At 34.5% G+C, this 72,089-nt stretch overlaps 2 protein-coding genes and 1 long non-coding RNA gene across 4 annotated transcripts; 2 read left to right on the top strand and 1 right to left on the bottom strand.

Moving 5' to 3' along the window:
* The first annotated feature begins 34,208 nt into the window (after positions 1-34,208).
* On the top strand, positions 34,209-34,733 carry LOC109790139 (pectinesterase inhibitor 1). The gene has a single exon (XM_020349251.1). It carries the CDS (start codon positions 34,209-34,211, stop codon positions 34,731-34,733), a length of 525 nt encoding a protein of 174 aa, XP_020204840.1.
* Positions 34,734-35,611: 878 nt separating this feature from the next.
* LOC145953965 (uncharacterized) lies at positions 35,612-38,085 on the bottom strand. The gene is made up of 2 exons (XR_014431180.1): positions 36,719-38,085; positions 35,612-35,888 (listed from the first exon to the last, which is right to left on the bottom strand). It is a non-coding gene; the product is annotated as an uncharacterized LOC145953965 (long non-coding RNA).
* A 22,991-nt stretch (positions 38,086-61,076) lies between these two features.
* Positions 61,077-66,179, top strand: LOC109790137 (small ribosomal subunit protein bS21c). 2 transcript variants are annotated; one of them, XM_083060884.1, is made up of 3 exons: positions 61,077-61,521; positions 64,161-64,315; positions 65,600-66,179. In XM_083060884.1, the coding sequence occupies exons 1-2, from the start codon at positions 61,106-61,108 to the stop codon at positions 64,267-64,269; spliced, it is 525 nt and encodes a 174-aa protein (XP_082917010.1). In that variant the 5' UTR covers positions 61,077-61,105; the 3' UTR covers positions 64,270-64,315; positions 65,600-66,179. The 2 variants fall into 2 exon arrangements, with proteins under 2 accessions (XP_082917010.1, XP_020204838.2); XM_020349249.3 differs by lacking the exon at positions 65,600-66,179 and having other exon boundaries at positions 64,161-64,471.
* The last annotated feature ends 5,910 nt before the right edge of the window (positions 66,180-72,089 follow it).

The following is a 72,089-nucleotide window of genomic DNA, read 5'->3' as shown; positions in this document are numbered from 1 at the left end:
AAAACTCGCCAAGGAGGAATAAGCAAGCCTACATCAATGGATTACAAGACAAAAGCCAGGAGTGGCTTCAAAATAATACTCATCAAGTAAACAAGCATCATCATCAAGAGAATAAATGTTTTCATCATCAACCAAAAAAAACTATTAAAAAGGGGCAAGCTTCAAACATGAAAAAGCGGAAGCTTAAAAAAAATTCAGAAAAAACCTACCACAAGTAGATGCTTGGAGAGGCATTACAATACCCACCTAGCGGGGCATCACACATCTTGTTAGTCCTACCCCAAAACGGAGGGCATCTCAAGCATTCCCCTACTTGACGATCCAAGGGGCATCCCTTAACACCAATGAGAGGACACCGTCGAGTTCCTCAAGTGCAAGATCGGAAAAGGTTTCTAGATCCTCAAAACTAGTACAAGATCGGTAAAGGTTGCTAGATCTTCAAAACTAGTACAAGATCAATAAGGGTTGCTAGATCCCCAAAACTAGTACAAGATCGGTAAGGGTTGTTAGATCCCTAAAACTAGTACAAGATCGGTAAGTGTTGCTAGGTCCCAAAAACTAGTAAAAGATCGGTAAAGGTTGCTAGATCCTCAAAACTAGTACAAGATCGATAAAGGTTGCTAGATCCCCCAAACTAGTACAAGATCGGTAAGGGTTACTAGACCCCAAACTAGCATTTAGGCCGGTTGAAGCCCCAAATATCAGTCCAGCTTGGAGAGGCTAAGCTTAGAATATACTCTCTCTTTAGCAAGGAATGAATAAAGTCACACTATCACAAAATAAGCAAAAGTAGCATGGGGTATGTACACCAAGCTGGAAGGCTAGATGGCATAGTTTACCACCCTTGACACCCAACGAAGCATACAACCCAACACTTAGTGATGGAAATATAATCCCCAAGGATCCCTTTGGAAGAGGTAAGACCAAGAAGGGTGAAGGTTGATCTAAGGAGACTCACACTTGAAGACCATTGGGCCTTTAACTAGGTCCATGGTTAGGAGGCTAGAGGAGGCTTCTAGAGAGGAGGTGCTTCTTAGATCTATGCTCAATATGAGTATTGAGTATGATTCCTCTTTTTAGTCTCGTAGTCTCTATTATACATACATTGTATAGTTTGATTTTTTCTACCTTGTATATAGTAAATACTTGTATAGGTGTATTTTTGCCTTTGTATTTGTGAGGCACTTTATTTCCTTTTATTAGCTATTGTATATTGTTTCTAGGGTAGGTTACTTGGACACTTTGGCTCCATTTAACCTAATCTAGAAATACACTCTTTTCTTAGTTTTCTAGTAGTAGGATTGGGAGTGGCATTAGCAAGCTAGAGAGTGTTACTAGCAATTGGACCTAAAGATGGGTCTAGGCAAAATTTTACATATTAGACTCATTTTACTCCTAATTTTTCATAGATTTGATTTAGCTAGGTTTCATTCACATTGGATGAACCTAACTAAACCAAATCAACATTTTTCAAAACCGGTTGGAGTAAAATAAAGTCCATGAGCCGCCCACCTTGATTTGTGTTCACATTGCTTGTTCACACTCAAGCTTAGAAGCTTGAAGCACAAGCTTCTCCTTAGCTTGCTTACCAAGCAAGCTAAGTGAGTAGCTTGCTCTCCAAGCCTCTAGACCATGGATGGTTAGCTAGACCTTACCATGGTTCCTAGTGAACCATGGTTAAGGCTAGCTTGCTCTCCAAGCTTCCTACTCCTATATTTTCGTTTTTCCTTCATTGTAAAACACTTTTGGATGTATAGAGACTTCATTTCTGAAATATTGTTCAGATTACTCTCTTCTAAAAGTCCCTAAACCTCTTTGATATTCATCCAATTCTCTTATCCCTTCACTAGAAGAGTGTGGTGAGAATTGAAGTGGCTTATCTCTTCATCAAGGAGTGGCGCCTCTTGGGAGAGTTCTCCACCAAACCGTGGTGGTTCTAAGGTCTCCTCCTCCATTGGAGACCTTAGCAAAGCTTAGGAAGAATCAAGGAGCCGAAGATCTAGGGAGGAACTTGAAGAGGATTCACATCAATCCGGATTCTCCAAACAAGTTTTCCATCACTTAGTTACACCAAAAGGCAAGGATATAGGTAAGCACCATCTACCCGAAGGAAATGATGTGGAGATATCTACATTGTTAAAGTGAAAGAGATGATTTGGATGAAGCAACAAAAGAGGCGACAGAGAGTAGTCACATGGAGCTTGAAGCCTAGATGATACGACTTACCACCCTTGACACCCAACAGAGCACGCAACTCAACACTCAAATGCTCTAAGGGGCAAGGATACAGGTAAACACCATCTACTCGAAGGAAACAATGTGGAGGCATCTAATGCCAAAACAAGAGAGAAGATACAGATTTTCACCTCACCATCACAAGAAAAGAAACTAGAGCAAATGGCATGGAGCATCTACTCGAAGACAGAAGATCAGGTGTACATTTTTCCACCCCTGTTACCCAATGGAGTACGCAATCCAACACTCATGTACTCTAAAAGGCAAGGATACATGTAAACCCACCTATCTGAAGGAAGCACTACAAAAAATATGCAATTTAGCAACCACCAAAATCGGTCGCTAAATCGTAAAAATCGGTCGTTATTTACCTTAGCGACCGAATTTAATAAGTCGCTAAGCTATTTAGCAACAAAAAAAATTTCGGTCGCTAAATGGTTGAAATGATTTTGGTCGCTGAAGTGTATGGGACCAAATTAGTGACCAAATAAATCGGTCGCTAAATATTTTTTTTTTTTTTATTAAATTTTATAGACGTCGCAAATTTGGTCGCTACGAACCACTCATATTGGGCCTCTTAAGGATTTTATTTCACAATACTTGAGTTTTTAGCATGTTTTGTCTTTAATTACACAATTTTTGGAAACTTCCCAGAAGGTCACCCATCCCTATATTACTCCAAGTCAAGCATGCTTAACTGTGAAGTTCTTATGAGATAAGCTATCGAAAAGCAAATGCATGTTATTAGTATAAGTAGTACAAATTAATTCATTTAAGTCATCCTCAACTATCCAATCTCATACTTAGATTATTTTTGGATACTTATCATTTTGGTATATCCGGACCGTTAGAAATATGTAATAATTATAATACTAATAATAATAATTATATTATATTTAATTAATCTTTATTTATATATATACTTACTTTTATAATTAACAATCTACTTATTTTTATTTAAAATTAATTTTATGATACAATTTAAATTATTTATTATAAATTTAAAAGTTTAAGTAATAATTTATATATTTTAAAATGAGAAGGGTTATAATAACACTGGTATAACTTTTACTAAGTATTGCACTGCTCAATAAATTTATATTAAATGTGAATTTTGTAAATCCAACTGATAGATTGAAAGTTCATATCACTTTATATGTTTATATCAATTTTTGTTAAAATTGAACAACAATTTAAAAGTAATCAAAGTGCTCATATTTTATTTGAAATGTATATATTACGTCAATTTTGTTTTACAAGAATGAAGTATCAAATCTGTGACACCCTTACTACCACAACACATATATTGTAATAATGAAAACTTACAAATAAATTTTTCAATTTTGGTAAAAGGGTTCACATGAGAATTTTCAAAATTATTCTTCAATAACCACAATAATAAAAATGAAACGCGGGAGTTTACAAATTGTTTTCAAGAATAATAATTACAATTCCAAATCCATATAAAAATCTATGTCCTAAAAATCCTCTGCCCCGATGTCACAATATTAGAGCATACCCATAATTCAACTGTTGGCATTCTAGATGCCACTCGTAGCCGGATCTTCCTCACCTAATACATCCACAATTTATACGGTGAGAAAAGAAAATACATATATGCAAAGCACATACAAACGCACCACAAATGTAATCTCATCATAACTCGTTACTTAATAAAATATTTACAAGCATTCACACACACACACACACACACACATATATATATATATATATATATATATATATATATATATATATATATATATATATATCATAATTTATCAATTACACCAATCCATCACAATCCACACAAATCTTACAATTAACCCTATGTCAAGGTCACGCCTGTAGCATCTCTTGCTCGAGGTCGTGCCACCCCCGACATAAGCATTAATTGTCTCACACATCCCACCCTATGCCAAGGTCACGCCTGTAGCATCTCTTGCCCAAGGTCGTGCCACCCCCGACATAAGCATGAGAAATCACACATCCTACACTGTGCCAAGGTCACGCCTGCAACATCTCTTGCTCGAGGTCGTGCCACCCTCGACATAAGCATGAGGAATCACCCATCCCATACTATGTCAAGGTCACGCCTGTAGCATTTCTTCCCTAAGGTCGTGCCACCCCTGGTCACAAGTGTGAGGAACCACAATCACATTATCATTCACATCCACATCCACATCCACATCTCAATTCCACAATACATACACAATCCACACAAAATAGTGGTTCACATACCCCTCAAGTAATTCACCATGAATCCTCATCTAGCAATTTAATATAATCTTAACCCAAACAATAAAACCCCCAATTTTTTCCAGAACCTAACTTACATGCACTTTTCTATAATTTCGTTCTCTCTCCCAAAGGATCATTTTTACAAATAAATCATATATTCGTAGTTCTAAATATATATAGAATCACATAAGACCAATAATTCTCCAAACAGAAATAATTATAAAATTACTCATAATCCTAAGGGACTCTTCCTCTACCCAATTCCCTCATGTAACTCTACATATAAATAATTCTCTTTTCCCCCGTACCTGGATATGTAGAAACTGAACCTACACAAGGTCTGGTTGGTCTCCCTCGCTGGGTTCCCCTCGGTCTAAAGCAGAAAGTAGAGAGAAAAGAAGAGAGAGTAGAAGAAAAGAAATCAGAAATTGAGAGGTGTGCCTTTTGGGAGTGACAGAGAGCTCAATTTATAGGCATCAGCCTTCGCTGGAACGGCCTGTTCCAAATCTGGAACAGCCCGTTCTGGACCCTTAAATCATGGGTAAAAATCACATCTAGAATGGCCCGTTCTCAAACCAGAACGGCCCGTTCTAGGGTTTACATTAAAACTCTCAACGATCATATTTTGGAACAGGCCGTTCCGAAATCGGAACGGCCCGTTCTCAATAATTTTTAAAGGTCATTTCTAAAATCCGGAATGGCCCGTTCCAGCTGGGAACGACCCGTTCCCAACTAAGAGTCATAGACAAATTTTATGGTTTGGAACGGCCCGTTCTAAATTCGGAACGGCCCGTTCCGGGCTACCAAAAGTAGGTATATGTAGTAATTTGGAACGGCCCGTTCCGGGCTACTAAACCACCTTAATTGGGCTCTTGGCCCAGTGAAAATTGGGATGTTACAAAATCATCTTGAATTCATATAAGATTCTGTATATATGATCTAAGAGTAAAAAACTTTCAATCTAACGGTTGAATTTATAAAATTCACATTTAATATAAAGTTATTGAGCGATGTAATACTTAGTAAAAGTTACACCGATGTTATTATAACCCTTCTCTTTTAAAATATTATTTTTATAAATTAAATTTTAACATTTTAAATAAATTATTAATTAACTTAATATATTTATTCATCTTAAATCTAAGATATAAAATTTAAAAAATGTATTTATCCTTGTTTTATTTTCTAATTATCAACCATTAATAAAATACTAATTTAAAATTTAAATATAAAAATTTATTTAAAAATAAAGTTATCATAAGTTAGAAATATATATTATAAATATGGATCAAAATAAATAAGAATTTTTAAAATTCATATACTCTAATTAAAAAACTGCATAAAAATCCAATCGTAAAAAAAAACTCTAAATATTTTTTTACATAAATAACTATTGGTATTAATTATGTAGGAGTGCATATAAATATGTTTTTATTATAAATTAATGTCTTGCTCTTACAAAAAAAAAAGAAAATGGGATTGATACTCAACAACAATATTATCCTCACTTTTAAGCAATTTATAAATTTTTTTAAGTTTTACTTAGTGACCGAATATAATTTCGTCGCTAATTTTAACTAATATTTAGCAACCGAATAGAATTTCTTTGTTAATTTTAACTAATATTTAGCGACCGAATAGAATTACATCGCTAATTGTAACTAATATTTAGCAATTGAATTTAATTCTGTCGCTAAAAAAATCAAAATTTTTTATTTAGAGACCGAATTCAATTCTGTCACTAATTTTAACTAATATTTAGCGACCAAATTTAATTCTGTCGCTAAAAAAATAAAATTTATGATTTAGCGACGGAATTGAATTCTGTCACTAATTTTAACTACTATTTAGCGACCAATTCAATTCCATCGCTAATTTTAACTAATATTTAGTGACCGAATTCAATTCCGTCGCTAAAATAATCAAATTTCTAATTTAGCGACCGAATTCAATTCCGTCGCTAATTTTAACTAATACTTAGCGACTGAATTCAATTCCGTCGCTAAATTTAACTACTATTTAGCGACCGAATTCAATTCTGTCGCTAATTTTAACTAACATTTAGCGACCGAATTAAATTTCATCGCTAAAAAAAATCAAAATTTATAATTTAGCGACCGAAAATAGCGACTGAATTCAATTCCGTCAATAAATTTAACTACTATATAGCGACCGATTTCAATTTCGTCGCTAATTTTAACTACTATTTAGCGACCGAATTAAATTTCTTCGCTAAAAAAATCAAAATTTATAATTTAGCGACCGAATTCAATTTTGTCGCTAAATTTAACAACTATTTAGTGACCGAATTCAATTTTATCGCTAATTTTAACTAATATTTAGCGGCCGAATTGAATTCCATTGCTAAAATATCAAAAAATTATAATTTAGCAACCGAAATAGGGACCGAATTTAATTTCGTCGCTAAAAAAATCAAAATTTCTTATTTAGTGACCGAAATAGCGACCGATTTTCTAGCGACGACTTATTTTGGTCGCTAAATCGGTCGCTATTTTGATTATTCATAATCGGTCGCTAAAACGGTCGCTATTTTGCAATTTTCTAGTAGTGAAGCATTGTGGAAGCACCTAGACAAAGAAGCAAAAAGAAGAACCGGAAAAAATGTCTACGTCTTTACTTGCCTTTGGAAAAATAATATTTAGCCATCCAAAGGACAAGTAAAGAGGGGTAGCTATAAACACCCATTTTCGTCTAGGGTACCCAAACCAAGGACAAAGGTCTTCTAGAGCGAGACAAACGACCCAACATGTTGGATAACAGTTTTTTTATGATAATATCTCTTATTACAGAACTAATTTTGACAATCCAACCGTTGTAATTAAAGAGCAATGTATTGAGAAGATATCATCAAAACTCCAGCATCATCCAACGGTTAATGAGCTCTCTAGAAGCCTCGCACTATAGCTAGAAATAATAGCACGTACGACCCCTAAAGGCCCAAACAAGCACCAAAATGGGCCAAGATGGCTCCGAAAGGCCCAAAAAACTCAAGAAAACTGATCTAGGACATGGAACGGACGTTTCCAAATTGGAAAGGGTCGTTCCCAATGTTGGAACGGCCCGTTCGGAAATCGAAACAGCTCATTTCGCTTTCTAGAAAATTTTGCATCAGGCTGCGTTTTTGTTTTGATAACATCTCCCTTTAACGACCTAATTTTCACGCTCTGACCGTTGAAGTTAAAGATCAATGTCTTAAGAAGATATCATCAAAATTTTAGCATGATCCAACAGTTAATGATTTCTCTAGAGGCCTCACATTGCAGCTGGAAAATATGAATGTTACACCAGACAACGTTTTTGTTATGACAATATCTCTCATTACAAACCTAATCTCAATAATCCAACCGTTGAAATTGAAGATCAATATATTTTGAAGATACCACAAAACAACCAACACGATCCGACGGTTAATGAGTTCTCTAGAAGTTCTGCATGGTACTTAGGAAAAGATGGTATTATTATAAAATTTAGTCCCACATCGGATAGTTCTCTTATGCTTTTGTCTCCTAGTTGACTATATAAAAAAACCTCTAGCCAAGGGATTTGAAAAAGAGAGTTGCATATCTTCCCCCCAGTAGACACATAATTTTGTCTGGGGGCATACAAACAAGGGAATGGACCTCTGTTACAAAGGGAAGGAGCTCCCGAAGCATGCGACCAACAAGATAGGACTTTAGAAGGCCCAAAAGCCCAAATAAGCTAATTTTAGAAGACTGGAACGGGCTGTTCCTGTAACGACCCACCCTAGGCCGTCACATCAATAACCAACCAAAATAAAATAATATAAAATAAAGAAAATAGAGCAAAAGCCAGCTACGCTAGAGTGTAATTATACAATAACATATAAATTGTTTCCAAAATATATAATATAATCTTCTATAGCAGAGTCATCATCCTTAGTAAAGTTATACAGTAATCCAAAAAGATAATATAATTACAATGTCATGAAAACATCAAAATAAGACACCCTAGGTGCTGGTCAAGCTCTAAACCTAGCCACTTCTCAAAGCAGCTATCCAAAAGACTCCTTGTTATCCCAAAGCCTCATACCTAATCTGCTCCCCCACATAGTGAGATCATCACAGTCCACATCATGGAAATATAAGGGTTAGCACATATAAAACTAATCATAGTACATCATAATAAAATATCATTAAACAAATATTTATCCACAGTATTTATCCAGACCAACAAGTCATTTTCAAGCTAAATATAGACCAACCCAAAATATAATGTATACACGTCCATGCCAATGTATACATATTTTATGATAATAAAATAATCCATAACCAATGTATACAATCCATACCATATGTATACATATTCCATATCCAAAACAAAGTCACACCACTGTATAATCCATGATGTAACCAACACATCCAAACCAAATGTTGGCCTCAACACCATCCAAACCAAGTGTTGATACGGTGAAACATGTCAGCAACCCATGTCCCACGCCTAACCTCTCATGGAAAATATACAGTTGGATTACGTCGTCACGTAACCCTGGTGATCATGGCCACTTCATCCATCGGTATGACTCGGCCTTGCCCCCATACCGGTAGCAAATAGAATACTTAGAGGAGTACTTCAGAATCCACCTAACATCTGAAGTGGTTTATTATATAACCTTTGGAAAAGTTCCACATTGGAATCCTCACCATGGGATTCCCAAATTCCATATTTTTCCAAAGATTATATCCTGATCTCACCAAGAGATCTAATCCATACCATAACCTTACTCCTTTAAGTCCTATTTACTTTTCCAAACCACATACACATAGCATATTCCATAATTAAACATAACCATAACCATGCCAATTTGTCAATATAATAATAATATAAATAATTAAATATCCAAAACAACCATCAATTGATCCAAATTATACTATATGAAATGAAAATCTCCACATAAAATAGCATATTAAAATTATACTATTCCTATCATGCTCATATATACTAGATTAATTTTATAAGCACTACCCTTACTTGGATAAACCTGAACTGAAACTCGGGCAGAACCTTCTCCTCTTTCTTGCTTAAACAAGAACCGAAACTCGGGCAGAACCTCCACCTCTCTCCTTAAGCAAGGACCGAAACTCGGGCAGAATCTCCTCTTCTCCCTCCTCTTTTCTCTCCCCTGGCAGAACCTCCTCTACTGGATTCCTCTTTCTCTCTCCTCTTTTCTTTTCTTTCTCTCTCTCTCTCTCTTCTCTTTCTCTCTCTCTCTCTCTTCTCTTTCTCTCTCTAGAATTCTCTTCTCTCCAGTTATATTTTTTTTTCACCCCCTGCCTCCTATTTATAGGCAACCAGAGTCACCCGCAACGGCCCGTATTGAATTCGGAACGGCCCGTTCCGAATCTTTCAAATGTACGCAAATTTTTAAACTGGAACGGCCCGTTCCAAAATCGGAACGGCCCGTTCCCAAAAAGCAGAACGGCCCGTTCTAAAATCAGAACGGCCCGTTCCGAGACTCATCCAGAACGGCCCGTTCTCCTTCCGGAACGGCCCGTTCTCCCTCCAGAATGGCCCGTTCCAAAGCCAGAACGGCCTGTTCTCCTTTTGGAACGGCCCGTTCTGGGCCCGTTCTCACTAAAAAAATTTAGTATAATTTTTAAGCTTGGAACGGCCCGTTTTGCTTTTGGAACGGCCCATTCCAAGTTACCAAAACACCCCTTAAATTTTTTTAAAATTGCGAAAATGCCATCACTAATAAAATTACAAGAATACCCCTATACCTTTATAAAATTTATGAAAATGCCATTGATAATTAATAATAAAAAAAATGGGTATTACAGTTCCAAAACCGGAACGGGCCGTTCCCAATTTGGAACGGGCCGTTCCTAAATTGGAACGGGCCATTCCGAGATTGGAACGGGCCATTCCAACCTCCTCAAAAAAGGGTGAAAATCTTAACTGGAACGGGCCGTTCCAAAACTGGAACGGGCCATTCCAAGTTAATAAAATGGCCTAAAAATCCTCGATTGGAACGCCCGTTCCAGTCCAACAATTTGTGTGTTAATCTTATCTCTGGAACGGGCCGTTCCAATTTCAGAACGGGTCGTTCCAGTTAAGAATTTTACACGCAACGGCTAGATCCAGGACGGGTCGTTCCGATTTTGGAACGGGCCGTTCTGGACCCTTTTTGAAGGCTATAAATAGGCAGCTTGAGCTGATTTCTCAGGACTCCAAAATTTCGTCCATACTCCTTAGAGCACGAAATTTCTCTCTTTTTCTCTCTCTCCCCCTCTCTTTTGTATTTCTTGAGATTTTGTGAGGCATTGTAGTGTGAAAGCTTGCCCCAAAGCACCTATATTTTTCATATTTGAAGATCTAACAAAGCTTGCCACGAGGTATTTCATTTAATCTTCTTCTCTTTCTTTTACTTCTTATTTTTTGTTATAACAAGAGCAATCATGTAGACGTTTTAGGGTCAACCGTGTAATTTAAATTTCAAGCATGTAAATAGTAATTCATAAAGGGGATCTAATATTTAATTTATTGTTTCTTATCTCATTAACTTCATCATAGGGTACCGATTGAGGGCGTTGTAGGGGTGCTTAATACCTTTCCTACACGTAATCGACCCCCGAACCCAATTCTGGTTATCAAGACCATTATTGGACTTTAAAAAATCTTTTTTTTCCAATGTTTTGAGTAAAACATTGGTGGCGACTCCATAGAACCTATTTTCAAAACCATTAATTAAGGATTAGTCTGGTGTCCGGGCATTCCTTAATTGATGAGATCTTTAAAAGGATGTTTAAACCATAGGTCGCAAGATCGGAAATTTTCGGGTTGCGACAGATGGCAACTCCACTGGGGACGTTTAAAGAGGGTCAGGCCCATTTAATTGATGAAGTAAATAAAATAAAAATAATAATTTAAATATTTTTTCCCCTTTACTTTATTTGTTTTATTTGTTTGGCTTTAATATATGTTTGTTTGTTTATTTAAATTCTGCACCTGTTTGAATAAAACTGTACACAATCTTTTGCACACAACAGTTCCCCCTACATCCGGGGGCATGAGGGTAATAAACATAGGGAGTGGTTGACGTACGACCGGCCCAAGTTTGGCCTTGGAGCCTGCGAGCCTTGTCGGAAATCACACTCAAGGTGATAACCGGTTACTCTAGCCCGAAATACTGCGACAGACCTTAGAGTTTGCCAGGTGACGACGACAGAGATACTGGGTCCCTATAATGGGGGCACCTTGGGGGCCTTAAGACTAGTGAGATTAGAACTGTCCTATACAATGCACTTTTCTTACAGGGACCACAGACCAAGGATTTAAACGTGACTGTTCGCGGGTGTACATTGTTTGAGCATATGTGTGTTGCATTTGTTTGTGTTTATTTATTTCAAATGGATAAGAATTACAAACAAATAGATATTAATAAAAAAAAATATGATAAAAATTTTGACTCCCTTCTGTATACCCTAACTCTAAAGCATCATATAGGGTAGTTTATTTCAAAAAAAAATATATATATATAGCAAAACAAAACTCATGCATCATTCCCCTTTAGTAACAAAAAAAATGATAAAATTTAGGCAAAAACAAATATCATGCATCTTTTAGTTTAGCATATGCATTCATTAGAAAATGGAAGGCACATAGTACGTAAAGATTTTTGAGAAAGGAGAACATTCTTAAGTACAAGATTTGTGTGCCCTTATATTAAGGAGGCCTACTAGACTTTGGACTCTCGTCATCTTTTCAACAGAAGGCAAAGTCTACATCTTCTTAGACTTCTTCCAATCTAGAAAGATGTCATTCCTCAATTCAAATAGGAGATTATTTGAAATTTCGAAAAGGAGGCACACAAAAAAAAAGGGAAATTGAAGCAATATAAAGAGAAAAAAAAGAATTTGCTTCAAAAGAACATAGTTTGGGAAGCTAAAGAAAACTCTCTGATGAACAAGAAATCATGAATCTAGGGAGTTTTAAAAAAAAAATTGATGATAAGCTCCATTACACCTCCAATTCGTTATCAAATCACTCCAAACTGCATCTTTCTTCTCTGACTCATTAACCTCGTCAACAAAGATGAAAATTTTGGCATCACCAAAATAGTGGGGAACCCGACGATCTTATTTACGGTTACTTCTGATGGGAATAACAAAAAGAATCTTAGAAGAAACGAAGACTAATTGCAAGTCAACGAACGAGCAAGCATGTACATAGGGACATCATTCAAGCATGAGCTTCTATAGCCTCAACATCATCAAAATGCACCGAAAAAGATCTTGTACAAAGAATGTTCTCTAAACAAACAAATCAATGAGAATGATATTTTTTGAATTTCTCAATCATTTTTGCATCCTATTTTATGTTTCATATAGACAGCATGCCTTCCTCGTAAATAATAAATAAGAATAAAAAGGGAAACCTAACCTGTGCGTGTTAATCAAATAATAAGATCACTGGTAATCAAGTGCAAACTCGATACATCAAATTGGAAGCACTTAAAAAACCAGTAATTGTGCAAGAAGACTGGGGGGCATAACACGCCCAAATTGACGATTCAAACACCGAGAGTTCCCCATGCGAAAATGACAATTGTTGGGATATAAGGAATGATCAAGAATGAATGAATCCTTGCTTTTAGGGAATTACAACAAAACCCAATTGAAGAATAAAGGCATTGCAGGACAAAACCCGCTAGGACGAAAATCCGTAAAGGGCGTCCTAGGAAAAAATTAGGGTAAAGAAAAAAAAATCAAAATTCCGATAGGATACGTCCTATGCAAAAGTTAGGGATACATAAAGAAAAAAAAAGTAATGCCTGCTTGAGTTGAAAACCGAAAGGCGGCTTGAGTATTCCCTTTAGAAAGCAAGAATTCATAAAGGTTTCACTCCGAAGTCGAAACACCCACATTCAAGCAAGTGGGAATGCATTCCTGACGTAGTTCAACCAATCGTCAACCATGCCTCTCTAGGGGCAACCTTGGTTAATCTCTCTGTGTACGAATCACGAACTCGGGGCATGCCCGGGCCTTCGAGCTTTGTTAAAGGGGCACGTGTAAATTGAAAGTACTGTTTTAAATGCCATAACACTCTTTCGTTTCTCTTCTCCCTCTAAATGTCCACTCTAGGCCTCATCCATCAACCCTTAACAAACAAAATGTATTTGCAACAAAGATGTTACTCAATAATAACATGGAAAGGATAATAAAGGAACAATCAGGAATTCAAACATGACTAGGGTTTGATAAAATAAAGACACCCCATACCTCATGAGTGCTGCAAAAAACAAAAAAAAATGAAGGCCCGGCAGGAAACTCCTTAAGGGGGCTGTGCAAAAGTTAGGGCAAGATCTGCTAGGCAACCCACAAGTAAAAATGGGTAACCTAGGCAAAAGAAAAGATCAACAGAAAAATGTCCACTAGGGAACACATCTCAAGTGACCTAGGCAAAATTTAGGACGTTGAAGCAGCAACCTGAGTAGAAAACCGAAAGGCAGCTCAGAGAAATTATCCAATTAGAGTACGACCCCGAGTCATCACTTCACTTTCCAAAAAAGCTAAACAAAATGATAGCTTCTTTGTAGAAAATATGTTTTGTTTAATAGCCATAAACACTAAAGCCCACCTTGGCCAACCATTCTTCTAAAAAAAACCCTTTTGAAAAATCATCTTCTAACAACCTTTTGAAAAAAAAAAAAAAAAACAAACATCCCTTTTCTTCTTGTCTCTTGACCCTTATGGCATTAAAATAGTACTGAAGAAATACATGGAAAATGCACAGTGAATACTCATAGAGGAAAGATCGAGACGTCCCTGAACGGAGTTTGGGAGACGTTTGACTACACATTGATAATTGAGGAGCCATTGAAGCTTGGGCTCAAAAGAACATATCCCGACAGTAATCAAGATTGGCATGGATAGAAAGAAATCGTCAACATTAACCTTAACACGTACAGGTTAATTTCCCGACAAAAAAATTGAATTTCATATTTAGGAACAAACACATGAACATAAACTAGATTGCATGCATATGAGGTAGGGACATATGGAAGGGCATTACACAAAAAAATGGAATAAATAAAAGAATCATTCCTGTCTTGCATTTTCATTGTATCCATACATCCATACATTCTACTTGTTGTGGGTCAGAAGGACTCATCAGAACAAAGCACTCGTAAAAGCTCAATAGCCCAGCATGAGTCGAAGCGGTGTCAAATGGCAACCCCAAGTGATTCTAGGTGCCCACTAAACAAAGACATATCAATAGTGGAATAGAATGGAATCAACCAAATAAGCAAAACCATAAGCATGAATGGTGGAAGATTCATGAAAATGCCAAGACCAGGAATGTTTTCCTACCAAAGCCAAGAGTGGCTTCCAAAATAATACTCCTCAATAAAGATCCAGCAAATAACATCATGAGAATAGATCCCTCCACCAATGATGACAATAATAAAGCAAAAACAATATCAGAAAAAGGAAAGCTTCACAAATGTTGAAAAAGCCTAAGCATTTAGAAAAAATAGCAAAAAAGGCAAGCTTCAAACATGAAAGAGCCGAAGCTAAACAAAAAAATGAAATTCAGAAAAATAACCTACCACAAGCAGACGCCTGGAGAGGCATCACAATACTCACATGGCAGGGGCAGCACCAGAATCTCTGTCAACCATCTACTCCTTTGCCCACCAGCACAAGGGCACCACTTACCAACAATCCTCGTCAAGGGGCAATCACATCATCAACACCAGCAGACGGCCTGGAGAGGCTATGAAAACACTACGGCCTTGAGAGGCTATGAAAACACTACGGCCTGGAGAGGCTATGAAAACACTACGGCTTGTAGAGGCTATGAAAATACTAGGGCCTGTAGAGGCTATGAAAATACTAGGGCTTGGAGAGGCTATGAAAATATTAGGGCCTGGAGAGGCTATGAAAATACTAGGGCCTGGAGAGGCTATGAAAACACTAGGGCCTGGAGAGGCTATGAAAATACTACGGCCTGGAGAGGCTATGAAAATACTACGGCCTGGAGAGGCTATGAAAATACTCCCTCTTAAAAAAGCTATAAATAAAGGAACACATTATCACAAGGGAAACAACGTAGAAGCATCAGAGAGACGAAGAAAAGACCCGGACAAAATGTCTACATCTTTTCTTGCCTTTGGAAAAGCAACACATTACTATTCCAAAGGACAAGTAAAGAAGGGCAGCTGTAGACACCTAATTTCGTCTGGGGGCATACAAACAAGGCAATGGACCTCTGTTACAAAGGGAAGGAGCTCCCGAATCATGCAAACAACAAGATAGGACTTTAGAAGGCCCAAAAGCCCAAATAAGCTAATTTTAGAAGACTGGAATGGGCTGTTCCAAAACCGGAACGGGCCGTTCCCAATTTGGAACGGGCCGTTCCAAAACTGGAACGAGTCGTTCCAAGTTAATAAAATGGCCTAAAAATCCTCGATTGGAACGCCCGTTCCAGTCCAACAATTTGTGTGTTAATCTTATCTCTGGAACGGGCCGTTCCAATTTAAGAACGGGCCGTTCTAGTTAAGAATTTTACACGCAACGGCTAGATCCAGAACGGGCCGTTCCGATTTCAGAACGGGCCGTTCTGGACCCCTTCTGAAGGCTATAAATAGGCAGCTTGGGCTCATTTCTCATGACTCCAAAATTTCGTCCAGACTCCTTAGAGCACGAAATTTCTCTCTTTTTCTCTCTCCCCCTCTCTTTTGAATTTCTTGAGATTTTGTGAGGCATTGTAGTGTGAAAGGTTGCCCCAAAGCACCTATATTTTTCATATTTGAAGATCTAACAAAGCTTGCCACGAGGTATTTCATTTAATCTTCTTCTCTTTCTTTTACTTCTTATTTTTTGTTATAACAAGACCAATCATGTAGACGTTTTAGGGTCAACCGTGTAATTTAAATTTCAAGCATGTAAATAGTAATTCATAAAGGGGATCTAATATTTAATTTATTGTTTCTTATCACATTAACTTCATCATAGGGTACCGATTGAGGGCGTTGTAAGGGTTCTTAATACCTTCCCTACACGTAATCGACCCTCGAACCCAATTCTAGTTATCAAGGCCATTATTGGACTTTAAAAAATCTTTTCTTTTTCCAATGTTTTGAGTAAAACATTGGTGGCGACTCCATAGAACCTATTTTCAAAACCATTAATTAAGGATTAGTCTGGTGTCCGGGCATTCCTTAATTGATGAGATCTTTAAAATGATGTTTAAACCATAGGTCACAAGATCAAAAATTTTCGGGTTGCGACACCCCCCCTCTCTATGTAAACCTTTGAGTGATAGTGAGGTTTTTGTAGAGCGAAGGGCTGCCAAAACGCGCCCCGCACGCATTTGGGAAGATTCCTTTATAAAAAGCTTTCTTTACAGGTTCTAAATTCTTCTATTTTATTTATTATTTTATTTTATTTATTATTTTATTTCTTTGTATTTATTTTATTTATAATTCTTATATACAATAAATAATCATGTAGATAATAGGTATTTTTTTGTCATCTAAATAATATTAAATAATAAAAGGGGATAAAATATTTAAAATTTTATTTATTATTATGTTAATTTCATCATAAGAATACCGATTTAGGACGTCGTAGGGCTGCTAATACATTCCCTACACGTAACCGACCCCGAACCCAATTTTGGTTGTTAAGGCCATTATTAGATTTTTTTTGAAAACCTTTTCTTTTTCCAATGTTTTGAGTAAAACATTGGTGGCGACTCCATGAACTCATTTTTAAAATCATTAATTATGGATTAGTCTAGTCTTCGGGCATTCCCTAATTGATAAGATTTTTCAGAAAGATAGTCAAAACCATTGGTCCTAAGATCAAAATTTTTTGGGTTACAATAACCATTTCCAAGCAAGAAACTTTTACAAGACAAAGAAAATAAGACCAAAATCGAGAATGAAAAATAAGAAACAAGTCTTCAAATCTTTAATCCTTCTCCTACACAATGAAAAACATCATTAATGTAAGAGAGCTATAGTGTTTACACTCCACTCAATGGTGTTTAGCTCCCGAGTTCTTCCAAAAGACAACTTCTCCCAAGGAGCCAAGCCTCTGAGGCCTTTATCAACATTCCAAGATGTTACCTTGGCAAGAACCTTGTTCACCTTCACAAAGAAACTAGCACGCCAAAACAACACTAGAGAGAATTTAAAAAGACAAGCAACAAAAACATAATTAAAACAAGCTAAACTCAAAAGGAAATAGGCGTGACAAAACTAGAAAGAATTGCAAAAAATAGACTAAAAAAATTAAGGCACAATTAGGAAGTAAGAACATCAAAGAAATAGTCCTAGGACTGGTTCCAAATTTGGATTACAAAAGCAAGAAAGAATCAAAACCATTTTTAAATTAAATGCAAATTCAGATGAAATAAAATGTGACAAATATTTTTTATATGTTTTTCACAAAATGCTCCATATATATATATATATATATATATATATATATATATATATATATATATATATATATATATATATATTGTTAATATTATTCTTTTTGACTAGGTCTTTGATTTTCAAACTTTTTGAACTTTAAAGAGAGAGTTCAAACATCATACTACTACAGTCTCAAGAGTTTTAAATGATTCACCAAAGTTTGAAATCAATTTGAATAGCAAAAATTTCAACAAAACAAGAAATAGAGAAAACTATTATGCATATGAAAATCTAATTATAGTAGGAGCATGTCAATGTTCTAATAATGTGCATGAACTCAACGATCATAAGCAAAAGAATCATATATTGGTCGGACAACATATCATATAGCATGTATTTTCAAGATTCAAAAACAAAAAGGACTACTAGAAGTGATCACATAATAAGAACTAAACATGACATCTAAGACATAAGCATTTGCATAAATTTCAAGACATAAATGATACCTATAGTATGTGAATCATATTCATAATTCAAACACCATATTATACAACAAAAAATAAAGGAGAGCTCATAGAACAAGAATCCTAAGGAAACACACAAAGATTTGGCTCATAGAAACTATTACTAAAAAGAATTTAAGCAAAAAAATTTCAAGACATTTTGGATCTACCATATAATATGAAAAAATTAAGATCTACACAACAAACATACCACAAGACATGAATGAAACATATGACACCCTATACCCCACATACATAATTACACAATAAATAAGAATAATTAAAATCTTTCATAAATAAAACCAGAATCTCAAATATCATACGTAGAGGATTCACATTCATAAACTTATAAACAATATCTTCAATGCAAAAATTACAAATGAAAGAAACTGAGGTTTTCAAAATAGTTCAATGAAAACAACATCCTAAACTAGTCCTAACTACGCCCTAATGTCACATATCTTATCAAAGCACACCTAACTAAAGTCTAAGCTTCATCACCAACATCCTCATGTTGATGGTCATCTGCAACACAGTAGAAGACACACATAGAACAAATAGGAGAGTGAGAAACATCTCACTCAGGTTCAGGTGTAGAAATAATGGTTAGGCAATACACACAAATCAATGAAATCATAACAAACACAAACATAGCCACACAATAATCAAGTACAAATTCAAGTTACACATACAACAGTAACACATATGCAGTCATTCATCATGCAATGATGTCATGGACTCGACTCATAGATGCATGCATGTGGTGCTAGTCACATATCACATATCACTGGTGTGTTGCCTAAACAACACACCTAAGGTAGTCTAGAAGTACATGTAGGGAGCTATCCATACACTCTCAACTAGAAGAATGTACTGCTAGGGTCTGGTCAAAATAGTGAAGTTGGGCAAGTTATGTCTCGTGCTTGCAAACAGGTGGAATCGAGACATCCAAACTGCATTGTCCCCTAGGACTCCCCCAAGTTGTTACACAAGGAGGGCCTTCCCAAATGGTGTACTCCACACTGTACCTGTCACATGGATGCACATGATGCATGTCACACATTCACACTTCATTGACTCATTACTTCACTCGTGATAGAATTCCATGTCTTATCCCATTTCACCACGTTTCATATTCTCATAGTCATAGACATATGGTCACACACTCATTAGTTTTCACATTCATAGTATTCATAATAGCACGTAATTCACATTAGATCAATAGTTGTACATCACACAATCAATTAACCATTTATAAGCATATAAAACATGTAAAACATGAATCGGGGTTGCGCCTAATGCACCCAACTCGCGCTTGACGAATTAAATGTCGCACCAAAAGTAGAGCAATATGCCCGACGTGCCCCTGAGCCCGCCCAACAAAATTAATGTCGTGCCTAAAGTGGAGAAACCCGCTAGGTGAGGCTTCCTGCACCCAGCGCAACTTTCCTACACTCGGCTCAATTTTCCTAAGCCCAGCTCAACTTTCCTAAGCCCAACTCAACTTTCTTGCGCCTAGCACCCCAACGTGAACCTGTAAACCTGTAAACCTAGACTTCACAATCACACGATTTTTCACATATAAACGCATATTTACACAATTTATTATGTATAAATACTTTGATTAACATCCAGAAGACAAATCCATACTCAATTTTGCATAAAATACCTTAATTTTTGTCATAAGATCACATTCCTAATTGTTTCTCATAGGGTTTTCCACAGGAACCCAAAGAGCACTCTAAATCATATCAAAACTTATCTATTTTTGAAATTAAACATAGAATCATACTCAACATTCAACAAGGAACACAACAGAAATAACAGTCATCCAAACAAAAAACTTTCATATTTAGCCTGTTCCTAGATGCATGCATCAAGCAAGGGATTGGGGGTCCACCCTGCTACCCAAAAATTATTCCCACACCCCCAAGTGAGGTTTCTCACTCCCCCTTACCTTGATGAGCAGAAGAAGAGGCACAAGAAGAATCATGTTCTTCTTCTCCAAGTTCTCTTTATTCTTCAGAAAGTGTAAGAAGGAAATGAGGAATAGAGTTCAGAAATAATGATGCGTAAGTAACTTCCCTCAATTCCTGATAACTCATTTCTTAAAAATAATAATAATAATAATAATAATAATAATAATACTATTTAATAATTTACCAAAATGTCCTTCCTTCCCTTCTCATAAAATAATTAATACAATATAATTAAAATACACCTCTTCCCTTTAATCAAATAACATAAGCATATTTATTAATAAAATATATTTCATAAAATACATCCTGCATTACTAATTAAAATAATAATTACAAATCATGTCTTATAAATAAAATAGAGCTCATATAATTAATTAAATAATATTAAAAATTCCAAAATAAATACATTAAAAACAATCAAAATACACTTTCTCTTTTAATTAAAAATAACGTGTTTATCCTTTGATAAAATACATTTTATAAAAACCTGTCTCATATCAAATAATCAAATATTAATTAAAAATCATGCTTTATATTAAAATATAACTCACATAAAATAGATAAATAATATAAGATATACTTCCCCCTTTTTGTAAAAATAAGATATGTTTTATATAAAAAAAAATAAAGCTCATATCAAATAGCTAAATAATATTAAAAATCCTTCTAATAAACATATTAAAAAATTAAAATAAATACTAACATATTATGAATATAATTTTATGAAAATCAGGATGCTACAAAACACTAAACAAGCAAAAAATGAAAAGAAAAGACCTTCATGGAAGAACCAAAGCTCATGATACCAAATATGATGAAACTAGCTTGGAGAAGGTGGTTGAATCTCTTCAACTAGCTTTTTTGATGCTCCCTATATTCTCCCATGGATTCTAAAGCTTTAAAAAATCAAAACAATGGAGGAGTAAAGGAGGTGAGCACGCCATTTGAATGTGAAGATGAACAAGAGATGAAAAACTTGCTACAAGGAGATGTTCCTTGATAAAAGTTCATAAGGAGAGAATTTCTCCAAAGAGAGAACTAAGACTTTTGGAAGAGATCAAATATGAATTTTATTCTCAAATAGCTCAAAAGTGCATGTCCAATGTTGGTTATAATATATATATGATTTGGTAGCTTGTGGTGCAAGTTAACCTAACTTAGATTAAGTATAATCTAGGTTAGGTTAACTTGAACTCAAGAATACAAAACCTAGTTCAAAATTCAATTTTGGCCATTTCCCTCCCATATGTCACCACCCACATACATACATACATGCATATATATATGCATACATACATACATACATGCATGCATGCATACAAGGAGCCTTTGGGCAGTGTTGAAATATTGAATAGAGCCATATGCATGCTGATGGAGTAGTTCCTTCCATGGATGATGATAGTGGTTGAAAGGAGACTCCTTGCCCTTGATCTAGGTTCACCAAGGGGTAGACAAAGGAAGGTTTTTGTGGGACAAAAGGGAGATGGGCGTGAAAGGAGGTGTTGGGCGGAAGTGTTTGGTGAAATGGTGTTTGGTGCTCACAAGGTTGGCTCACTCCAAGTGTAGGTGGAGGCCACTCTAGGGTTTCACTCTCCAAGGGTGAAGAATGAAGGGGGCTAGCCGAAACTAACCTAGGGACTAAGGATAGATTTTGAGGCACAAAAGGCTCACTCAATATCATATAATCCAAAGTATTTACAAGTGGTGGGGTGTTGGGTATTTATAGGAGGGGAGGCATCTAGGGTTGCATTTGGAGTAGGCAAATGCATTCCAAATGAAATGCAAATGAACCCTAGATGCAACTTGGTGGCCAAGGATGGAATCTATGAGTTTAGATTGGCTATATCTAGGTGCATGTTAAGACCATGCAACCTTTGCCCTCCACTTGGGCCTAAGCCTTTCTAACAGCAAAAATAGGTCCAAGGTCACCAAAAAAATGCGTCACCTCCTAATGTTAAACCCTAGCCCAAAATTAAAACCCTAATCATCTAGAACACCCCATAATACAAGGGTAAAATGGGAAATACAAAAGAAAATAAATTATAAGTCCTAAACACCCCAAAATACAAGGGTAAAATTGGAAATACAAGAAAATAAATTCTATGACTAAAATACCCCAAAATAAAAGGGTAAAAATAGAAAATAAAATAAATGCTAAAAAAAACATAGGAGCTAAGGTCCAAAAATGGCCTCACTATCCCATTCCTCTTGCCTCCTTTAGTATATCACCTCTTGGTCTTCTCGGCCTTAGTGTTATTCCATCATTCCCTCCCTCTTGAAAAGGATTTGACCTCAAATCAAGAGGTTCTTCATGGTAGACGTCACGACCAACAAAAACATAAAAGTAAGCATGAGAGGTAATAGTATACGATATAGATGGAAAGTGCATCCTAAGAGGAGTGCCACTAAAAATGCTAAAAAGATTTTCTAAACTAAAAAGACTAGACTCCCTAATGCTAAGGATAGGATCCTCCCCATGATGAAGTCTAGGTGTATAACCAAAACCTAAAAAGGTAAAAAGACTAAAACTATGGCACACTAATGTATTAATCCTAAAAACTAAAATATCTTGTTGGAAGTGCCCAATGTAATGTCCTAGGTATGTATTGGAAAATAAAGAAAACTTAACTAAAAAATTACCTAAACAACTTAGTATTGCATAATTTGTTAGATACATAGGAAAAAAAGGTGTTAAGAGGAGTTTAGAAAACTCATATAATCTAAGTTTGTCTTGTAGAGAAGTATCCAAGTTAAGTTCAAATAAATTTGAACTTCCCTCAAGAGCAAAAATAGAAAATAGGACACCATGAGATGTATCCAACAAATCATACAAATCTAAAGTTGGGTGCTTTATGAGGACAACTAAAGTAGAAAGAGTCTTAAAGAAAGAAGGCTTATCTTCCTTGGGCACCACCAAGGAAGTAGCACAAGAAGTGGGACTAAGTGAAGTCCACTTCTTCTTCACTAAATCTTGAAGTTGAGATTCTTTTTCTTTAAAAAGGATTTGTTTTTGAATCTCCACTTCATGACTAGTGGCAACGTGAGAGAAAGAGTTAAGGTCTTGATGAATAAAGAGAGTTTCTTTTAAATCATTTTCAATGGGCAAGTGACTCTCTTCAAGCATAAGCCCTTTTGAGGAAACATTATCCTCCTTACTCTTCTCTAAGAGTGTTGGTTGTGTTTCATTCTCTAACCACTCTTGAACTTTCTTTATACTTTTATTTATTTTTTCTTTCTTTTCTCTTTTCTTTTCTTTTTCTTTTCTTTCAAGTTCTTCCTCTCTTTTTTGTATTTTCTTCCTCATGCATGCTCCTAGGAACTCTAACTTCTTTGTCTTTTTGATATCTAGGTGGAACAATCCTAGGGTGGGATCCACGAGTTTCTACCAACTTTGTAAGTAAATTTCTTATTTCCTTATTATTCTTTTCAAACTCTTTTTCTTTTCTTCTCAACTCTTCCTCTCTTTTTATATTTTCCTCTTCTTTTTTTCTTAGGTACTCTTTGAGTTGCCTAATTTCATCCCTAACACTAGACCTAGTACTACAAGAATTATGACCATGGACACTAGAATGATCACTCATCTTTGATCAATAAAAGGTTTTCACAAATTGTTTTCAAAAAGGTTTGAAAAGGTTTTCACAAAGAGTGAGTGATAAAAAAGTTTTCACAAAAAGGTTTTCAAGGTGCAAGATAGGTAGGAAAAGGCCTAAGTGTACAAAAAGAACTTTCAAAGGGAGGTGGACTACAAAGAATCACTTAATAACCAAGCCTTATCTAGTAAAAATCACTAAGCCTTTTTCCACTTTTCTTACAAAAACAAGTTGGCACAATCAATAAGGTGAGTGTGTGCACGTTACCCCTAGTAGGCAAAGGCCTTCTAAACGTAATTGGAACAAAGATAAAAACCTAGCAATTATACTACCAAAAGCTATAAAACGTGCAAAAGGAAAGCACTTAAAACATACTCTAGTCGAAGTCCTATGTGAAGGTTTTCAAATCACCTTCAACTACACGAAGCTAAACCAAAATGAAGAGGTTTAAGAATGGCCAATTACAAACCAAAAAGAAAGAAACCACGACCAAGAATACAAGAGGTCGAAAAGAAAAAAATCAAGTAAAAATTATGAAAGACAAAAGTTTTAGGTCTTCAACTCCTCCACTTGGGGTTCCTTCACAAAGAGCAAACTTGTTAGTCCTCTCCAAGTGTTTAGACACTCCTTTTGTTTTGGTGTATCTCCCTCCAAAGACTAGGTTTGGATTCGGTTCACTCCTCCACTCAAATCCACCAAAGGTGTGAAAGTTTGCTAGAGTGGTTCTTCACCTACAAACAAAATGAAACCAACCCAAGAGCAAGAGTCCAAGAAAATAAAACTGAAAAAGCACAATTAAGAAGGCTAAACTCAGAGGGAATTGATGAAGACAAAACAAAAGAGGCCAAAGAAAAGACAAACTAAAATTAAGACTCAATCACAAAAAGGAAGCACACAAAAGAGTAGTCCTAGAAAGGCACTAGAATGGATTAGTGTTTTAGCTCACTTGATTAAGTCTTTTAGAGGATTCGGTCCAGCCAATATTAAGGTCCCAAAATAAGGTCAAAATGTCACAAGTCCAACTCCCAAATGCTTAGGTAAAGGGTCCAAGTCCACAAGTCTAGCAACAAGTCCTTTTTGGTCCAAATTTTTTTTGATACTTTTTTTTTTGTTCTATTTTTCACGTCACTTTTGCTTGATGTTCCTTGGGTCCAAATTTTTTTTTTAATGTTCAGCCCATTTGTTGCTTAGGTTTTGCACTTGTGGGTGGTGAAAATTAGGTCAAATTTTAGAAGAGAGAGAGGAGGACAAGTGGCGTGATTTTAGAGGTGTTTAGGGTATCTTTTGAGTGGAAAATGGTTTGTACTATCTAGTACAAGTTGTTTGCACAAAATTTTTCAGCACACCTCTTAGATTCTTTTAGGGTTTCTTTAGGCATACAATGTTGACCAAATCAAGTGAGAATGCAAGGAAAGTGGGCAACAATTTATATGCATGTGCAAGGAAGCATTTTTACACATGGAAACTCAAAAATTCAAGGAACATGCTAGAACTAAGTAGCATGCATGAATGACTCCTAGATGGTAGCTAAATGTCACGCCCACTTAGAATGATGCATCATGGTATTTTTGTTCATGTGTTTCATGCAAGGTGTTTGGCACATACATGGAAATTATGTAGACAAAATATAGGAAACAAAAAATGACAAAACTTAGGTGGATTCAAAAATCAAAAAGCATGTTCATGGCATTTTCATATGATACTCAACCTAAAAATAGAAAAGCATGGCAACCCTAACAATGGAAACCTAAAATGTTCAAAGAAGGTTCACAAGGACAAGAATATGAACCCAAAGCATTCGGCCATTCAAAGAAAGGCAAAGAAAACAAGGCAAAACCGAATGCAAAGAAAAATGACAAAAGACTAGGAAGACAATGTTTTTACCCTTGATGATCCTTGGCTCTAGATACCACATGATGGAGTAGTTCCTTCCATGGATGATGATAGTGGTTGAAAGGAGACTCCTTGCCCTTGATCTAGGTTCACCAAGGGGTAGACAAAGGAAGGTTTTTTTGGGACAAAAGGGAGATGGGCGTGAAAGGAGGTGTTGGGCGGAAGTGTTTGGTGAAATGGTGTTTGGTGCTCACAAGGTTGGCTCACTCCAAGTGTAGGTGGAGGCCACTCTAGGGTTTCACTCTCCAAGGGTGAAGAATGAAGGGGGCTAGCCGAAACTAACCTAGGGACTAAGGATAGATTTTGAGGCACAAAAGGCTCACTCAATATCATATAATCCAAAGTATTTACAAGTGGTGGGGTGTTGGGTATTTATAGGAGGGGAGGCATCTAGGGTTGCATTTGGAGTAGGCAAATGCATTCCAAATGAAATGCAAATGAACCCTAGATGCAACTTGGTGGCCAAGGATGGAATCTATGAGTTTAGATTGGCTATATCTAGGTGCATGTTAAGACCATGCAACCTTTGCCCTCCACTTGGGCCTAAGCCTTTCTAACAGCAAAAATAGGTCCAAGGTCACCAAAAAAATGCGTCACCTCCTAATGTTAAACCCTAGCCCAAAATTAAAACCCTAATCATCTAGAACACCCCATAATACAAGGGTAAAATGGGAAATACAAAAGAAAATAAATTATAAGTCCTAAACACCCCAAAATACAAGGGTAAAATTGGAAATACAAGAAAATAAATTCTATGACTAAAATACCCCAAAATAAAAGGGTAAAAATAGAAAATAAAATAAATGCTAAAAAAAACATAGGAGCTAAGGTCCAAAAATGGCCTCACTATCCCATTCCTCTTGCCTCCTTTAGTATATCACCTCTTGGTCTTCTCGGCCTTAGTGTTATTCCATCACATGCATACATTCTAGTCTATGTTTATGCTTGTCATTGTATAGTCTTGTTATGAATTCTATTTTAAATTGATATTGACCTTATTGTGCTATCTTGGGTTATATACATGCACAAATGGTGATTTTATATTTTGTTGTTAAGTATTTGACTATCTATCCTTATTCTACGTCATGAGCAAAGTGAAATATTTCTCACTCTTCTTTTTCTATGTTGCCCCTGTATGTATGTTGTTGCATGTGAAGCTTATCATAATGTTGATGATACTAGTGATGAGGCCCAGTCCTTGTGTGGGAGTGCTTTGATATGATGTGACATTAAGATGTAATTTGGATTTGTTATTTGTGATGTTTAGTTGTATCTTAGGATATAATGTTGAATTTAGTTCGTAAAGTTTTCATTAAGAGAATATTGTTGAGGATGACATGTTAGTTGTAACGTGAGATCCTAGGCGAAATTTGTACTATTTGGTTTGTTATCTATGTATGAACACAATTATTGTTAATGTTGAGATGTTGGAGATTGTTAAGATGAAGAAGATGATGGAACATCTTGAAGACTCCTCAAGAGTGTTTTAGTTTTGATGATGTTAATGTATAGATGGTGTTTGAGCCTATGCAAAAGAATATTGTATTGATTGTAATGGATATAGGCTTGTGTGTGTTTGTTTATGATTGATGATGATGATGATGAATGCTAAATTCAATAACTAATCAAGTTTTTTAAGAAACCAAGAATTTAATTTATTTTTTTTTGTATTTCCATGAGTAAACATAAAGTAATAGATTATCTTGAAAAGGGTAATTTACTACTAAGTGTTTATACATAGAAATATGACTTGATTCAAACAAGAGTTTTCAAAGTAACTTTATCAATCAATTAGCATTTGAAGTAATAGATTACCAACTCTTTTACTAGAAAATAGTATTCAAATGTCCTCTGAGTCAATAAATTTCCACGTTTGCTACTGTAAAATGATTTTCAAAGTGTTTACTGAGGTAACAGATTACCTAAGTTGGTAATAGATTAAAATAGAGTCTCGTGCTTGAAATAAGGCTAAAGAATCAAAGTTTTCATCGTGTTAATCGATTACCACATTAGATAATCGATTATCACATAATGAAAGGAAATCTTGGATCTTAGAAAGCTCAGGATAATCAATTACCATATCCCGTAATCGATTACCCTGATGTTTTTGTGTTTCTGGTTCATTTTTAAAGAGTTGCTAACAGATTACCATATCGGGTAATAGATTACCTCTGTTATTACTCTTTATAATTGAATCACGTCTTGCACTTTAAATAACTGTCTTTTATGAAATTTAAAGAGAACTTTTTGAAAATCTTTTGAAAGAATAACATTTGAGAAAAAGATTACTTTCAAAAATATGAATCAAGGTTGATCAAAGAAATTTTCTGAAATATCAAGAAGTGCAAAGATTGAACATGAGTTCTTGAAGGAAGAAACTCAAGAAGTACATTCAATTGTGAAAGATAAATATCTACACGAAATTAGGTGATATATTTCTAATTTTTTAAACTTGTATTTTTGTTTTGAATGGTGTATCTCTTGAGATAGGGTGTCTTAACAAGAGATTTTGAAATTTTGAGTAGGGTTTCTCAAGTAATTTTTGTGGTGTACATAAATTTTGTATGTTTTAAATCTTGTGGTATCAAGATTGATGTTTGTTTGAATTCTTGTAATATTGTGTGTGCAAGGTGTTTATAAACAATATTATAACGAATGATCTTTGATTTAGTCAGGTACTAAATCAGGGAAAACTAGATGTAGGCCAAGTGGATGCGCGTTGAACTAGTATAAACTTTTGTGTTCTTTATCATCTTACCCTTATCTTTATGAATCTTGTTAATTTCTTGGTTAAAGAATTTAAAGATTTGTGAGATATGAAATTTCAATTGTTGTACAAATCCTGATCATTATTCTTGTAATTGAAATTGATTAAGAAGAAGGTAATATAAAATCAACCTTGATTACAAGTGATTGTTTCGCTGCATTAAATTTGATATTTTGATACTATCGTAATAAACCTTGTAATCTATTGTTATTTGTTAAATCAAATTGAGTAAAGGTTTAGTTTTAGATATCTTGGTAGGTTTTTATCATGAGTTGTCAAAAGTTCAGTCATCTTAGGATAGAATCTATTCAATCTCCCTTCTAGATTCTAGTAAATTGGGACCAACAGTTAAGGCATTTTCTTATTATACTTAGTGTTACATGTGGCTTAGAGGGTGTCACATCTTCAAGTTTCAACCAAGTATTCTTTACAACAAAGTCTCTTTAGGCTTCAAGCTATAACACAATGTTAAAACTAATAAATCATAGTTATTTTGTCTTACTCACAAGATGTGATACAACAACAATTGAGTACAAAGCATTTTACATAATTGTTTTCTTCTACATGTATGTATGTATCTTTGTATTTTTAATCTTTAAGCTTCTTTATGTAGGTGCTTTAAGAAAATGACCGTTACAAATCTCTCAGTATCCTTATGGAAAAAATAAAGACTTTAGAAGGGGGTTGAATGGTGTCAATCGAAAACTCAATACCGTTTTGAAATAGTAAAGTAGTATCAAGATCTTAGAAGTGCAGATGAAGAGATAAAATCAAAGAACACCCAATATTTTTATGTTGGTTCATCTCAACCATTAAGACTACATTTAATTCTTGATCAATGTAACATTTAGAATTCTCTAAAATAAAATAATTATTTTTAATAAGAATTATATTACAAACTTGATTAATTAATTAGTTGATTAAGATTATAATATAAATAATTTTTTATTAATTAAATAAAATAATAAGGGAGTGTAGAAAGGAATGAGAGTTGGGTCAGACTCTAGGCCCAACTTAAAGGTTATTAGCAAAATAAGGGTTAGATTTTATTTATGCATCCTTATGAAACTATAAGAGAACCTGTAAAGGGAAACCTATAAAAGGTCATTAAAGGGAATGTAGAGTAGTGATTGAGGCTATAAGGAGTGTATAGTACTGCATAATCATCACTCAAGGTAAGAGGGAATAAGATTGTTACATTAATAGGTATATATGAGGTATAGGGGTAGAGAGGCAATCCTTAAGCCTCTTAGGTTGTTTATTTAAAATTGTGTAGATGTTTATTAATATGATTGAGAATCAGTTGTTGTTCTAGTATGCCAATTTGTATTGAATTCTGATTAAATTGATATGATGATGTATTGATGTATTTTGAGGGTTAGGGTTATGATATGCATGAATTTGGAGCTTTAGGCTTGGTTGGATGAATTGGAATGATTTGATGATGTTGTGTTGTATGAATATTGATTAAATGTTTGACTAATTGGATTGTAAAAGAGACAAGTGGATATGTGTGGATGGGTTTGGAGAGAATCTAGATTGCAAAGCTTACAATTCTACATGAAGTGTAGAATTTGTAACAGCAATGGGCGTGCCTTTATGCCACTTGGCATAAAGGCACAATTATTCACACTAGTCGTGAAGGGGGTCACGATAGGCGTGAGGATGTTAGGGAGGCCTTTGACTTCCATATATAGGGCATGAGGTGTCTTGCCTAGTGCCACATTGATTTCATATTAAGAAAAGGTAACATCAGGTGTGACTTTGATCATGCTAGGTGAATTAGTTCCAGAGGGATCTCAAACCTTGTTATGTAAGGCAAAGTTAACCTCAAGTCAAACATGAAGTTGGTAGAAAGATCCATAATATCACTGTTGACCTTGTTGGGTGCTTTTCCTATTTCGTAGTTAATTGAGTTATATAAATGAATTAATAAATAGAGGAACTGTGATGAATGATTAAGTGTTGTAATTAAATGAATAGAATTAATGAGTTATACTATAAGATATAAACATATAAAAGGGAGAAATAAAGACAGTTATGAGTGTAAGAGGTTAAAGTCAATAATAAGTTCTTATGTGTATGAATGATGAGGATGTATGCTATTGATGTATAGAATATATGATGTCATGATTGAGATGGTATGATAATAATATTATAATGATGGATGTTATAATATGTGATGAATGAATGAAATATAGTAGTGATGTATGTACAAGGTACAATTGATAAGAATGTGTATATGGCGATGTGTGAAACTTGTAAGTCCAGGTTGTAGTTGGCACTGATGAGACCAAAGCACAACTTAGTGTGAAGTAGATAAGTCCATGGTTGTAGTCTTACAACTGTGATTGATGATTATTGCATGTGTGTGATGATGTGGCATTGTTGGCAAAGTCCATGCATATATAATTTGTTTACAGGATAATGTGAGTCTATGTGATGGAATCCTTGTTAGCATTGATGAAAGAATGTTGATCAATGAGAAGGACTCCCTGACTCCTTGGATCAAAGCTCTTCAAGGGCTAGGCGTGTTCTCGGAAGGATGACCAAAAATTAAGGATGGGTGGTAAGTGTTTGATGAAAGGCTTGAGAGGTACTCTAGGGTTTGGCTCACTCCATGGGTGATGAAGGCCACTCCTAAGGTTCTTACTCAAGGTGGAGATAGGTAGGGTTTGACCGAAATTAGACCAAGGGAGACTAAGGAAAAATATAAAGGCACAAAGACTTTCTCTATATTCAATATCAAAAGTGTTTACATGAGGTGCTCCCTAGGGTATTTATAAATGATGGGTGAGGTCATAACCCTACGGATGTGTGATGACTAGGTCATCATTGGATTATCATTCCCGCCTCAAAATGAGAAGGAAATGCACTCCAAATGACACTAACATGTAACCCTAAAAGTGTCGCACTTGCCTAGGCTAAAATATGGCATCCTTTTGGGTTAAGCTAAGCTACATCTAGGTGCATGATGGGAGTATGCAACCTAGGTGCCCTTCCACTTGGGCCAATGCTCCACTAAGGCCAAAAGACTCCCTTGTTGAGATGATGGAGATCATTGAGATGACTTGAAGACTCCTCAAGAAGCTTTAGTTTTGATGATGTTAATGTATAGATGGTGTTTGAGCCTATGCAAAAGGATATTATATTGATTGTAATAGATATAGGCTTGTGTGTCTGTTTGTTTATGATTGATGATGATGATGATGAATGCTTAATTCAAGAACTAATCAAGTTTTTTTAAGAAACCAAGAATTTGATTTTTTAGTATTTCCATGAATAAATATAAAATAATAGATTATCTTGAACAGGGTAATTTACTACCAAGTGTTTAAATATAGAAATATGACTTGATTTAAACAAGAGTTTTCAAGGTAACATTGTTAATCAATTACCATTCAGGGTAATAGATTACCAAATCTGTTACTGGAAAAGGATATTCAAATGTCCTCTGTGTTAATAGATTACCACGTCTGTTACTAGAAAATGTTTTTCAAGTACTCTTTGAGGTAATAGATTACCAAACTTTTTAATAGATTAAAATAGACTCTCTTGCTTGAAACAAGGCTAAAGAATCAAAGTTTTTATCGTGTTAATCGATTACTTCAAGAGATTATCGATTACCACAAAATGAAAAGCAATCATGGATCTTAAAAAGCTCGAAATAATTGATTACCATATCCCGTAATCGATTACCCTGGAGATATTTGTGTTTCTGGTTCATTTTAAAGAGCTAGTAACAGATTACCATATCAGGTAATAGATTACCTCTATTATTACTCTTTATAATTGAATCACGTCTTGTACTCTATAAAATCAATCTTTTTGAAATTTTAAAAGAGAACTTTTAATACATTTTGAAAATATTTTGAAAGAAAAACATTTGAGAAAAAGATGACTTTTAGAAACAAGTTTTAAGGCTTATCAAAGAGTTTTTCTAAAATTTCAAGAAGTGCAAAGATAAAACATGAATTCTTGAAAGAAAAAATTCAAGAAGTGTATTCAAGAGTGAAAGATCAATATATACACGAAATTCGGTGATATCTTTCTGATCTTTAAACTTGTATTTTCGTTTTGATTGGTGTATCTCATGAGACAGGGTGTCTCAACAAGAGATTTTGAAATCTTGAATAGGGTTTCTCAAGTAAGTTCTGTAGGGTACAAAAATTTTGTTTGTTTTCAATCTTGGGGTGTCAAGATTGATGTTTGTTTGAATTCTTGTAATATTTTGTGTGCAAGGTGTTTGTAAACAATATTATAGTGAATGATCTTTAATTTAGTGGGGTGCTAAATCAGGAAAAACTGGATGTAGGTCAAGTGGATGGTTGAACCATTATAAATTTTTGTGTTCTTTATCTTCTAACCCTTATCTTTAAAGAATCTTGTTAATTTCTTGTTTAAAGAATATAAAGATTTCTGAGATATGAAATTTCAATTGCAGTACCAACTCTAATCTTTATTCTTGTAATTGAAATTTATTAAAAAGAAGGTAATATAAAATCAACCTTGGTTACAAGTGATTGTTTTGCTGCATTAACGTTGATATTCTGATACGTTGGTAATAAACCTTGTAATCTTTTGTTCTATGTTAATTCAAATTGAGTAAAGGTTGTATTTTAGATATCTTGATAGGTCTTTATCAAGAATTGTCAAAAAAGTGAGTCATCTTAGGATAGAATCTATTCAACCCCCCTTCTAGATTCTTGTAAATTGGAACCAACAGAGTTGTAATTTTAGTGGTTGTTGGACTTTAATTATGTTTGATTGTCAGAACATTATTAATTAAGAGGTTGTGTCTTATTTTGATGCAAATAATAATTTATATGTTTTTATTCACACAATAAAGTGATGGATATTTAGTGAAACCTTTTTTTTAATTATTAATGGAAAAGTTTTTTATAATTACTTTCATTTTATCTCCAAAATTATTTTTATATATATTTATTTATTTAGGGTAGAATGGTGTCACACGGAGACTATAAAATAGATATAAAGTATTTGCTTAAGAAAAAAATGTCATTATTTTCATCATAAATAATATAAAAAGATAATAACGTACTTTATTAGTAAAATTATAAAAAAGATAAATAAAACTGAAATATGATTATCTTTACAAATAAACTCCTATATATAAACAATTATCTTAATTATTGTAACATTAAAATAAAATAATACATATTTAAAAAATTAAACTTATGAATTTGCATTAAATATCGTTGAATGTATTTATTATTATGGCCAAATTAATATTTTATTTAGGGAAATAAGCAAAACATTCAAATTAATCTTATAGTTAGCAAATAAAATCTGCATTAGTTGATACGGAATAAAATTTGCATTAAATATTATTGAATGTATCTATAATTAATTATGGTCAAATTTGGAGAATATTTGGGATTTTTTTTTTATGGAAGTAAACAAAGCATTCAAATCCTAGATTAAATGCAATAGATTTTATACCAACAAATCCATTTGCATTAAATTAAACCTCAAGCCTTGTTAACTATAAAGGTGTGATTTGCATCATCGATCACTCCCAACAGTCAAACTAGATAACAAAAGAAAAAAAAAAACAACAACAATACAATGATTCACAACCACTCTTCTCTTGTGTTGGTGTTCCTCCTATTCGTTGCATCCTCGTACGCAATCCCAGTTGAGAAAGAGAAAGAAATTTGCAAGCAAACCAAAAACCCTTCATTTTGTTTCTCTCTTCTCAACTCACAACCCAATGCAGACCTTGCTGGTCTAATCCAATTCACCATCAAAACAACACGTGCCAATGTCACCAACACAATCAATTTAACCAAAACTTTGATTGCCAAAAGTGCTAGTGATCCTAACGCAACAAAGCACTACAAATCTTGCTTGGATCACTTCAATGATGCCCTTGACAACGTTGACTACACTTTGGAGTTGTTCAAGAAAGGAGATTATGGAGGTGTGGGTGTGGCCATGTCTGCAGTGGGAACTGATGTTGATGATTGTCTTTCAGGAGAGTCTCCATCTGATCCTCCTTATAATGACCCCTCCCAGCTTCCTCAGTATGGTGCAGTTGTTGAGTTGCTTGCTATTATTACCATTATTATATCCAAGTCATTGTTTCATTAGCAATGCTTTCAAGTTTAAAGGAGTTTAAGGTGTTGCTGTGGAGTTAACTTCTTTTAATGAGAGTTTGTTCTTCACCGGCAATATTTTATTTGGCTTTTTTGTTTTCTTTTAATTTATTCAATAACGGGATTTAACGCATGTTACATCCGTATTAATAAATTGTTGATTCGAGTAGTAATGACTTGGTTTTTTAAAATACCATATTTGAATTTTGTGTATGGGAAGATGTGATTGGGTGGGAAGATCGATTTCCCTAAAAATAAATTAGTTAAATTTTATGATAAAGATTAATTTTTAACAAAATTGGTGAATATTTCGTATTAATAATATGTATAAAAAATATCATGTTATGTATCAACATATATTTGGTTATGAACTCAGCAATATTTTTATTTTAGTTTAAATATTGACAAATTTTGTATCAAAATTTTATGTTTTAAAGTTAAAAAGGATTCAAGTTAAGTTAAATTTCAATGTTTTTTGAAGTTTTGAAATGTTTATTGGTAAAATAATTAAACTATTTCACGACCATATTGTAAATTAATATTAATAATTTCATAATATAAGTTTACATATAATATTTTAATCATTTAAAATCTAAAAATTCGTTAAATTAGAAGTAAATAAAATTAAATATTAACTTTTAATGAGTTAGAAACTTATAATTGTGACACCCTTTACCCCATCATCAATTCACAATTAAATAATAAGAAAGATTTCTTTTTTTTTTTTTTTGGGTAAATAAAATCTTTCATAGTTTAATAACATCTTTCATGTATAAAACAATTGTTTCAAATATTATAAGGTAGAAGATTCACATTCGTAACTCATCAATCATAAAAAGTCAACATATAAGTATTAAGATTCAAGAAATCATATAAGGAAAATATAGATTAATTCCAGCAAAGGTGGCAGAGCCTCCTAGTTAGGAATTAATTTATAACTTTGAAATCATATAATAAAATAGTATAATAAAGATGTACATTTTGGTCTTTTCTCAGGAACGTTCAAAATTACATAAGAAGAGAAAATTAAAGTTTTTTAATATAATAACATCCAAAATAAACCTAGCTATGCCCGACGTCACATCCTATCAGAGCATGCCCCACTGAAGCCTTTAAGCCTCATCACCAACATCCCCATGATGCTGATCATCTGCAACATAATTTAAAACATATACAAAAACGACAAGGGAGTGAGAAACATCTCCCTCAGTTTCAGGTGAAGAATAAAGGTTAGATAGCACCCACACACACACAACAAATATAAGTCACATGTAAACAATACACATACATCATCAATATTACAAATACATTCATTTATTATGCAATGATGTCATGGACTCATCTCATAAATGCATGCATGTGGCGCCATACGGAAGTTTCACATATCATCACTGGTGACCCAAAGGTACACCTGGTTACATCACTGGTGACCCTAAGGTACACCTGGTTACATCACTGGTGACCCGAAGGTACACCTGGTTAGCAAGTTACATCGCTGGTGACCCTAAGGTACACCTTGTTAGCATGTTACATCACTGGTGACCCCAAGGTACACCTCGTTAGCAAGTTACATCACTGGTATGCGGCCTCAGCGGCACACCTGGAATAATATATGCGTATGATGCATGTCATACCATCATAATCTCATTGACTCAATATTTAACTTGTTACATAATTTCATTTATTACTTTCAACAAAGAACAAGGTAGAGTAAATAGAAAATCAGACAGAATAACGACACTTTCAACAAAAACAAAGTAGAATAAATAGAAAATCGGACAGAACAACGGCACCTTCAACAAAAAGCAAAGTAGAGTAAATAGAAATTTATACAGAACAACGGCACCTTCAACAAAAAGCAAAGTAGAGTAAATAGAAATTTAGACAGAACAACGGCAAGGGATTGGGGGCCAATCCGACAAACAACTACCCAACAATTATCCCCACACCCCTGAGCGAGGTTCTCACTCCCCCCCTTACCTGGATAGGCGGAGTTGGAACTTGGGCAGGGTCTCCTCCTCTGGATCCCCTTTTTCTTCCCTCTCTTTCTTTCTTTCTTTCTTTCTCTCTCTCTCTCTTTCTCTCTCTCTCCTCTTTCTCTCTCTCTCCTCTTTCTCTCTCTAAGACTTTCACTTCTTCTCCTCTGTACCAAATTTTCACCCCCTGCCCCTATTTATAGGCCTCCTGGCGCAACCGGAACGGCCGTACTGATTTCGGAACGGCCCGTTCCGGATCCTTCAAACGTGGGCAAATTTCTCAACTGGAACGGCCCGTTCCAAAACCGGAACGGCCCGTTCTCAAAAAGCAGAACGGCCCGTTCTGAAACCAGAACGGCCCGTTCTCAAACCCAGCAGAACGGCCCGTTCTCCCTCCGGAACGGCCCGTTCTCCTTGTTGGAACGGCCCGTTCTGGGCCCGTTCCCAACCTAAAATTTTAGCTTATTTTAAATGCTCAGAACGGCCCGTTCCACTTTTGGAACAGCCCGTTCCGAGTTACTCAAATGCCCCTAATACCTTTATAAAATTACGAAAATGCCATCAATAATTACGAAAATGCCATTACTAATAAAAATATCCTTTTAAGGAAATTGGGGTGTTACAATAATCTGTTAAGATCAGGTGTCAAAGTTAGCAAATTTATATCTTTAATAACTTTTTATAGAATATAAATTTAATCAATTCAACCATTGAATTATTTAATATTATAGTTATGATAATGTTTATCAAATTTCACATAATTTAGATTTTTCTAGATATATTATAACACAATGAATGTTAACTTATGCTTTGAATATCATATTAGTTAAAATAAAGAGATATGATTGATTACCAAATAATTTTATAATTGTATGAATTTTTTATAATTGATCTAATTGATAAGAACATCAAATACAATAGTTAGATTAATTAATTTGTATTCTATAAAAAAAAAAGGTTCACGTATTATTTTGTTAACTTTGACACCTAGCTTCAATGGATGTTGACCTTTTTTTTATTATATAATAGATAACTTATATTTAATCTGTTATAGTATTTAGTATTATCTTTTTTATTTAAGAAGAAAAATAAACTTTTTAGTAATATGTTTTGAAGGTAACTTTGATATATATGTGTGCATGTGATGATAATAACAACATTGTTAGAGACAATGGGTAGTGGTGATGATTGCAATTGAAGGCATAAAACTTTTTATTGAATAAATAAAATTATCAGATTAAATTAAATGGTTAGTATTTGGTGTGAAATTAAAATTTGACATTTTTGGTGTCATTTGATCTTATCCTTATACAAATAAGGGTTTATCGATGAAATAGTAAAATTACATTTTAAACAATTTTTTTATCAAACACAAATTTAATCGATTTAACTATTCTACGTAATGTTTTTACTAATTAAATTAAGTATACAAAATTTCATATAATTCTAATTTTCTTTATTTTTTGATATTTTATATTTAAAGGATAGTTATGTATTTGAAAATTTATTATATCAAAATCCTAGTATATAATGTGTGTATTTTTGTTCTCCTTTTCTTTCCATCATTTGAATAGACCATAAGTATAGAAATGCAAAATCATATAAGATGAATGATCAATTTTTTTAATAATTAATATAAAGAATTTTTTCACTATTAAAAATAGAAAAATCATTAATTATTTTTCAGAATATGAAATTTGTAATGAATAATAATGATATTTAAAGTTTCAAATAGTATATCAAATTCTTAGTATTATAAATTTCTTTTTATAAATATTGTCTTCACAACTTAAAATTTTTGAATTCATCATTGGTCATCATATCTACTTTTTAATGTATAAAATGATATTCAAAATACATGTCAATATTTATTGTTAAAAAATATATCTAGAAGAGTTCAAATCACTTGAACATTGATATGTGTGGGTGTAATATCATCAATACAACAATTAAATTGATTAAATATACATTTTATAAAATATTATTGAAGATATAGTTTCACTAATTTGACACCATGATGTTAACAATTCTTAACCCCTTTTTTAAAAAAGAAAAATATAATATTTCTTTGTAGAGACAATTTTTTTTAAAATGTGTTAAAAAAAAGCATAAATATATATGTATTATAAAATTATAATTGATGATAAAAAAATTATTGTAATCAACAAATTATTGTAAAAAATATGATAATAAGTTATCGTAAATTACTAAATCAATTGCTATAAATAATGAATAATTTGTTAAAAATAGGACTATTCACAACATGCTATAATTTGTTAAAAAAAATAGATAATTTAATGGGTGGCTATTCACAACATTAGAAATAAATTTTTTTTTTGTCTTAGTAATTAATCGGAGTATTATGGTCCACTTAAAATTAGAAGAAGAAAAAAATCGATTACACACATTATATCTCCATGTATAAATTATAATAATTATAGATATTATCTTCACTACCTTAATATTTAAGGTAATATAAAATTTATTATCATTGTTATCTTTATTAATATAATACAAATTTTGAAAAATCATTAAAAATTTGTGATAATAAACAAAAAGTTACAATAATTAGAAGAAAAATGTTACATCAAATTTAATAAATTAATTAGAAAATTATATATAAAAAATTATACAATACAAGACTTGATGATTAAATTAATTAATTTAATCAGAATATATATTTGCTGTAATTCTCTTAATTAAATATATCAATGCATTTTTATGAATTAAATAAAAAAATTGATAAAATTTAGGTAAAATAAATAATATATAATAATATCATGTGGCCTTTACTTACGTAACAAAAACTTCTTTTGTGATATATAAATAATTTTCTTAAAAAAAATGTTTATTACCTGTAAAAGTGATACCCAACTTAAATTAATCAGAACATTGGATTTGGTTATAGGTATCAAAGAAAGTAATATATAAAAAATATAAATGGGTTAAATAAACATTGTTATATATTGACACCCGAAATCCAAAGAGTTGGCATAGAAATAATTTCCCCCCTCATCATATTAAGTATCATATGTTTATTGATGTTCTTAATGATTAATCTCCACCAACCAAGTATTCACCTTTAGTTAAAAATATTTGTCAAAAATTATTAGTTTCCACCTTTGTCAACTATGAGATTAGGTCTTGTGTGTGAAAATTTCGACGTAATTTATTCTTTTTTAATAGTTGTGTGTGAAATTTCGGTAATTTATTCTTTTTTAAGAGTGATAAACGCAGTGATTATAATGGAGAAGGAATGATATTCCGTGTTTTTTTTAAATATAAATAATTTATTTTACTTATTATATTTTATAAATGTTTATGAAACTGTGTAGACACACTTATAAAATATCATATGAATAGGTCATAATATGTTTTGATCTTATTTTAATAAGTTGTTTAGTATAATTTATTATTTAATTTATACAAAAATTTATTAAAAATATCTAAATTTGAATTATGTCTACATATATAGTTTTTATTTTAATTTTTTTAAAAAAATTATTAAAAAATAGTTTTATATTTTTTCATTACTTCTTTTAGAGATTTTTGTTTCTTCCTTCAAAAGTTTTTGTTCCTCTTTATTTTTTTTCTCTTCAATTATTTTAATATCTTCCCCCAAAATCCACATTCCCGAATTATAAAAAAAAAAAAAAAAAAAAAAAAAAAAAAAAAAACTTCAAAAAATAATTTTTTTATCTAAAATAATATATATGAAATTATTTTGTTGTTAATATTTATACAATATTTTTTGTAATCATGATTTTATAAAATATATAGAATTGATTTTAAATTTTTAAAATTTATGATTCTTAACTTTTAATCATTGTTATATATAATTTATTTCTCATATTTTATTAATAATTTTATTTTCTTATAAACTAAAATTAGATGAATTGTACTATAGTAATTTTTTTAATGTTATTATAATGAAAATATCATTTTTAAAAATTATTTAGTTATTTTTTTTATTTTTTTTATTTAGTTTAAATATATTTTTTTATCCTTGTAAAATTAGGAAATTTTGATTTTCATCTTTATAACTTTTTTTTTTCATTCTTCTAAAATTTGTAAACATTAATTTTGATTCTCATTGTAACACCCAATTTTTTTAAAAGATGGCATTTTCGTAATTATTGATGGCATTTTCGTAATTTTAATAAAGGAATAAGGGTATTTCTGGGTGTCGGAACGGGACGTTCCAAATGCAGAACGGACCGTTCCAAAAGAAGGAATATGCTTGTTTTTAAAGACCCAGAACGGGCCTGGAACGGGCCGTTCTGGTATGGAGAACGTGCCGTTTTGGAAGCAATACGGGCCGTTCTGCTGAGATTTAGAACGGGTCGTTCTGGTTTCAGAACGGGCCATTCTGCTTTTTGGGAACGGGCAGTTCCGATTTTGGAACGGGCCGTTCCAGTTAAAAATTTGTCCATGTTTGAAGGATCCGGAACGGGCCGTTCCGAAATCAGTACGGGCCGTTCCGGGTGCGTCAGATTGCCTATAAATAGGGCCAAGGGGGGTGAAAATTTTATACTGAGTAAGAAGTGAAAATTTTAGAGAGAGAAAGAGGAGAGAGAGAGAGAGAGAGAGAAAGAAAGAAAGAGAGGGAAAGAAAGAGGAAATCCAGAAGAGGAGACTCTGCCCAAGTTTCAACTCCGCTTATCCAGGTAAGGGGGGAGTGAGAAACCTCGCTCAGGGGTGTGGGGATAATTGTTGGATAGTTTGTTTGTCGGATTGGCCCCCAATCCCTTGCCGTTGTTCTGTCTGATTTTCTATTTACTCTACTTTGCTCTCTGTTGAAGGTGTCGTTGTTCTATTTGATTTTCTATTTACTCTACTTTGTTCTTTGTTGAAAGTAATAAATGAATATGAAATTAATATTAATAATAAATGAGTTTTAATATGAATAAGAATGTTCTCTGAATCTCTGTGAATACCTATGCGGACCTTATGAGGAGTATTTATGACATGACCATGGAAATATGGACAAATGACATGAGACCTAAGAATGGACTATTGAGACAAACTATGATTATGAGACTATGACAAATGAGGACATGATGTACTAAATGAAATTCTGTAATAAGTTAAATGTTGAGTTAACGAAATAATGAATGTGTGACATGCATCATATGCATATATTACTCCAGGTGTGCCGCTGAGGCCGCATACCAGTGATGTAACTTGCTAACGAGGTGTACCTTAGGGTCACCAGTGATGTAACTTGCTAACGAGGTGTACCTTAGGGTCACCAGCGATGTAACTTGCTAACAAGGTGTACCTTGGGGTCACCAGCGATGTAACTTGTTAACAAGGTGTACCTTAGGGTCACCAGTGATGTAACCAGGTGTACCTTAGGGTCACCAGTGATGTAACCAGGTGTACCTTTGGGTCACCAGTGATGATATGTGAAACTTCCTTATGGCGCCACATGCATGCATTTATGAGTCGAGTTCATGACATTATTGCATGATAAATGAATGTATATGTGATATTGATGTATGTGTATTGTTTACATGTGACTTATATTTGTTGAGTGTGTGTGGGTGCTATCTAACCTTTATTTTTGCACCTGAAACTGAGTGAGATGTTTCTCACTCCCTTGTTGTTCTTGTATATTTTTAAATTATGTTGCAGGTGCTCATCATCATGAGGATGTTGGTAATGAGGCTTAAGGGTTCAGTTGGGCATGCTCCGATAGGATGTGACATCGGGGCTTAGCTAGCTTAGTCTAATATGTTATTATTTTAAAAGCTTTAATTTTCTCTTCCTTAGTAATTTTGAACGTTCTTGAGAAAAGACCAAAATGTACATCTTTGTCATACTATTTTATTACATGATTTGAAAGTGATATATTAATTCCTAACTAGGAGGCACTGCCACCTTTACTGGAATTAATATATAGTCTCCTTTATATGATTTCTTGAGTTTAATACTTATATTTGACTTTTTATGATTGATGAGTTAAGAATGTGAATCTTCTACCTTATGATATTTGAGACAATTGTTTTATACATGAAAGATGTTATTAAACTATGAAAGATCTTATTTACTCAAAAAGAAAAAGAAATTATTGTTTATATTTATTGTGTATTAACGATGGGGTAGAGGGTGTCACATTTAGTGGTATCAGAGCAGGTCGATCTAATCGGCCGTGAGTTATGTATTTATCTTGATTTTGTTGTGTACTCTGACAGTGTTTTGTTTGTTGTATACTTTGATGATGCTTTGCTTTGATAAGGATGATGATGATGTTCTCCTTGTGCTGATATTGAAAAAGTTTGATATTGTTAAGTTATTTTGTAATTAGAGGAATAATAGTCATGATAGTGTTAGCTAATACCATTATGACTGCTCTTCTTCATTCTTATGATTGCTTATTTGTTTGATACTTCTTGCTTACGTAAGAAGTAATGGTTGAGTAATATCGCTTGTATTGCAAGCATATGTGCGAGTAGTGGTAGACGAAATATCGTGCTAATATTATAAAAACTATTGAGGCCTTAGATTTGGGTAAGACATTGATTTATTTTAAGTGTATTAAGAATTTACGATTGGTGAAATTTTTGAAAGCTATAGTTGTAGCAATTGAATCCAAAGATGATGTATGTTGAGAATTGGAATTTTGGTATTCTTAAGGAGAGATTAAAGTGTTGATAATTTCTAGAGTTTGATGATTGCATGTGAATTTATTTTCTACGCCTGAATATGTGAGTTATCTGGTTTAGATTTGTAGTGGGAAACTTTGATATGAATTTCAGGTGGAAAGAAGTAAGTTTGGAAGGATTGAGGTATTTATGTGGCTTTAGATGTTGATACACTATTGTTGTCTGGTGTAGGAGATGTTTTGTTGTGACAGTACAAGTGCTATACTGACAAAATTAGAATTTTTGTTAGTCTTCAGGAAAGTGGTAGCCTTGGATGTTATCTTTCTAATGGAATTGGAATCAGGTAAAACGGAGGTCTAGAACTCCAGTATAGCTGCTTTGGTAATCAGAGGTATAGTTGTAAGCACTGAATATATTTGTTGTGATTTTTGAAGTTTTCTTTAGCTAAGAAGATGATTTTTTTTAAATCTCATGTCTCACTAAGAGTTGTAGCTTATTCACTTAGTGATAGGTTGAGATCACGTGGATGGGTAGAACTCTCTATGTGTTGTTTTCTTTGATAGTTGTTGAAAGGAGAAGTTAGGCTGTATAATAATGTTTTCGGTTAGTAGGCAATGCAAGGATAAGAATGGACTTTGTTAAGATGTTCTGGGTGTTTTCATGTGGATTGAGAGGTTGTTTAAGGTTGTATGATGCTATGTGGTAAAGGTTGTTCATGTACATGCTTATGGATGGTATATATGAAGGTTTAAAGTAGGCATTCTAATATGACTTGATATGCATGTAAGTCGATATGTGGATAGAAGACCTTAGGGATCAAATGGTGAATGTTGTATGGTTAGTGAGATTGATCTTAGGGTGTGATATGATCATATTGTAGTTGAAGGTGAAGATATATCCAAGACGGTTGTATGTTAAGTTATCTAAGTATTACTATTTTATTTTATTATTATATGATATAAGTTTTCTAGTCCCTGTAAATTTCAGTTGAGGTAAACATGAATCTGTCTTAGGTAGAAGTTGTGTTTAAGCAGAGAGATATCTAAGCAAGTTAGCGAGGATAAAAGTGTTATGAGGTTTATTATTGGAGATTTATTGAAAGAATTTCTAGGATAACATTGCCCTACATTCACTATGAGGAGTATTGTCTTTATGTGAGATAGTAAGTGAAAGTATTTTCTAAACTCTTAAGAAAAATTGACTAGTGTTAACATTACCTGACTCTAGTAAGTCTTATGTGGGATATAGTGATGACTTTGAAGACAGGTTTGGGAGGATTATTGATGCAAAGGTAATAACTTATGTTTTTAAGCATCTAGGTAATGGAAAATTCATGAGAGAAATTACCTTACCCATGACCTTGAATTAGAGGTTGTAATAGTTACGCTTGAGATTTTAGAAACATTATTGAGATATTTAGTGATTATAAGGATCTTAAATATCTATTGACCAAAAGAGATAGTTGGAATTCCTTAAGAAATAAGATTTTGATCTTATTGGTTATTTGGCCAAAGCCATTATGGTAACCGATGTTTTGAATATGAAACCTTTATATTTATCTTCCTTTATGATTAGAGAAATGGATCTTTGGACTCAAATTAGGAATTTAAGTTTGACTTATGAGAATACTCCTAGTAGTGTGAAACTAGGTATGACTTGAGTAACAATTGGATCCTTGAAAGAAATTGGAAAAACACAATTAGTTGATTCATTTTTGGTGATAAGATATGAGACTATAGGATAAGGTGATGGATAAGAGTTTGACTTGGAGGTAGATGGAATGGTGAAATTAGAGATCTGGTATGTGTACCTAGTGAACTTATGCTTAAGTGTTTGATCTTTGGAAAGGTTGTGGAAAGGCTCACAAAAGTTAAACCAATATTGTGACAGATGCCTTGATTATGATGATCACTGATATATTATTTTTGATTATTTAAGGATTGGATTTGATTGAAGAATTTAGAGACTTATGCTGGATGTGTAAGATTACCCTTAGGAGCATTGAATTGACTATGATTGAAAATAATTAGTGAATTAGTGATGAGATTAAAGAAGCTCAGGGGTTAGAACCTTTCCTAGTAAACCAAGTGGAAAAGATTAGTAGGAGTATGAGTAACCTTTTCTAAATAGAAATTGATGTTGTTTTGAGAATAAATTTGGATGCTTAGTAATCTTGAATAAGAAAGATGATTTTAGAGAAAGGACATAAGAGTACTCTTTTATTTAGGAGCTACTAAGACGTGTCAGAGTAGCGCAGCGGAAGTGTAGTGACCTAAGGTGAAGAGAAAAGAAATCATATACTCGTGTTTAGTATGCAAGAAGTCTTTAGAAATTTTGTAGCAATTAGACTTCTCATTTTGGAAGTGAGATGGTGAATGGATAGACTTTAATTGTAGGTTTGTCTGAGACGTTTAAGAGATTGATTATAATTGTGTTTTAGTGGATAGGCTTACCAGATTTGCTTGTCTTATCCTTAGAAATCCTTGGATGAAATTGATACAGTTGTATATCGATAAGATAGTGAAGTTGCATAAGAATTAGAAGTTAAGAAGCGAAGAGTCTTCCATTACAAAAATTTTGGGGACGAAATTTTTAAAAGGAGGAGAGAATTGTAACACCCAATTTTTTTAAAAGATGGCATTTTCGTAATTATTGATGGCATTTTCGTAATTTTAATAAAGGAATAAGGGTATTTCTGGGTGTCGGAACGGGCCGTTCCAAATGCAGAACGGGCCGTTCCAAAAGAAGGAATATGCTTGTTTTTAAAGACCCAGAACGGGCCTGGAACGGGCCGTTCTGGTATGGAGAACGGGCCGTTTTGGAAGCAATACGGGTCGTTCTGCTGAGATATAGAACGGGTCGTTCTGGTTTCAGAACGGGCCGTTCTGCTTTTTGGGAATGGGCCGTTCCGATTTTGGAACGGGCCGTTCCAGTTGAAAAATTTGCCCATGTTTGAAGGATCTAGAACGGGCCGTTTCGAAATCAATACGGGCCGTTCCGGGTGCGTCAGATTGCCTATAAATAAGGCCAAGGGGGGTGAAAATTTTATACTGAGTAAGAAGTGAAAATTTTAGAGAGAGAAAGAGGAGAGAGAGAGAGAGAGAAAGAAAGAAAGAAAGAGAGGGAGAGAAAGAAAGAAAGAGAGGGAAAGAAAGAGGGAATCTAGAAGAGGAGACTCTGCCCAAGTTTCAACTCCGCTTATCCAGGTAAGGGGGGAGTGAGAAACCTCGCTCAGGGGTGTGGGGATAATTGTTGGATAGTTTGTTTGTCGGATTGGCCCCCAATCCCTTGCCGTTGTTCTGTCTGATTTTCTATTTACTCTACTTTGCTCTTTGTTGAAGGTGTCGTTGTTCTGTCTGATTTTCTCTTTACTCTACTTTGCTCTTTGTTGAAGGTGCCGTTGTTCTGTTTGATTTTCTATTTACTCTACTTTGTTCTTTGTTGAAAGTAATAAATGAATATGAAATTAATGTTAATAATAAATGAGTTTTAATATGAATAAGAATGTTCTCTGAATCTCTGTGAATACCTATGCGGACCTTATGAGGAGTATTTATGACATGACCATGGAAATATGGACAAATAACATGAGACCTAAGAATGGACTATTGAGACAAACTATGATTATGAGACTATGACAAATGAGGACATGATGTACTAAATGAAATTCTGTAATAAGTTAAATGTTGAGTTAATGAAATAATGAATGTGTGACATGCATCATATGCATATATTACTCCAGGTGTGCCGCTGAGGCCGCATACCAGTGATGTAACTTGTTAACGAGGTGTACCTTAGGGTCACCAGTGATGTAACTTGCTAACGAGGTGTACCTTAGGGTCACCAGCGATGTAACTTGCTAACAAGGTGTACCTTGGGGTCACCAGCGATGTAACTTGTTAACAAGGTGTACCTTAGGGTCACCAGTGATGTAACCAAGTGTACCTTAGGGTCACCAGTGATGTAACCAGGTGTACCTTTGAGTCACCAGTGATGATATGTGAAACTTCCTTATGGCGCCACATGCATGCATTTATGAGTCGAGTTCATGACATTATTGCATGATAAATGAATGTATATGTGATATTGATGTATGTGTATTGTTTACATGTGACTTATATTTGTTGAGTGTGTGTGGGTGCTATCTAACCTTTATTTTTGCACCTGAAACTGAGTGAGATGTTTCTCACTCCCTTGTTGTTCTTGTATATATGTTTAAATTATGTTGCAGGTGCTCATCATCATGAGGATGTTGGTAATAAGGCTTAAGGGTTCAGTTGGGCATGCTCTGATAGGATGTGACATCGGGGCTTAGCTAGCTTAGTCTAATATGTTATTATTTTAAAAGCTTTAATTTTCTCTTCCTTAGTAATTTTGAACGTTCTTGAGAAAAGACCAAAATGTACATCTTTGTCATACTATTTTATTACATGATTTGAAAGTGATATATTAATTCCTAACTAGGAGGCACTGCCACCTTTACTGGAATTAATATATAGTCTCCTTTATATGATTTCTTGAGTTTAATACTTATATTTGACTTTTTATGATTGATGAGTTACGAATGTGAATCTTCTACCTTATGAAATTTGAGACAATTGTTTTATACATGAAAGATGTTATTAAACTATGAAAGATCTTATTTACTCAAAAAGAAAAAGAAATTATTGTTTACATTTATTGTGTATTAACGTTGGGGTAGAGGGTGTCACACTCATAAAATATAAACTTTTGTTTGATCCTATAAAATATTTTTCTTTATTTTCATTGCTTTAAAATTTATAGCCATTATTTTTGGTCATTAATAATTATTTTAAAATAAATAAATAACAGTTATTTTAAGAATCTATATAAATTTTTAAGAGTATCAAATATCAACATGATATCACCTAATAGTGATATATAACAACTAGGATACTCACTTAATCTTTTAACAAATATAGGAACTAAAAATAACAGTTTTAATTTTATAAGGATAAAAGATAAAAAAAATTACGATGACTAAAATAAAAATTAGTTAATTTTGTAGGAATTAAAAATATTTTTTAAGTCTTTTATTTTATTTTTAGTCAGAAATTAACTTGTATTGTTAATTTTTAAAATAAGATAAATGATATATCCAAACACTTTAAAATTATATAAATTATTTTTTTCTCTCCAAATTATATTAATGTTTTTTAACATATATATTAAAATGTCACAAATTATTAAATTTGAAGCACTTATAATAATATAAGTTATTATTATATAAACAAGATCTTAAATATCTTGTTTGTTAAAAGTGAACTCATATTCACACCTTTTTTTTTTAATCTTTTCACTCTCCAATTTTTCACTAATGATTAAAAAAATATTCTCAACAAAAATTATTTCTATTTTGTATCTTGTAAAGCCATTTCGTATTTTGACAATATTTTATTAAGTATATAATAGAAATTTTTGTTATGTATCTTAATATAATAGAAACTAATTTCTATCCTATTAGCAACACTGAAAAGAAAAATTGCAAATGAAAAGATGGAGGAGAAGCAACGAGGGAGTGAAACTCGCACAAAAAAACAATCAATATTGACAGATCAGAAAGAATAATGCTCGTAAAAAAGAAAGTGGGATAATCTCTGAAAATGATGAAAAGGTGGGGTTTGTAAGAGTGAGGGAGAATTACGTAAAAGGATAGAATATAAACAAAAAAAGAAGAAAAAAAAAGTGAAGGTGAGAAGATAATGACATTATTATTACTGGTAGGTAAAAGTTTCTTTGAATACACATGTCTGTAGAAATAGTGAAACACACTGAGTTATGGACGATTTACTATGGTTCAACGTCGATGTGAGAGAAGTTTTTTTTTTTGGACAAATTTTAGTTGAGTCTGATTTTTTTTAAATTATGAAATTTTTAAATGATGTGTGTTATAGATATTACCCTTGTTATGTCTTAAATAATAAAGTCTTAAGTTTAGTGAATCAAGATTGGAGGGTGATCTGTTGTTATATTTTTTTGAAAAGTTAATCAAGTAATTGATGTTTTAGTCAAATCGGATGGAATCATAAATGATGGATTACATATTTTTTTAAAAACTTCTCCCGTGGATATAAATTTTACTTTTTTGTTGATATTTCAGCTATATTTTTCTTTCGAGATTTTTAATTTTAGACATTAAGGGGGTGTATTGGATTAAGATTTTAAAAGATTTTTTTAGTAAAAAAAAATCCTGTAAATTTTAAAAAAATTTGTAGGATTTTCATGACTTTTAAGATTTTGTAGGATTCTTCAAGACTTTAAATCAGGATTTTAATGGATTCTGCAAGACTTTTAAATCAGGATTTTAATGGATTCTGTGGGATTTTATAGAATTTTCGTGAATTTTTTACATATGATAAGATTTCAAAAAAAATTTCATACATTCAAATTTAAAAAGAGTCAAAGACAAAAATAATAAAAAATAACAATGCCTAGATAAATAATAATAATAATAATAATTCTCTATAATATCTTATCCTCTTAAATAGCATTCACCTACATATTCATAGCTATACTAGTTCTCCAAATATTAGCGTCTTCTCGCTCTTACTCCTGGGTTTGAATAATGGGCTCAAAAGTATGATCTTCATTAATCGGTATTGTTGAAGATGAAGGTTCGTCCACCGCTTCAATTGAAAATTTATCAGAACGACATTCTTTACGTAGAAAGTTATGTAGTGTTGCACATACTAACACGAGTTCTACTTGTGTTTTAAATAAAAATGGATGTGCTGACTTAAAAATCATGAACCTTGATTTAAAAATACCAAATATTCTATCAATCACATTCCTTAAAGACGCATGACAAAGATTGAACAATTTTTTCTCAATTTCAGGGTCATCACCCTGACCTACAAAATCTTGTAGATGATATATTACACCTCGCAATGGAGCTAAAAATTGACGTCAATTAAGAAATTCACAATCCACCAAGAAATATTTACCTAATTACATATGCAATATATATAATATTAGTATAATAATAATAATAATTATTATTATTATTATGATTCTTATTATTATTATTATTATAATTATTATTATTATTTAAAGAATAAACATTTACCTTGAGTCACTTTAAGTCCATTCCTCCTTGTTATAGCATCATTTAGTAGCTTAGAATCATGAGCCAAACCCTCCCACCTACTAAGAATGTACGTGAACTCCAAATCAAAATTACAAGCGACTAATACATTTTGTAATATCTTTTCATGATGATTACAATAACTACTTACATCTCGCCCCCTCACTATTGTTGGAATATGTGTCCCGTCAATAGCTCTAATGCAATCCTAAAATTTAACATATATAACACTTCATTGTACGAAAAATATAAATATAGTAGTGTTAAATTTAATTATAATTTTTATTGTAAGATAATTAGAACATACCTTGAAGAAAGGGAAGAACCTTGTGCTTTCTCTAATTTTATTAGCTGGCACAGTTGATCCTAGTTTAGCCACCAAAATAGGTGCTATCGTATTCAAAACCTTCAAAATCTTGTGAAAATTTTCACTTGTAGCAAATTGTGATCGATCAAATGTGTTACGAATTACACAATATCGAGTATTCTGACCAACAATTTTTAGGAATGATGCAAGCATTTCTTCAACACAAATATGTTGTGTATCCTCTAGAGGTGTTGTGAGACCCGTAAATGATATACACCTCCTTTCCCCCTCCCCCCAACTCTCATTCAAAAATTCTCTCCTTCACTCTCTTTGTCTCTTTCACCCTTTTTCCTTGTTCTTGAACTTTGGTGGTACTCTATTTGAATTGAAGGTGCTGAGCTTGGTGTGGAAACTAGCTGAAGATTTTCATTCTCCTTTGGTCTCCGTCCATTCTCTCTTCCTCTTCTCCGTTTCCTTTCCCGAAGCTCGGATTTTTGGCCGAGGTAAGGGAAGCTAGTATTTTTGTTTTTTTTTCACTGTTTTTGGCTGTGGACGAGTTCTAGAAACTCATTGGATGCTTGTTGATGGCTGGTTCGTGGCTGGATTGAAAGAAAACTTGTTTTTTTGGGGTTTTGGGGTTGTTGAGAAATTTTGGGGAAGATCCTTGATCTGTTATTGCATGTTGAAAAAGGTTGTATTTTTGGACTCTCGGATGAAAATGTAGAAATTTGAACCGATTGCATGTGAAGTTTCTAGTTATTTTGCAGATGTTTGAAGAATTTTTCAAAAATGGAGGGTTGTTGCGGAGCTTCGCGCTGAGCGCTGTTCATCGCACTGGGCGCGTGGCCACCAGGGGACCCCATTTGGCCAAGCTCGCCGGGCGCGATGATGAGTGCGCCGGGCGCGCTTGAGAATGTGGGTCTCTGGTTGGCCCGCGCTGGGCGTGACGTGGACCGCGCTGGGCGCGATACTCATTGTAACTTGTTTTTGGGTTCTTGAGGCTACGCTGAGCGCAGACCTTGTCGCGCTGGGCGTGAGACTCCCTAGGAGTCTCTGCCTTGTGGGCGCTGGGCGCAAATTTGAATTGCGCTGGGCGCGAGAACAAGTGAGGTCTCTGCCCTCCCCGCGCTGGGCGCGGGTTTGGGCACGCCGGGCACGCGGGGCCCTTGGGGTCTCTGCCTGGCAAGCGCTGGGTGCAATTGGTTATTGCGCCAAGCGCGAGGGAGCCTTGGGTTCTCTGGCTGAGTCCTGTCGGGCGCGGGCACACCTGCGCTGGGCGCGCTGACCCCCTGGTGCTCTCTAGTTGTGTTGCGCTGGGCGCAACCACGTATGCGCCAGGCGCGGATGAGATTGTTGTGTATGATGTTTTATGTTGAGTTGAATTGAAATGGAAGGTTATGAAATGATGTCTAGTAGATAATGTTGTTGTTGATATTGAATTGTATCTAGTGAATGTGTTGAGAAGTGGTGTTGTGTTGTAGATGATATGTTGAGCTGTGAAGCAGTTGTGTTGAGTTGCAAGTTGATATGTTGAGTTGTATAAGTTGTGTTGTGTTGGAATGTTGATGTGAGTTGATGTAGGCCGCAAGGCTGAGTTGTTGTAGGCCGCAAGGCTGAGTTGTTGTAGGCCGCAAGGCTGAGTTGTTGTAGGACGAAAGGCTGAGTTGTTGTAGGAGATCTCCGAGTTGATATGCGTGACGACGCATTGCATGCTTATTGATGATCATGTTGAAAACCAGCGGAATGTATGTTGATGAAGTGTTGATAATTGTAGTTTTTATATTTCCTAAACCTTTATATATGTTGTTCCTTTTTATGCTAGCTTACCCTTTGTGTTTCCATGTGGTTGGACTGCTATGATCGTACTATGTACGGGAGTAGAGCAGGGATAGGTGGTGGATAGTGATGAGTCGACAGCTGGTAGATGGAGTTGACTTCTATGGATGCTTTGTTTGTTTTGGTCATTTGGCATAATGACTTTTGATGTAATTCTTGTATTGCATGCCCTAACTCTAGTCGGACTCGGGACATATGTATATATTTATATTCTAGACTCTATATCTATATACTTGTTCTATTCTGTCTGGGGTTTCCGATATGTTATGGTGGTAAGTGTAGTGGCCAACCGGGTCGTTACACTTTAGTGGTATCAGAGCAGGTCGAGTCTAGTGGAAAACTCTTTGGGGGTGGTTCCTTTAGGCTTTTGTTGTGCTATCTCTATGATGTCCTGCCTTGTTGTGTTGTTTGTTGTGCTGATTGGTGTGATGAACTGCTGTGTTGTTAATTGTTGTTTGATTGAGTGGTAGGGTACTAAAGATGCTGTTATTTTTGTAGACGATGACTAGAACCAACGAACAGATAGCCCGTGCCATAGAAATGATGGCTATGGCTATGCAACACCAGAATGCATATTTTGCTAGGATGGAAGCTGAGAGAGCTGCAGCTGGTGCAGCAAGACCCACGGGGTCACAGGAGAGCCGGGACCTAGCTGAGTTCCGGAAGTGTCATCCCCCGCAATTTACGGGTGAAGCGGATCAGGTAGCTGACCGCTGGATACATGAGTTAGAGAAGATCTTTAATGTTCTGGGATGTTCTCCGGAGAAGAGATTGACGTATGTTATGTATATGCTGGTGGGAGAGGCCGAGCATTGGTGGAGAAACACTTACCAGATGCTTACTGCTCGGGGAGTTACAGTTGATTGGGAGTGTTTCAGGACCGTATTCATGGAGAAGTATTATCCGGAGAGCATGAGGCACGCCAAGGAGGCTGAGTTTTTGCGATTGCATCAGGGTGGGTTATCTGTATCAGAGTATGCATTGAGGTTCGAGCACTTGGCTCATTTTTATTCACAGGATATTTCTGAAGCCTAGAAGTGCAGAAAATTTGCGGAAGGGCTGAAATATGAGTTGAAGAAGGTGGTGGTGCCTATGGCCATCATCGAGTTTCCTGCCTTAGTAGAGAAGGCGAAGATTGTAGAGAGGTTGGAAGGGAGTAACCGGGTAATCAGAGCTGCTGAGGGACCATCTGGGTCCAAGAGAGGAAGTGGAAGTCAGGGGAAGCCGTATGATAGGCTCAGCCACAACAAAGGGGTCCTGTTATTAGGCAACCTACTGAGACTACCAGAGGAGGAGGATAGGGTGGAGGTGCTGCCCTCAGGTGTTACAGGTGTGGCGGATCCCATTTGATTAGGGATTGTCCCTACACAGAGAGCAGGTGTTTCAGATGTCAGCAGATGGGCCATGTGTCTTTCAACTGTCCCACCAGGAGTAGACCGGAGAGGAGCACATAGAGGAGTGATGCACAGAGAGCTGATACTCAGAGGAGTAGTGTGCAGAGGACTGAGACTCAGAGGGGTGACAGACCCACTACAGCAGGTAGGGTGTTCGCTTTGACGGGTGCTGAGGCTTCGACTTCTTCTGACCTAGTGAAGGGGAAGGGCAAGGCTGCTGGTAAGGATGTGATGCTTTTGTTTGATTTTGGGGCTTCCCATTCCTTTATTTCCTATGCCTGTGTTGCTATGTTGGGAGTGCCTGTGTGTGATTTGGGGTTGAGACTGCTAGTGTCGACGCCCACTTCTGCTTCAGTAGTCGCTTCGGAACTGTGTGCTGGCTGTCCCATTATTGTGAATGGGAAGAAGTACAAGGTAAACTTGATTTGTTTGCCTTTGGTTGATATTGACATAATCTTGGGGATGGATTGGTTATCTGCCAATCGTATTCTTATAGATTGTGCTAGTAGACGGTTAATCTTTCCGCAGGAGGAAGATGAGTTATTGATTTCAGCTGGTCAAGCTGAATCATGGTTGCGGGATGGATCAGAGTGTCGTCTTCTGCTTGCTATGATGAGTGTGGAGACTAAAAGAGTCACTTCTGAGATAGATGTGGTGAGAGACTTTACTGAAGTATTTCCTGATGAGGTGCCTGGGTTACCTCCTGTAAGGGAGGTGGAGTTTGGCATTGATCTAGTTCCAGGTGCGGGGCCAGTGTCGGTGGCTCCCTACAAGATGGCTCCTGCCAAACTGATGGAGTTGAAGGGTCAGTTGGAGGACCTATTGGCGAAGCAGTTGGTGCGGCCGAGCGTTTCACCGTGGGGTGCTCCTGTGTTGTTGGTGAAGAAGAATGATGGGGGTAGTCGTCTTTGTGTGGATTACCGGCAGTTGAACAAGTTGACCATTAAGAACAAATATCCTCTTCCCCAGATAGATGACTTGATGGATCAGCTAAGAGGAGCATCGATGTTTTCTAAGATCGATTTGAGGTCGGGGTATCACCAGATTAGGGTGAAGGAGGGTGACATACCGAAGACTGCTTTCAGGACTAGGTATGGTCACTATGAGTACGTCGTGATGCCGTTTGGTGTGACCAACGCCCCTGCAGTGTTCATGGATTAAATGAACAGGATCTTCCGGCCGTTCTTGGATAAATTCGTGGTGGTGTTCATTGATGATATATTGGTTTATTCAAGAACCCGGGAAAAAGCATGAAGAGCATTTGAAGATGGTACTAGAGGTTTTGAAGGCGAAGCAACTATATGCTAAGCTTTCTAAATGTGAGTTCTGGTTGGATGAAGTGAAGTTCTTGGGCCACGTGATTTCAGCTGAGGGGATTGCTGTTGATCTGGCTAAGGTGGAGTCGGTGTTGCAGTGGGAGCGTCCGAGGACTGTCACTGATATTCAGAGCTTTGTGGGATTGGCGGGCTACTATCGTCGGTTCATTGAAGGATTCTCTAAAATAGTAGCACCTCTGACCTAGTTGACGAGGAAGGAGCAACCGTTCATTTGGACAGATGCCTGTGAGCGGAGTAATGAGGAGTTGAAGAGGAGGTTGACTACTTCCCCTGTGTTGGTGTTGCCGAATTCTGGTGAGCCCTTTGATGTATATTGTGATGCTTCTCACCAAGGTCTTGGGTGTGTACTGATGCAACATGGGAAAGTGGTGGCCTATGCTTCAAGGAAACTGAAGAACCATGAGAGGAATTACCCCACTCATGACTTGGAGTTGGCAGCTGTTGTTTTTGCCTTGAAGATATGGCGACATTATTTGTATGGAGCTCGGTTCAGCGTCTTTAGTGATCATAAGAGTCTGAAGTATCTGTTTGATCAGAAGGAGCTGAACATGAGGCAGAGACGGTGGATGGAGTTCCTGAAGGATTATGACTTCCAGTTGATGTATCATCCTGGTAAGGCCAATGTTGTGGCGGACGCATTGAGTAGGAAATCCATCCACATGTCGAGCATGATGGTGAGGGAGATGGAACTGATTGAGAAATTCCGAGATTTGAACCTCGGTGTGGAGTTAGCTCAGGATCACATTAGTTGTGGGACAGTCACCATAACTAGTGAGTTCTTGAGGCAGGTTGGACTTAAGCAGTTGCAAGATGCCGAGTTGGTGAAGCTTCTTGGGTTGTTGGGTACCGAGAAGGCTGTTGGCTTCGAACTAGGAGGAGATGGAATCTTGAGGTTCAAGGGCAGAGTCTGCCTACCTCAGGATGCTGAGTTGAAGAAAACTGTGTTGGAGGAAGGCCACAAGAGTAGACTTAGCATACATCCGGGTATGACTAAGATGTACCAGGACCTCAGGAAGACTTTCTGGTGGCCTGGCATGAAGAGGGAAATAGCTGAGTATGTGGCGGCCTGTCTGACTTGTCAAAAAGCAAAGGTGGAGCATCAGAAGCCGAGTGGGTTGATGCAGCAGATGGAGATTCCGGAGTGGAAGTGGGATAGCATTACTATGGATTTCATTGTTGGGTTACCTAGGTCAGCTAGGAATAGTGATGCTATTTGGGTGATTGTAGACCGGCTGACCAAGTGTGCACACTTCTTGCCTGTCAACATCAAGTGGTCCTTGGAGAGGCTGACGCAGTTGTATGTGAGGGAAATAGTACGGTTGCACGGGGTGCCTTCCAGTATTATTTCAGACAGAGATCCGAGGTTCACTTCCAGATTTTGGCAGAGTCTACACCAAGCCTTAGGCACGAAGTTGAAGTTGAGCTCTGCTTATCATCCACAAACGGATGGTCAGTCGGAAAGGACAATCTAGTCCTTGGAGGATCTGCTTAGGGGTTGTGTGTTAGACCACTTGGGTAGCTGGGAGGAGGTCCTACCGTTGGTTGAGTTCACCTACAACAACAGTTTTCACGCAAGCATTGGGATGGCGCCATTCGAAGCGTTGTATGGCAGGAGATGTAGGACTTCTCTGTGCTGGTACCAAGATGGTGAGTCGGTGGTGGTAGGTCCGGAGCTAATCCTACAGACCACTAAGAAAGTGAAGATGATTCAGGAAAGGATGAAGACTGCTCAGAGTAGGCAGAAGTCGTATGCTAACAAGAGGAGGAAGCCTTTGGAGTTTGCTGAAGGGGAGCATGTATTTCTGAAGGTGACTCCGACTTCGGGTGTAGGTAGAGCACTGAAAGCAAGGAAGTTGACACCAAGGTTCGTGGGTCCCTACCAGATCATACAACGTGTGGGTCCGGTTGCCTATCGGTTGGCTTTGCCACCGTCTCTTTCAAACCTGCACGATGTGTTTCATGTCTCCCAGTTGAGGAAGTACGTCCATGACCCGAGTCATGTGGTGGAGTTAGATGATGTGTAGGTGAAGGAGAACCTGACCTTTGAGAAGTTGCTAGTAGCTGTAATTGATCGTAAACTGAAGGAGCTGAGGGGAAAGTTAATTGCTCTGGTAAAAATGTTGTGGGATGCAGCTACCGGTGAGACTACTTGGGAGGTGGAGCAGCAGTTCAGGGAGCGTTACCCATTTCTTTTCCCAAGTAAGTCCGTTTTCGGGGAAGAAAACTTTTGTTGTTGGGGAGGTTGTGAGACCCGTAAATGATATACACCTCCTTTCCCCCTCCCCCCAACTCTCATTCAAAAATTCTCTCCTTCACTCTCTTTGTCTCTTTCACCCTTTTTCCTTGTTCTTGAACTTTGGTGGTACTCTATTTGAATTGAAGGTGCTGAGCTTGGTGTGGAAACTAGCTGAAGATTTTCATTCTCCTTTGGTCTCCGTCCGTTCTCTCTTCCTCTTCTCCGTTTCCTTTCCCGAAGCTCGGATTTTTGGCCGAGGTAACGGAAGCTAGTATTTTTGTTTCTTTTTCACTGTTTTTGGCTATGGACGAGTTCTAGAAACTCATTGGATGCTTGTTGATGGCTGGTTCGTGGCTGGATTGAAAGAAAACTTGTTTTTTTGGGGTTTTGGGGTTGTTGAGAAATTTTGGGGAAAATCCTTGATCTGTTATTGCATGTTGAAAAAGGTTGTATTTTTGGACTCTCGGATGAAAATGTAGAAATTTGAACCGATTGCATGTGAAGTTTCTGGTCATTTTGCAGATGTTTGAAGAATTTTTCGAAAATGGAGGGTTGCTGCGGAGCTTCGCGCTGAGCGCTATTCATCGCGCTGGGCGCGTGGCCACCAGGGGACCCCATTTGGCCAAGCTCGCCGGGCGCGATGATGAGTGCGCCGGGCGCGCTTGAGAATGTGGGTCTCTGGTTGGCCCGCGCTGGGCGTGACGTGGATCGCGTTGGGCGCGATACTCATTGTAACTTGTTTTTGGGTTCTTGAGGCTGCGCTGAGCGCGGCCCTTGTCGCGCTGGGCGTGAGACTCCCTAGGAGTCTCTGCCTTGTGGGTGCTGGGCGCAAATTTGAATTACGCTGGGCGCGAGAACAAGGGAGGTCTCTGCCCTCCCTGCGCTGGGCGCGGGTTTGGGCATGCCGGTCGCGCGGGGCCCTTGGGGTCTCTGCCTGGCAAGCGTTGGGCGCAATTGGTTATTGCGCCAAGCGCGAGGGAGCCTTGGGTTCTCTGGCTGAGTCCCGCCAGGCGCGGGCACACCTGCGCTAGGCGCGCTGACCCCCTGGTGCTCTCTGGTTGTGTTGCACTGGGCGCAACCACGTATGCGCCGGGCGCGGAGATGAGATTGTTGTGTATGATGTTTTATGTTGAGTTGAATTGAAATGGAAGGTTATGAAATGATGTCTAGTAGATAATGTTGTTGTTGATATTGAATTGTATCTAGTGAATGTGTTGAGAAGTGGTGTTGTGTTGTAGATGATATGTTGAGCTGTGTAGCAGTTGTGTTGAGTTGCAAGTTGATATGTTGAGTTGTATAAGTTGTGTTGTGTTGGAATGTTGATGTGAGTTGATGTAGGCCGCAAGGATGAGTTGTTGTAGGCCGCAGGGCTGAGTTGTTGTAGGCCGCAAGGCTGAGTTGTTGTAGGCCGAAAGGCTGAGTTGTTGTAGGAGATCTCCGAGTTGATATGCGTGACGACGCATTGCATGCTTATTGATGATCATGTTGAAAACCAGCGGAATGTATGTTGATGAAGTGTTGATAATTGTAGTTTTTATATTTCCTAAACCTTTATATATGTTGTTCCTTTTTATGCTAGCTTACCCTTTGTGTTTCCATGTGGTTGGACTGCTATGATCGTACTATGTACGGGAGCAGAACAGGGATAGGTGGTGGATAGTGATGAGTCGACAGCTGGTAGATGGAGTTGACTTCTATGGATGCTTTGTTTGTTTTGGTCATTTGGCATAATGACTTTTGATGTAATTCTTGTATTGCATGCCCTAACTCTAGTCGGACTCGGGACATATGTATATATTTATATTCTACACTCTATATCTATATACTTGTTCTATTCTGTCTGGGATTTCCGGTATGTTATGGTGGTAAGTGTAGTGGCCAGCCAGGTCGTTACATTTTTATTCTAAGAATTTCACATAACTTTGGAAATACATCTAGATACATCCTATAAACTTGTCGAAATATTGTAGGATCATCGTTTAATGCTTGGTGTATATAATCATTTTTCGTGTTAATAATTCGTTGTCGATTTAATGGACACTCAATTTGTTCATTACGTATCATAACTATAAACTGAATCAACACATGCATTAATGCATGAATTGCCATTACACATGCGTACATGGTATCATAAAATTCTTTGTCATGTATCTCTTTGTCACCCATTGCTTATTCATCTATGTCACTACCTTCATATATGCTCAAATGTGACATTGTACCTATATAAAACAATATAACTAAAAATAATAATATAATAAAAAATAAAACATGTTAAAATATTTCAATTAAGTACGACCAAAATAACTCCAAAACAATATAATTCCACCATTCAAAATATGCTCATACACAACCAAAATATAAAGCAAACACTTCAATCAAGTACAACCAAAATAACACCAAAACAATATAGTTTGACAAATTCAACATGTGTTCATACACAACCAAATTATAAAAAAAAATACTGAAATCAAGTGCAATCAAAATAACATCAAAATAATATTGTTCATCCTAACTTGTACTTTATCCAATATGAACGTTCTTTTATTGACAACATCAAGAAAAAGTCTTTCTTTGCATTAGTATCGAGCAAATCAACTGCCATGTAGCGAGTTCGATCATCCAAATTTGGGATCTCTTTTATGACACTCCAAATATTTCCCTTTCTCTCTTGGTATCTTTCTCTTTTCTCCATCAAGTTAGACATTTTTTCAAAATTGGTGGCTATAGTCTCAATGCCAACAGATAGATTTTCTAGAACTTTGGCTTGACTATTGTTCCCAACTAAGTTAGAACTCACTCCATACTCAGACTTACTCCGCTTACGATTAATTGATTTAAAAAATTAAAAAAAAATATTAATAAAACGATATCTTAGTTTGGTGTTTTAATTTTTTTTTCTTGACTTCTTTATTCTTAATTATTTTTAAGGGAGATGTCCAAATTTGCAACTATATATACTAATACTTTATTTTTTAAGTAACTGCATGAAAAATTTTATTAGTTTTTACTTTTTTTTTTAGTTACCGCACATACACAACCATGAAAAACCATCACTAATAATCATTTTTTTCTATTAGTTTCCTCTCTTTTTTACCAACTATTTCAACTTTTACATGTTTTACAAAAAATAAATACTTCACTTTTTTTCATATCTTTATTTTTCCTTTCGAATTCCAATTTTTAAATTACTTGCATTTCTACTTTTATTTCTTAAACATATTTTTATCGTAATAGTATGAATTCAAATTTAATATTTTTATTAAAAAAATAACATTTTTTATTTAAATAAAACTTATAGAATCGCAAAATACCCTGACTCAGTAATTATTATACAATTTTTTAAAAATTAAAATTCTCAACAATAAAAAAGAGTTCCTTTGTATATAAGTTGACTGAATGGATATTTATAGATGGACCTCTATGTTTAGATATTTTCCAAACGGGCCTTTTCTACACGTCACATTTTTGGGTCACTAAAGCCCAAAAAAAAAAAAAAAAAACTCTCCTCAGTCCTTACACATGATAACAGATAAACCTGATTTCCGTGATCATCATCATCATCATCACCATGGCAGCCTCGTCCACCATCAACAACTTCCTCTCCTTCTTCCTGCCAACAAAACCGCCGCAACCGTCACCTCCGCCGCCGCCGCCGCTCCAATTGAACCCCGCCGCCGCCGCCTCTCAGAGGCAGAAACCCTCGCAGCCACTAGTTGCGCAGTACGACCCTTCCGCTTCGGCGGAGTTATCCTCTGTGATATGCCCCTCTCTGGCGTACGCGAACACGCTGTTCTTCCGGTCGCCGTACAACGTGCAGGTGGTGGTGGCCGAGGACGAGCCCGAGGAGCGCCTGCTCAACAGGTTCCGCAGAGAGGTGCTCAAGGCTGGCGTCATTCAGGAGTGTAGGAGGCGAAGGTACTTCGAGAACAAGCAGGAAGAGAAGAAGCGCAAGACGCGTGAAGCTGCCAAGCGTAACCGCAGAAGGTTTTTGATTCCTCTCGTTGCTCCATTTGTAGCTAAAGCAGGATTAGAGTGTGTTTCGATACAAGTTTATAAGTGTTTTTGAGATTTTTAGAGGTTTTATACATGAAAATATTCTTTATTTCCAGTAGAGAAGTTCTTAAAAGTGATTTTAATTTGTATTCAAAGAGACTTTCAATGGAATGGAATTAGGAAGAATATAGGATTAACTATGATTTTAGTTACTTTGCTATTAGTCACTAAAATACTATGTATGCTTTGTTGGGGTTTAAATACTAGGGAGAACTCCACCTATGCCAACAAACCATGCAAGTAAACTTGATACCACCTCTTAACTCAAAACTTTTAGACATTATGTTGATGAGTTTTTCTTAGTTATTCACTACTCAACAATCTCTATTCTATTGGATGTGGGATTTTGCTTCACACTTGAACTCTAACATGTTAGGATAAATTTTTTAAGAAGGCATTCTAGCAAGGAAAAATAGGAATCAAATATATGCATAGAAGCCCTCTTATGATAGCTTCTCTGAAATCTTATCTTTAACTTAGATAACTTATTTTGATCTTGCTTAGTATTTTATCTTTCTTCAAGAAGTGTTATCAGGGACGTTTATTCAAATAGACCTAATAGTTTTGTTTCTCTCACCCAGAAAATGTGTCATGTGTTATTCGTATTTTTTATAAATAGGTGAATGTTTGCTTTAAGTCACTTGAAAATAAATAATCTCTTTTGGTTTCTCGTTTATGGAAAATATGCGACATGTGGTTTTTATTTTGGTAAGTGAGGTGTGAAGGACAAAGGGGGACTAAAAGGAGATGTTTTATATTTTAGAGACTAAAATTGAAATTGTATTGCTTGGACTAAAATCATATTTAATTTTAAAAAATAAATGAATACATAAATAAATTGTTTTGATTATTTTTGGATGGATAACTTGCTGTGTTGGGGATTCGTATTGGGAGGGGGTGGAGTTGGATTGATTTATTGGGGGTCGCTAAAGTTTTGAACTGTAGTTTTCAATTGAAATTATGGCTGCAATGTTGAAATTTTGGGGCTTTTGTAACTGCATCAGAGCTGCTGTTACTTGTTGTATTTGCTTTTGCTAGCAATTTTATATGATATCAAGATTTTGAAAGTCTTTGCGTCCACAAGTGCAGTTTAAAAGCTTTGAGGTGGCCAAAGAGAAGAACAGTGTCAATTGAAAAGAAGGTTTAATTACCTTTTTTTGTGCTATAGTTTCATAAACTCTACCTTTTTAGTCCCTGTAATTAAACGATTTTCACTTTCATCCCTAACTCCCTATGCATACCATTTTTTTTCCTTTTAAGTTTTAACCCCTATAATTGCATAAACTTTTCCTTTAGTCCTTATAGTTGCATAAACTTTTCCTTTTAATCCTTATAATTGCATAAACTTCTCCATTTAGTGCCTACAAAAATAGACGACTGAGACTAAACGGGAACACAAATGGGATGTTTTAACTATAAGGACTAAATGGTAAAGTTTATGAAACTATAGGGATCAAAAGGGTAATTAAACCTGAAACAAATAGTTAAAAAGGATTGGTATCCACCTGGGTGGATTGTGAGAGGAAAGGTTGTGCAATTTGTCTTGTGGAAAGAGGGATAAACACAGACTGTAAACAGGTGCAGCCTATTGATTGTTTTGTTCCTTTATGGATGGATAACTTGTTGCATTGATGATTCATGCTGGATGGGTTGTGATGGTGGATCTGTTATGTGATGTTTGTCTTAATTTGTGTAATTTATGGGTTTTCATGTGAGCAGATGGTTAAACACAAAGATCATAAAAGGTTGGGTCTGTTAAAATGTTTTGTAAGGTAGACAACATGAGTACTACATTAGGATTTTAGTGTAAGGTGTATAATATATGGTGTAGCTCTCTAGGATACTAATTGTTAAGAGCCTTGGTAGAACCAAACCACAATAGTTAGCCATTATAGTATTAGTTGGAGAGTTCAAGGCCTTATAAACCTCCCTAGAGTCTCATACTTCCTATGTTGAACTCAAGTTACATACCTTGCAATTGGCTCCTATTAGGGACCCTAATTGTGTCCTTCGCATCCATTTGTCATGTCAGGTTTAATATTTGGATTTGAAAGGATTCATTCATCATTTGTGTTATTGTTTTCGTTACTGTTATCGATACTGAATAGCTGCATGTGGGGGTAAGATTGCGACATTGTGTACATAGTTTTTCTGCCCAAGTGCCTTGAAGGGCTCATGGACACATGGGCTCAAATCCTGAACATTATCACTGAAAACCCTGTTACCCAGCTAAGCAGCCCTTTCCTTTTTTCTCAAGAGTCAAATCTATTCATAAACCAGGGAGACAGGGATCTGTTTGGCAGAATGATGGTAACTTGTTCTTTTACAATGTTATGGAGCTTTGTACTGTTTTATGTTATCCATTGTTGAGTCTATATTTCTTGTCTAACTTGCGCTTTGTCTGCTTATCTGCTATTTGTTGGCCCCTAGAATTGCATTGCTACCGGGTGCCTCGCAATATTTTATTGTGTGCAAAGTGTAAGGTGGTGGGAGAGGTATTTCTGGTTAGATATATTCATTAGCAAAGAATAATTGAATTTTGATACTTGTCTTCGTTACATCTTTTTCAGGAGGCCTATGCTAAAAACTTTGGCACAGAAAAAGCAGGATGTCCCTGCAACCAAGAGGGAGGAGGATGAGGATAACTGGGATCTTCCTGAAGGAGACACCCTGTATTAACCCTTTGGTTCCCGAAGTTCTGTAGGTTTCTTTGAGTTCCCTGCATGTAAGTTTTGTTAAGCAAATGTGTTCCTTACTTGGTGTATGTTGAACTGTGTTTTCTTTTATTAGTAAGAAAATAATGTTGAACTCTGTTTAACTCAATACAATGTAATTTGTCTGTCTGTACATTAAAATTTTGTTATGCCCTTGATTCTCTGAATTCTTGCATCAACTTCTTTTTCACCCTCTTTCATCAATTTATTAGTTGCCTAATTTACCAGACATGTAGAAGTTTATAGTTACTTTACTAATACGAAAAAGAGGCGTTATAGTAAGATAATTTACATTAAGTGCAAATGTCTTCCTCTTTGGGCAGTGAATATTTTTTTAGTTAGAGTGAAATATGTTTAAAATGAGATGGTAGCTTGTTCATTTCAGCTGTAATCGTAATGAAAATTTAAAATAATCCAAGTGTTTTGAAGTTTGCTTTTTGTTTGGAGTATATTGCATAGTATTTTTCATCCATGGTTTTTTAATCATTTTTGTGCTAGAGATGATAAATTCAAGTTACTGAGACACAATTTTAGTGATTTACTGGCCATGCATTATATGTTATTTGACTATCGTTGGGTGATTGTTATTTGGGTCGCTGCTCTTTTAACACAAGGTGTTACAAAAATCCTCGATCACATTGGACCTAGTCATTCTTAATGATAAGGTTAGACACCTTATTACAGGGTGGGTTAAGTCTGTGGAGCTATCAGCATCTAGATTACAGATTTGGATCTTCTGCAATTAAATTTGAATTGCAGACCGCTGCAATCATTCAAATGATTTATTTTAGTTAAAAATATAAACAAATTAAAAAGGAAATGCTAGAACCCTGAGACTGTTACAGATATTGTGAATATATTACAGATATTGTGGATACATATATTATGGTTATTATCCTCACTATCAATTAGGGATATGATTAGATTAGTTTCCATAATATAAGAGATTAGTATCTCTATCATTTATTGTGTTCACTCTATAAATAAGATTGGTGTGCGTACAACAACACACACAATTCCTGAATCACAACAGAGACTATAATTGTACTTTGTGCTGTTAATCGAAGGACTCTAGAGGATTTCAATCCCTTCATTTTCCATGACCATAAAGTTGGTCACGATAAATCCAGAGATTTTCATGACTTGTATTACCAGAATGCTTAGGGGGACCAACGGTCCAAAACTAAACATCACTAATATATGGTCAAAGGTCTTATATTACTAAATCATGCGCCTATTGTCTGATGCAAGTATTTTAAGAATGTCTTAACTTTTTGTTTGGTGGGGTGATGTAGAGTGGAAGTGGACCAAAGACAAGGGAAAAGATGAGGAAATCACTGTTTTAAGCGATTTGGTGTCCGAGAAGATTAGAGGAAGCTTTTGAAACTTGTGTAGGTCTTTCAGAAAAAACTTCCTTGGAGTGATTATATATACAGGGGAGTGATAATCACCGGTATAATTTTTATTAAGTATTACACTGCTCAATAACTTTATATTAAATGTGATTTTTTATGAAGTATTAAATCATCTTGGATTAATATCAAATCTTGTATATATGATCTAAGATATATGAATATTTAATTTAACGGTTGAATTTACAAAATTTACATTTAATATAAAGTTATTGAGCGGTGTAATACTTAGTAAAAGTTATACCAGTATAATTATAACTTCTCATATATATATATATATATATATATACACACACATACGATGATATCAAGTTACTCTAACAGTAATTTAAGAGTTATTGTGCAACTTCATCCTTTATATTCTCTGAATCTAATGGTGATACTTATAACAGGTAACTCAGTTTTACCGTTAGATTGAACAAAAATAGAATGTGAAGATAGAGAGTAATTCTTTTAAAGTTAATCTTGGAGTAGCTTGATTCATCCGTTCTCTAATTTCCCCTTCTCTACAAAATATAGTATAGAAGACCTATGCTTAACGATGATTCCGATGAACGTTTTGTTTAAATGGACAATTAGATCACTATTTTAGTAAATGATGCAAAGAAGGGTAGTAACATTGATCCTCATGTAGCTGAGAAAACCCATCAAACTTGTATATATGTCTCTGCTATATGTTGTACAAACATTGTAGTTTGTAGATAGGAACATTTTTTTTTCTCTCACTACACTAGCCTATTTATCTGGAGACAATTTTGAAAATTTGGATGTAGAGTAAGGCTATTAAAGTTTTAGTTTTAGGTCCATCATCAAAAAATATTTATCATTAATTTTTGTAAATTAAAAAGACATTAAAAAAACACTTTATATATTTGCAAATAGATTTGACATATATCTTTTTATTTAAAGAAAAAAATATTTCTCAAAATTTGCTTTAGCTTTCACCGATGGTTGAGTCGCCATACAATTTTGCTTTACGCAACTTCATATATTAACGTGAAAATGTACTCAATTTTGTTTTTAAAAAAATCTATAATTTATTATTTAATATATATTATATAACATTAAAAATGTTTTTATTATTATTGTGAATTCGATTGTAAAGCAATAATACGCCTTTACACGTTTTAAATGATTGATGTGTTTTTAAAAACATTTAGAAATATATAGCCATAAATCTAAACGCCTAACATAAGCTAATCATAGTTTTGACAACTTGTACATGGCCCCAAGAACAGGCGATGAATTTCACCACCACTCGGCTTTTGATGCAACCACTTCATCTATTAGACAAGTATGGACGGAATGGGCCAATGATGGGTGGTAGCTCTCCACTTTTATTTCATTATATAAATAAAAATTTGTCTACTATCTGTCTCTTATTTGTGTGTATATTTTTTTTTTTTTTGAATATTTGTGATTTTTTAAGAAATTAAAATTTTTTAAATTTATTTAAAATAAATTTAAGTTCATATTTGATATTAATTCATATTTGTTGAAATATTAAAAATAATAAAAAAATGCAAGATAAGTAATAACTTAAACTACATCAATCTCATAAGTCTAAATGAAAGGTCCAACAGCATGTTTGTTTTATAGTTGAAAAGCCTCAAATGTACGTTCAATCCAAAGTTACAAGACTCATGGATTCAGTTGAACGAGCATTGGAAAGTGTGCTGATAGTAAAACAAAACACACACCAATTCATAAAGCTAAAATAATAGAGAAAGTATGATAGATTAGGTGGTTTAGGATTATATATATAGAGGAGAGTTCAAACGACACCGGTGTAACTTTTACTAAGTGTTACACCGCTCAATAACTTTATATTAAATGTGAATTTTGAAAATCCAACCGTTAAATTGAAAGTTCATATCTCTTAGATCATATATATCAAATTTTATATTAATCTAAGATGATTTGATACTTCATTCTCATAAAACAAAATTGACATAATATATACATTTCAAAATATTCTAAAATATGAACACTTTGATTATCTTTAAGTTGTTGTTCAATTTCAACAAAACTTGACATATATGATCTAAGAGATATGAACTTTCAATCTAACGGTTAGATTTTCAAAATTCACATTTAATATAAAGTTATTAAGCGGTGTAACACTTAATAAAAGTTATACTAGTGTTATATATATATATATATATATATATATATATATATATATATATATATATATATATATATATATATATATATATATATATATATATATATATATATATATATATATATATATATATATATATAACACTAGTTATTATCGTGTTAATTCTATTGATTTGTTCAAATGTTTTGAATTTATAAGGTTAGACTATGAATGACTATATTGTTGTGGTAATGGTTATTAAATACATTCTTGATGGTAGAATGCCTATAAATAAAAAGTTGTTGGTGTCTAAGTTTCACACTCAAATTTTCTGACAACTCTTCAAAATGCTCTTCAAACTGCAATCACATAAAGTAATATTGATTTAGTTTATTTCACTTTTATTTCAAAAATGAAAAAAAAAAGTTTTAAGATTAGAAATTTTACCAAGTAAATTTTAATGATTTTATAATTTAATAAAATATATATTAGTAAAGATTTTCTTGGCAAGTGAAACAAGAATTGTCTAGTAATTAAAGGTATCATCCATAGTGATTTGCAGATATTCGTAATTCTTTTTTCTAATTTATCTTGTAATAGTAACTATGTATACATTCATATACTCCAAGATTCATATGATTAAACACATAGATAATGATAATTTTGATGCAAGTTAAAAGAACAAAACACGAGAGAGATTGAGATTAAAATGAACTTTCTCACAACTTATGTTTCCAATGACTTCCATATATTAATTCAATTTATCATAATCCCATATCCATTACCATTTTTCAAGTTGATTCCTCAAACTTGATTTCCTAAGAACGCAACTTTAACTAATGATTCCTTAATGATCAAAATTAGATTCTTGCATTACACTTGAAGATGTTATTGGCTGAAAACCTAAAACCTATTCCTAGTACTTGGGGTTGTTAGATAATTTGATTTAAACAAGGTTTTGAAAATGCTTTCCAACTAAATTCATAATCATAGATCAAAAGACGGTTGATCAGATCGACTTAAGCATTAAGAGTAGAATCAAACACGATATGAAAAACTAAAATATATAAGTAAAATTCACTATATTACATAAGTGTTTAGCAAACTTTCCTTTAATTCCAACCTAAGAGAAGTTAACCACTCATGGTGATGAGGGCTTTAGCTAATAACAAGAAGTCACATAGCAAAATAAGAAAGAAGAAATGGATTAGATGAAGACCCTCATTCTTAAAGGATTTCGATCTCCCCCAAAGCTTCCTTAAGTGCTTTCTTCTTTCTTAAGTTTTTTCTCTCTTTGTTTTTTTTTTCTCTCCCCATCTCTTTCTTTTCTATCCCCTATTCATATATTCTGTGTAAAACAAGGGAAAAATTATAATTTACAACTCCACCGTTGCAGCGCTGACTCACCACTAAAGCATTGAGAAGTTCTTCACACTAAAGGAACCTCCTACAACTGGGGCGCCAGGTTGAGCGCTAGGGTGTGGTAATCACCTTTGATTCTCTACCCTCCTGAGATTCAGCTCTACAACTCCAACATCATTGCTACAATGCCGGATCTTTGGACTTTTGTCCCAACTACCCAAAACTCAATGCTAGAGCACCAAGATGAGCATTGCAGCTCCAATTCTCTAGTTCCTTGTACTTCTTCTATTCTTCTAAGGCCGTAATGTTGTGTGGGAGCTGGGGCATTGAGCTCCTTAGATTTTCTTTTTATTCTTTTGTTCTCTTCATACTCAACCTGGATTCTCCTGCATAAAACTACAAGAATTTACTTACTAATTCACCAAACATCTTATCACGCTTCTCTTTTGAATTTTAAGGGAAATTTGAGGGAAATTCCATATTAAAAATGTTTAATTGAGACACAACAAGTGTTAATTAAAAGATAAAATCATATATTTCATACACTTATCATATATATATATATATATATATATATATATATATATATATATATATATATATTGAACTCAATGGTATTTTTTTTATTAACAGATATAATTTATTATCTTCTTCTTTACCTTATCAATGTCAATATAAAGTAGTTTTACATTGTCATTCAATCACAAACTACTATATGTATGATATGTTTGTCATTGTTAACTTATATAACAATTACCTTAAGAGTGTGTTTGCATGATGAAATGTATTTGAAGAATTCCAAATGCCTTGGTATGAAATATTTTATTTGGATGGAGACTTTACAAATAATTTGAAATTCAAGTATTTGTTAAATTCGTTAAAATAGTATAATTTCAAATTCTTTCAAAAAAGTAAGAATTTAAAATTCTTCTTTCTCTTTTTTTTCCCTACTTCCATCTTCTCGCTTTCAAAGTTGACATAAAGAATATCAATATTTTTTTAATTATTGAATATTAAAATTATTTTTTAAATTATTAAATATTATTTTCAAAAATCACTAAATATTTAATATTGGCTAATATTTAATTTTATAAAATTAAGTCTTAAAAATTAAATATATATTTGTTTATAAATCAACTTAATTTATTCATGATGGAAATTAAATTTACCTATTAAAATAGAAATTAAAAATTTGAATTAATTTATCAAAATAAAATATTTAAAAATAATAAAAATTAAAATCTAAATAATTCAAACTCTAAAAATTTTAAATTCTTTAAATTTCTATAATTTTTATGCAAACACACCATAAAAGTACATTGACAATCATCGACAATATATAACCATTTTAAATCGAAAATCTTCCCTTGTATTTGGACAACTAATGGCGGTTTTTTTTATCAACAACATTCAACTAAAAATGAGCTTGTCGATCTAAGAGCACATGCATATGATTAACTCAATAAGTTAAACATTTAATTAGTGAAAATGGAAATGTAAAAGATGCTTGACTTATAATAACCTACTAAAAACAACACACATTTCCTGCTACGAACAATCAATGAAGAATGCAGCTAAATAAATGATAGCAACGTTGACATGTAGTGGAGAGGTGAGAATAAAATTCACTAACTTCGTTACACATAGGACAAGGGACATGTGGCATCCACCATAGTCTTCCTTTGCGGTAAATTAGCACTCAAGACAACAAAGAACTCGGCGTTATTCTTCTTCACATTAGATTTTCTTTACAATTTACGTTCCAAAAGTTTCTTTTGAAATTTAGGTGGAAAATGGAATAAGAAACATGTGTGAAATTATAACCACATGCGACTATATACCATCAATTCTTTATGGATTATGGGGAAAGAGTAAAATTTTGACTAATTTAATATTTGTATGTATGAGTGGTTACCGAGTAGTTTATAAATAAGTTTTATATATTAAATACAAATTGTTATCTTATATAAAAATATATTTAGAAATTTTTTAATGAGAAAATTTGTAAAAATTTCTTTAAATATAATTTATATATTCAAACATAATATTTATTTATATATAATTCATTATAAATTTTGTAACATTTTATGATTTTGAGTTTTATGGATTAGTTGTATGATTAATTAATGTCTTGTTGTACTTGTTGTTTTAGAGTTTTGAGAATTAAGAGACTCTTAAGAACTAAGTTGTTTCGGAGATAATTTTAGTTAGAATTGAGTTAGTTTATTATTTAAGGGAGGGTATATAAGTTTTTTCTTAAAAAGTGAATTTCATAAGTTCAGTTTTTAAGAAAAAGTGAAGAGAAGTTAAAGAGAAGGACTCAGGAGCTAGAGAGATTCTTCCTTCATTTGTTTAGACTAACTCCTTCTACACCCTTCGTACAACTAATCGGTGTAACATCCTACTTTTTTCAAATAGATTAACAAAAAAATTTCTAAATAATTAATTGTGAAATAAAATATTTTGAGTGATTTGATAAGATAACATCTAGTAATTATCTTTTTAAATTCAAATGTGTGAGGATAATTAGTTGGATTTTTTAATGATAGGCTTTTTTTTTTTTGAACGACAAATGTTAATTGTTAATTGTTAGTTGTTAGTGGGGGGATTCGAACCCACACCCTCCTTATCACTCCAACCCTATGTCCCTCCCCCCAAATCACTTGGACCACCCTTATCACTCCTTTTAATGATAGGATACGTGTGCAAGTGGGAGTTAGGGTTGTGTTTAAATACATTAGTAATGTTAGGTTTGTCTCACATGCGATTAGTACTTTGTGATCTAAAGAGGGAGTGAACTAAAGGTAGTCGGAGAGGAACTCAAAAATCATAATCTTGGAGTTAGTGTCGATCAAGGTAAAGGAGAAGTGAGAACATCGCTTCGGACTATAGGATAATTGTTGG

Source organism: Cajanus cajan, chromosome 1 (genome assembly GCF_000230855.2).
Source record: "Cajanus cajan strain Asha chromosome 1, NIPB_CcT2T_4, whole genome shotgun sequence".
NCBI classification, from domain to species: domain Eukaryota; kingdom Viridiplantae; phylum Streptophyta; class Magnoliopsida; order Fabales; family Fabaceae; genus Cajanus; species Cajanus cajan.
Note: the sequence above shows the minus strand (reverse complement) of the source record. Positions and strands in the feature narration are given on the sequence as shown.

Coding starts and splice junctions, on each gene's coding strand:
- LOC109790139 (XM_020349251.1), top strand. CDS start 34,209: ATGATTCACAACCACTCTTCTCTTGTGTTGGTGTTCCTCCTATTCGTT.
- LOC109790137 (XM_083060884.1), top strand. CDS start 61,106: ATGGCAGCCTCGTCCACCATCAACAACTTCCTCTCCTTCTTCCTGCCA. Junction 61,522..64,160: donor GCCAAGCGTAACCGCAGAAG/GTTTTTGATTCC, acceptor CATCTTTTTCAG/GAGGCCTATGCTAAAAACTT.